This window comes from Macrosteles quadrilineatus, unplaced genomic scaffold, assembly GCF_028750875.1.
Source record: "Macrosteles quadrilineatus isolate MER2022 unplaced genomic scaffold, UCM_ALF_1.0 Scaffold_2__2_contigs__length_208266976, whole genome shotgun sequence".
Classification (NCBI taxonomy): Eukaryota; Metazoa; Arthropoda; class Insecta; order Hemiptera; family Cicadellidae; genus Macrosteles; species Macrosteles quadrilineatus.
Genome location: NW_026542595.1, coordinates 31,071,613 through 31,130,031, shown reverse-complemented (window position 1 = coordinate 31,130,031; position 58,419 = coordinate 31,071,613). Strand labels below are relative to the sequence as shown.

The following is a 58,419-nucleotide window of genomic DNA, read 5'->3' as shown; positions in this document are numbered from 1 at the left end:
TACCTTGAAAAACTAGCAGTTTTAGACCCACAATTTATGTGTAAGATCCGGGGTAGCCAAAGACTTGAATTATGGAAAAACGTGAATAAGTGTGAGGGAATGAATTGTTGACAAGGAGTAATTTAAGTAAATTTTAGAAGAGGGTTTAACACCCAGTGAAACTGTATATCCTTGCGTAACAGCTCATGAAACTCCAAAAATATTCCGCATTCACGGTGAAATCGTGAAAATCGTCTATCGTGAACATCTTCTGCTGTAACGGTAAAATAGAGAAAATTGTATGCAGTCACGATTAAACTGTGAAAATCATGGTAAAACCAAGAAAGGTTGAAATCGAAAACACCGGCGGTCGAACAGCACGATTGTGAAAACCCTCCATGGTTACTGTACGTCTTACCGCGAAATAGTGAACATGCTCCGTGATCTCGGATCTCAGTAAAATCAAAAACATTTTCCACAGTCATGGCGAAATCGAGAAAATCGTCTGAAATCCCAGTAAAACCAAGAAACTTCAAAATCGTGAACACTTCCTTGCGCCCAATGAAAAGTTGAGAATACTTTTCTGTGGTGATGGCGAAATGTTGAACCACAAGGTATAATCGAGGATATTTCCCACGATAACGGTGAGATCGAGAAATGAGAATATCTATGGTCACAGCAAAATCAAGAGAATTTTTCCTGGTCACGGCGAAATTAGGAACATATTTGCCTAGGCTCGAGTCAACCTTGGACCGATAATGATTTTCGGACCGAACCGATCCCTCGGACCAACTCTTAAGCCTGACGACCCGAAAATATATTTAATTGATTTTGTATCTATGAGCACGAAGGTGAGATTCTCTTCCCTGCATAACCCTTTTATAAATTTTATTCATCCACCTCTTGGGTCTGAACAAAAAATAAAATAAATTTAAATTTAAAACTTTCTTTGGTAATGTGCGTTTTTCTTTAAAAATCCTCGCCCAGTGGTTGGTTTAGAAGTCCTTTTAAACAAACTTCAAAAATATTTTACATTTGTCCCTGATGGCACATAATTTTTTTAAGGTATTACACTTAAATTTGGTCTTCTCGTCTTTTTTACCAAGGCAGCCGATACCACGCCTTTTTACTGGGTGCTACATCAGTGGACTCTTAATGGGCACCCGCAGGATTTGATACAGGGGGGGTGCAAATAGGTCTAACGAACATCTGGGGCGTCCGGGGAAAATTTCTGAAAATATAGTGTTTTAAAATGTTTTTTACGCTAATTGGTAACACGTAGAACCGACCAAAACAAAATAGTATATTGTGCATCAAGAAGGGTAAGTTTTCGGAGAAATAGAAGTACAATAGATTTAATCTTTGCGGTAAGACAGCTGATAGAGAAGCATTGGGAATTCGATCAGAAAATGTTGTATAGATATTGAAAAAGCATATAACTCATATAACTCAGTGAAGAGAAGTGCCATTTGGGATAGCAGACTAGCAGAGGTATTGGAATGGAAGAAAAGCAAGGCTACGCCTTGGACTTGGAAGAAAAGTACCGTACATTGAGTGGATCAAAGATTGTATAGGATTCACAAGTTCCATGTCAGGAAAGGGTATACCAGTTGGTTTGATATAAGGAAGGGACTGGAACAGGGAAGTATTTTGTCACCGATTTTGTTTAATGTGGTAATGGAAATAATGTGGAGAGAAGTCAGAAACAGAAACGTTAGGGGAAATGTGGGGACTAAGATGTTTGCAGACGACATAATGCTGTGGGGAAGACAATGCAGGAGAGTTACAAAGACAACTGAATACGGTTTCTGAGTCCATAAGGTTTTTTTTTTAGGGAGAGGAGGGAAAATGCTTTTACGCACACAGGTAGCCAGCCTGTAGTGTGAGACTCCTGAAAATTATCAGACTACTCACTAAAAAACCCCCTCTACTCTGTTGGGCATAGACCTGGAATTGTTTGTCACATTACTTCAAGTCAGGCCAACATGTGACCTAAGCCCTCAGGGCTCGCACCGTTTCTGGCATTTAGATTCTTAATGACCTACACCGCATCCCGGTCAAGGTCGATCTTCTTGGCGCGGAGAATACCCTGGATATAATGTGACACACAGGTCCAATTGTCCTCACCCTCCGTCATAATCGGTATATGACCGTGTCCACCGACAGCAGTCCTATCAATTGTTGAGCCTCCAGGCGGGGCCTTTCCCAGCGCTGGCAGTGGAAAAATGTATGTTCCACGTCATCGAGAATGCCTGGGCAGTATATGCAGTCGGGTGACACGGCTCTGCCCATCCTGAACAGGTACGACCGGAAAAAGCCGTGTCCCGTCAGAAATTGGGCGAGGTAGAAGTCCACCTCTCCGTACCGCCGATCAACCCAAGGTTGGACTTGCTGTATCAGTCGCCTGGTCCAGAGTCCCCGTGTCTCCTGTTCCCAACCCTCCTGCCACAGCTGGTAGGTGCGGGTGCGTTCCTCTGTTCGTGCCTCGTCCTCCCCACGGCGCCGGTAAATTGCCTTTCTCTCCGCCGCCAAAAGTTTGACGGGGATGACTCCAGCAATCACCAGGATGGCGGGCTCGGACACTGTTCGGTAGGCAGATGCTACCCTCAGTGCTGCCTGACGCTGCACTCGGGCGAGCCGCATCCTGTATGCCTCCTTATTTAGTGCGTCTGCCCACACCTCCGCACCGTACAAGAGTACGGACTGGACCGAAGACATTAACAGCCTTCTACGACTGGACCGAGGCCCTCCGACATTGGCCATCAACCGGCTAAGAGAAGAAACCACCCTAGCGGCCTTATCCGCTGTACGGAAGATCTGATCCCGCCAGCTAAGCTTGCTGTCTACTATGACCCCAAGATACTTGGCAGAACGAACAGTTTAAACCTCGACGGCTCCCACCCTCAACGGCACGATGGTGTAAATCCGTTTTTTTGTCAAAATCACGATCTCGGTTTTGCTGAGAGCAAGCGAGAGACCGTGGTCTGCCATCCATGCGTTTATGGTACGCATAACTCGGTTTAGCTTTAGCTGAGCCAGCTCAACGCTACGTGCAGCAATCAAAGCCGCAACGTCGTCTGCGTACCCAACCAAGACCGTTTCCTCAGGCATTTCAGACCTCAGAAGGCTGTCATAAGCGACGTTCCAGAGGTCTGGGCCGAGTATGGAACCTTGGGCAGCACCAGAAGTGACACTCATCGTCCGCGGGCCCTCCGCAGTGTCATATGTTAGGAGGCGAAACCGAAGATAATCCTCTATGATGCGCATGAGGTATGCCGGCACGTGGAAGGTGTTCTCCAGAGCATCCAGCATATCGCACCACCTCGCCGAATTAAATGCATTTCGCACATCGAGCGTTACGAGCAGCACAACCCTGCGAGAGTAGTGGGTAAAATCCTCAGCTCTCATCACGGCTTGCTTCACCTCCTCAATCGCATCAATCGTTGATCGCCCCATCCTGAATCCATACTGACGAGGGGAGAGGTCCCCCGCAGCGACAACGGCTGAATTTATCCGGGAACAGATCAATTTCTCGAGGACTTTGCCAGCCGTATCCAACATACACAGAGGTCTGTAAGAGGATGGCAGATCTGGGTCTCCCTTGCCCTTCCCAACAAGCACAAGCCTAGCTTGTCTTCCAGTGACCGTTATAGCACGATAACTCGAGCAAAAATAATCCGAATTGAAATTCGGTATTAACGTGTTTAAACATAAATTTATTTGAACGAGTTCGCGAATCAGCATGATCCGACCATGTGAACGGGGATTTATGGGGGTTTTATGGGGTAAAAATGAGATTTTGACCCTAAAAACAAACAATTTTGCAATTTATTTTTAAGCTATTTTGTGGAGCTTAAAAAAAATAATAATTTATTAGTATAATGAAGCGCTGTTGTATGCCTAACGGTTACGGAGAAAATAAAAAAGTGTTATTATTTAACATTCCCATTCTATTCTTATGAAGAAAATGAAAACTGTTGTAGTTTACTTGTTTATGGATATGTTGATAAAATGTGGCAAATTTAATTATTTCATCCTATACTATTGATACGTATGGTAAAAAACCACGTTTTACCTTCCCCGTAGCTGCAAACCTAAGCACTCGCTAAACCTAATGTTATTTAAATTGGGAATAAATATGTCTTATTTATGGAAATATTTGAGCAAAAAAGTAATCGGACAAGTTGAAATAGTCCGCAGTTTGCTGCAGCGGGGGTGTTTACATTTTAGCATTGACTATATTATACTAGCTGTACCCGCGGGTCCCGTTTAACTTTATAAGTGAGCTCGTTCGCTGCGCTCACTTGCCTTCAGGTTAGCTCGTTCGCTACGCTAACTCGCCTCCAGGTGAAGTTCGTTCGCTACGCTCACTCACCTTTTGGTTTCAAATTAGCTGTTGTCATAAATGTAAAAGAAATAATAGTGCTGTACCCTGTTGGTAATCCTTGTAACTTTAATGCTATTGAACATCATAGAACAGAACCAACTTGTTTAATTGAAACAGCTGTTAAGATTCATTAATTTCATTTAAATATGAGTACTCATAAGGATAACATGGGAAACTCCAGAGCCACTGGGGCGGAGCCCTAGAGTCCGATCAGAATAAAAACATAAACAGCTTAGTTTTCTTATTTAATGCCTAAAGAACGAGTGTACCAAATTTCAGCCTCCTAGGTAAATGGGAAGTAAGAGAATTAGTGATGAGTGAGTGAGTCAGTCAGTCAGTCAGTGAGGGCTTTGCCTTTAATATATATAGATACCTGGGGCCCATTTCATAATGAAGTACAAACTAATATTATTAGTAAATCAGCTGATCGCCCAATGCAAATCTAATGGAAAAAATGACAAGTTACAAGCTGTAACTTGTAATCTGTAGTTTATTATGAAATGGACCCTTGTAGGTATATATAGTCAATGATTTTAGGGTCTATATCAGTTTTATTAGACTGTACTGAGCATTGGAAGTGGTGTACGGAATTCTCCACCCGCCGATACCTGGCGAATGGCGATAGCTATCTTCCTTCACTTCACATCATGGTGGAAGGAAAAGAAAAAACACTTCACATAGTAAAAAAACAGTGGTATGATCGTAGTCTTTGATTTGAACGCAAAGTTTGCAACAAAACAATTCCTCATACACATAAAGAGAACAATTTAAACAAAAAACAAAACCAAACACCCACATAATTCATTCCAATCCTTGGGTTCTTCATCCATGGGCCTCCTTTAGGGATAGAAATGCTTGACAGCCCTCAAGCGAGAAGACTCCAACCCAACCCCTCTCCCAACTATCCCATCATGGCCTTAGAATCCTACTAAATCCCATCTATTATCTTGACACAACAAAAAAACAAAAACCAAAATGAAATTTGCTACCAAACTAAAACATTACCCTCAACAATTCCAAGTCAATACTAACAAAAACTCACCAAATTCTAATGAAAACCACAGAATCGTCAAATAAATTAGTGCACAACGAGGCTGCATATAAGCCTGCTGTCGAGCAAAAAAGATAAAAAAACAGTAACAACAACCAACTCTACGCTCAGTCGCTCGCTCAACTCAAATAAATTAGTGCACAACGAGGCTGCATATAATATAAGCCTGCTGTCGAGCAAAAAAGATAAAAAAAACAGCAACAACAACCAACGCTACGGTGATCAGTGTTGCCACTTTTAGGGTAATTAACCTTTTTTTAGGGTAATTTACTGGTCTTAGGGTAAAGTTCAGGGTAATGGTAGATTTAGGGTAATTTTAGGGTAAAACTAAAAGTTAGCATAACAATGGAAATGTTACTAAAAAAATGAAAAAAAAAACTTCAAAATTTGGCAAAAACGTTCATTACATACTATGGCCAAACCATAATATTAGATTCTTTAACCGGTTTAAATCGATTGCTATGATGAATTTTTCATAATAAGCTATCCTAATCGATCTTAGATCTTATTTTCAATAATTGGGAATCTGTTTTAGAATGTATTCGATTCTATAACACGTTATAGGCCTGACAAAATATGAAATATTATTCATTACTGGGTTTAATATTTAATTATGTGATTGAATTGAATTAAACTGGATTATTTTACAAATTGTGTCAAGAAATTACTACTATGTATAGATCAAAAAAGCTTTGGTGGTACCGTACTGTATTTTAAAGATATGATTGTCCAAAAATAGTAGTAATGGGTCGAAACAGTGAAACAGTAAAAAATACGATAGTTCTTGATTCGATATTTTTCGTTATCCGATAGTTGTTAAAGCTGATCAATATCAACATATTTTGTTCTTCTTTCGGGTGGTTTTTTAGAATCGAATATAATTTTACGTAAATTGATTGATATTGGAACTTAATTTAGTATAATTAACCACCTTATGTAAGATTTATATGATTGTAACAATGTTTTATAGCATTAAACGCAAATATTAACATTTAGGGTAATTTTTAGGGTAACTCAAAGTAGATTTAGGGTAATTTTAGCCCAACTTTAGGGTAAAATCGCAACAACGTGGTGGCAACACTGACGCTGACGCTCAGTCGCTCGCTCAAGCTCAACTCGAAATCAACCGCCTGCAAGCTGCAACGCTGCAACTCAACTGATAAGTTGATAAGTTACTAATAAGTGCTACAACCTGTGCAAGCAAACCGGAATTACTTGAATAAATTGAAATATTCGTCAGTGTGTGAAATTAGGGTTTGGTATGCGCTTTTGATTCATTGTTTCATACTTATCTCGTTCACGACACTTGTTTGATTTTGATCATGTTATTTTGTATTTGACATTCGCCCACCGCTGGCTGCACTCATTACAGTAACACAATGGTTGTGATAACATTTGCGAACTTCGTGCTTTGTGCAACGTTTGTGGTGATAGCAAGTTCACCGGGCGTTAGTGGTAAGTAGCCTAAGCCTATATTTGGCTTTGGTTGGTATCTTGATGAACGTTGTGTGTTAGCCTACCTGATATCTCTTACATTGGTGCATGTTAGTCAAGATTAAGGACTTTAGTTTTTCTGTTTTTTAAGAATGACAATGCCTATTTTATTTACTGTATAGCCTACCGTATGGCTAATAAAATAATTTATCATTCACGTGATTCAATCGCTCCATTCTAATGTTGTACCTGGAATCTATTCTTTTAGGTAACTCCCAGATCACTATAAAGCTTTACAATCCTAATAGCATTAAGTTAGGTTTCTTTAATCTTAGGTCATGGCTGAGGCGGTTGAAAGCCTTGTTAAGTAAATCGAGACAAACTTTCACAACAGTCTCACCATCTTCAAGTTTGTCTACAATGTATGGTAGGCCTACTCAATAAGACATAGCTTACAAGCACTGTGGATGTCTCTTTGGAGTGAAACCATGCAATTCCCTTAGGCCTACCGCACACGAGAGACTTTTTGTCCGCCGACTATTTTGTCATAGTCAGGAGTCAAAAGTCGGCCCCATAGTGGTAGGGTAAATCTGAACTCGTAACAGGTTGACTGCAGCCAGACAATCGGCAGACTGTCTGCAGACAGTAGGGGCATTTTGGGGCTTACCGACTTTCCCGCCGACTGCTCGCCGACTCAACTGTCGTGTCATATTGATAAAGGCATAGAGACAAGTTTAAATGCGCACACTGGCGTCTAAAAAGTCTGTCAGTGTGACAGACTTTTTAGTGTATGTATGCACTACGCAGACAGTCAAGTGTTTTGCGGGACAAAAAAATTGATAAAATTATACGAGGGTTGTTTTTTTTTCAACCTCCGATAGGCTATAAATAAAAGACAAGTCCATATAAAATAATACATTTATTACCAAAAGAAAGGTACACTTACGGCTACTTTTCGACATAATCGCCATGGAGATTCAGACATTTGTCGTATCTGTGGACAAGCTTTTGTATGCCCTCCTCATAGAAGGTTGCCACCACCCCATTTAGGTAGTCCTTGACGTTGGTTTGGAGCTCCGCATTGTTTTGAAAACGCTTCCCACCAAGCCACGTCTTAAAGAAAGGAAAAAGGTGAAAGTCGCTGGGTGCAAGGTCAGGACTGTATGGCGGATGATCGAAAATGTCCCATCCAAATTGGTCGAGAAGCTGTTGAGTTGCTCCAGCAGTGTGTGGACGGGCATTGTCATGGATCAAAACAACTCCAGAAGTCAGCATTCCTCTTCGTTTGTTCTGAATGGCTCTACTCAAACGTCGTAAAGTTTCACAATAAACAGCTGCAGTGATTGTGGTTCCAGGTTCCATGAATTCCACAAGCAACACACCTTTTTGGTCCCAAAACACAGTAGCCATGGCCTTTCTGTTGTTAAAGGTTTGTTTGAATTTCTTTGGTTTGTTTGGTGAATTTGAATGCATCCATTGTTGTGATTGTTGTTTTGTTTCCGGTGTGTCGTACTGGATCCAAGTTTCATCCCCAGTCGATTTCAAAAAGTCGTCTCCGTCATCATGGTAACGCTCAAGGAACTCCAAAGCTGACGCCATTCGTCGAGTTTTGTGGACATCCGTCAACATTTTTGGGACATAACGTGCACAAAGTTTTCTGTAGCCTAACTGTTTAGTAACAATAGAGTACAAAACAGACCTTGAAACATCGGGAAATTCCAAAGACAAAGCAGTAATGGCGAATCTGCGGTTTCCTTTTACCATTCTGTCAACACGTTGAACCAGGTCATCTGAGATGACAGATTTGCGTCCTTGTCCCCCTTCATCGTGCACATCATTACGGCCGTCTTTAAACTTTTGACACCATTCACGCACAACACCATCACTCATAAAGTTTTCCCCATACACACGACTCATTTTCCGATGGATTTCTGCAGCACTATGGCCTTCAGCCTGTAGAAAACGAATAACACTTCGCAATTCGCACTTGGCGGGAGCATCAATGGTGGCAGCCATGTTTATGTGGCTGTAGCACAATGCCAACTGACGCGCGAATGTCAACAATGGCGACAGGTGTAGTGGAAGAGTTGCGCAATCGCCTACGGCGCATGCCCGCCTTCTGCCTCCCGCGTAGCGTCTGCACGGAGTGATCGGAGGTTGAAAAAAAACAACCCTCGTAGATGAAGTGAAGGCACTACCTCTTAAAGTCTTTGTAGGAGTATTCAGACATAATATCAAATACCCTCACAGGAGCAAACCTGCAGACCAAACGAATTACATTTTGTCTAAATAGGCCTAAGTTACATATCACAAAAATATTTCCATAAGTTTTACCTAAATAAAACATAGGCCTAACTTATTTTATTCCCAATTTAAATAACATCATTAGTTAAGGAGGTCTTAGGTTTGCTGCTACAGGGAAGTTTAAAAGTGTTTTTTTTTTACCATATTCTTACTACTTCAATAGTAGGCTATAGGATGAAATAAATAAATTTGCCAGATGTTATCAACATATATCCATAAACAAGTAAGTAGGCCTAAACGACAACAGTTTTCATTTTCTCCATAAGAATAACATGGGGATTTTAAATTGCACTTTTTTTATTTTCTCCCTAACCGCTAAAAAGGCATACAACAGTGCTTCAATCTTAGTAGGCCTACTGAATTATTAGCCTAAATTTTTTTAAGCTCTACAAAATGGTTTAGAGAGAAGTTGCAAATTTCTCAAAAATTATAAAACCCATTTTCACCCCATAAACCCCCGTTCCCATGGTCCGATCATGGTGGTTCCTGAACTCGTTTGAATAAATGTAGGTTTACACGGTTTATAACGAATTTCATCAAAATTGGATCATTTTTTCTCGAGTTATCACGCTAACAGGCACACACAATAAGTACCTATAGCCTATGTAAATATGCAGACTGTCGCTAAAGTCACGGAGCGGTTTAATATTTTCTAAACGAGAACAGATAAATCAATAAGATTTTGTACATCAACACCACACCTAAAAATCTACTTTTTTTAAGGAAATATCAATTTTCTGTCACATCATGGGGACCACAAGGAGTCAGAAGGAAATCTTAAATAGAAGCATAGGTTGATATGTACATCAAATTATAGGTCTTTTCTAGCAGAATATAATGCCGCAAATTTGAACTCAAACGGACAACCGAGTCAAGAATGACAGTGGTTCAAAGATTCATTTAATTTGCATTGCTATTATACGCTAACTCCTCAAGGGGGCACAGCCCTAGGAATCGGAAGAAAATTGTTAACGTAAGCATAGGTCGATATGCACATCAAATTAAAGGTCTTCACTAGTAGATTACAATGCTGTAAATTCAAGCTCAAAAGAACGCCTGAGTAAAGAATGGCAGTCATTTAAAGATTCAAAATGACAGATTCAAGAAATCTTTGGAAGGCTGCCATTTTTTACTCAGTTATCCGTTTGAGTTCAAATTTACAGCATTATATTCTGCTAGTAGTTCCTTAAAAAAGTAGATTTTTAGGTGGGGTGTTGATGTGCAAAATCTTATTGATTTATCTGTTGTCGTTTAGAACATATTAAACCGGTCCAGGACTTTTGCGACAGTCTGTATATAGGCCATAGGCCTAAATATAAAAAAAAAATATATATATAGGTAGGCCTATATATATATTTGAACAGATGGTGTTTTCGGCCTCTAGGAACCTCAAAACAAAAAAGTAAATCGGTCCCGGGTCCAGGTCTTACCATGAGTACTAACGGTAATTAGCTTATTCCCTATATGGGAAATTCGCTAAAAGAGCAATGGTCCTAAGATAGACCCTTGTGGGACACCCATTTTAATGTTCTTCCAAGGAGACTTTGATACTAAATAATTTTAAAAATTACAGTTCTTTGGAACCGGGTTTGTCTTAGGACTTAATCTATGTACCTGATTGATTGCTTTGAAAATTTGTACACATCAAGCTTTTTTATAAAAAGTAATGCCTAGTTAAAAGTATGCCATGGTTAATCGTTCCCAGGTCTTTTACCTACTGTAATATTGTTCTCTGTAGGAAAATTCAAAATGTAGGAAAACACAAACAGCAATACTCTTCTGTGTCATGATCCCGTTGCTAACAACCGGTAAAGTAAGTAACTTAGTATACTATGCAATGTTGTAAAAAGGATTTTCAATCAACCAATTGTACAACATAGCTTTAAACACTGCTTCTGGTACAAATCTTGAATCAAAGTGCAACTTATTATGGGTTTTAATATAGGCCTACTCATTATGGAATGGTTCACAGAGCCTATGCCTATGTTGTAATAAGTGACTCATATGTTATTGGAATTTTATATCGCCTGCTTGTATGACACAGAGATAACAGTTATCAAATGACTATGATACCACCAGCTGTGCTTATGTATGTCGTAGTCATAACATACTGCCAGTTGGATCATTGTTTTACTCATTAGGCCTACTTGTTCTTTAACTATTAATTGATCTATTACCACCAAATGCCAAATGGCAGGGTAGATTCAAACCAGGCTCCAAAGTTGTCATTTTTAAGACCAAGTTTGTAATTAACTATTGACTATAGGCGAAACAAAAAGCTTGATGTTTTATCATATGAAACAGTCATTTACTGGAAAGTGGTCATTCACCCTAATCCAAAGCAAGTTCATTTTCCAGATTAGGAAGGATCAACCTGTCATGAAACTAACTATGTGAAGCAAAAAGCAATTAATTATCTCCATTGTTCAAAATGAATTATAAATGCTGTTCGGTTTTCTATAGGCTTAATCCTGTTATATTTTATGTTGATAGGTTTAGAAGTATGCTCACCAACAAGTATATTTGAAAGTGCAAACGTCTGTGGTGATAATAGCTATTGCTGTGGAGTCAGTAACAATGAATGCTGTACCCGTCTGATACCCTCTTGGCAGGATCCTCCCGACAGGTAAATAAAACCAACTGTTAAGATTTACTGTAGAGTTCAGTCCATGAATCTTATTTCCAATGATGAATATTTTTTTTTTGCTTTACCAAAGGGGTTGCCCAATTTATGCATAGTTTTCAAGTAAAGCTGAACTTCAATAGTTTTTACATTGGTCAGACCACTGGCCATCCGAGTGGCATGTGAATGACAACCGATTTGAAATTTATCTGAGCTGCCTTGCAAAAGACTGAGACCAGCACATCTAGCCACCTGTATTATCAAGACAACCCAAGTAGCCTATTTTTTTTGCAACCTAAAAGAGTAAATGTAAATTATGTTGACTTAAGTGAAAGTAAATTACTAACACCTAAGGTTTTACTGTTACAATAATTATCTTTTATTTTACTGAAGTACACACACACAACATTTTTACTCAAACATAACTTATTCAACAATTCTCTTTACAATAAAAAAATCCTAACTATTTACACATGGTCAGCTGTTACCAACATAAATTAAATTAAATACAGAACAAGTAACAGCAAACATATTATATAAAAATAAAATTACATTCAACACCTTCCCTTAATTTTAATTTTATGTAAGAAACAAAAAATAAATATCTCGATTATCGTCTTCTGTTCAAGATTTTGGATAGTTGATCAAAGCTTTGCTAAATTGATGAAACTTAACATTGTTCAAGGGTTTTGTAAACATATCCGCAACATTCTCAGATGTAGAAACAAAAGAAATGTTTATTTTACCTTGCCTTACATTTTCAGTCAAAAAATGGTAGCGAACATCAATGTGTTTGCTTCGCTTGTTAAAAATTCCATTTTTACAAAGCTTAATAGCACTTTGATTGTCCATGTTTAGGTTTGTTTCAACATTAGTTCCACTCAACTCTTGCAAGAAAGTTTTTAAATATAACACTTCTTTGACACATTCCGCCGCTGCAATGTATTCTGTTTCAGTGCTGGACAAAGCTACAATCGGTTGTCTTCTTGTACACCAGCTTATCGGGTCTTCTCCATACATTATGACAAATCCAGTAGTACCTCTTCTTGTATGCTTGCAATTTGCATAGTCTGCGCCACAATATACATTTAGGCAATTTTCTCCTGATGCTGAAAATAATATTCCTGCGTCTTGAGTACCTTTAATATATCTTAAGGTTCGTTTGACATTTACAACATCTTCATTGCTTGGATTCTCAACACATCTACTTTCTAATCCCACAGCAAGTGTAAGATCAGGTCTGGTTTTATTTGATAAGTACAGCAAACTTCCTACAACTTCTCTGTAAGGATAATCTTTTGTCAGGCAGCTTACTTCTTCATCAGGTTTGCTCGTTTTCACTGGACAAATGGGAGTGTCTACAGGTTTACAATCTATCATTCCATATTTTTCAAGAATACTGTTTGCATAGTTCTTTTGTGTTAACAATATCCCTTCCCTTGAATATAAAATTTCCATTCCAAGAAAGTTTGATGGGTTTTCGTCTGTTTTTATTTTAAAATCTCTAGACAGCTCGTTCAAAAGTTTCTTCATCTCTCTTTCATCTGAACCAGCAAGAATTCCATCATCAACAAATATAGCAAGATGAATACTGCCATTTGTAAAAACACAACGGTCAGACTGAGTTTGTTTTAAGCCATATTTTAGTAAGCAGTTTGTAAACAACTGGTTCCATTTAAATGGAGCTTGTTTAAGTCCATATAAAGTCTTTCTTAATTTCAAAACTTTATCTTTATGATCAAACCCTTCAGGTACACACATATAAATTTCTTCATCTAAATTTCCATATAGAAAAGCAGTTTTAACATCAAATTGCATTAGTTTGAGATTTTGTTTGGCAGCTAATGAAAATAACAAACGTAAAGTTGAATTACTTACAACTGGGCTGTAGGTTTCTTCATAGTCTATACCTTTTTCTTGGGCAAAACCTCTTACAACTAGTCTCGCTTTGTATTTTCCGTTATCCTTTCTTGTTAATACCCACTTGTTACTTAGGATCTTCTTGTTTAGTGCTTGCTTTTTGTCAACCACTTCCCACGTTTCATTCTCAATAAGGGAGTTTTTCTCATCCTCAATTGTTTGTAGCCAATTTTTTTTATCTTGTCCTTTGATTGCTTCTTCATATGTTAACATCACAAAATCTTTATATCTTTCAGGTAGTTTAGTGGTTCTTCTTAGTTTGATGCTTTGTGTAGTATCAGTATTACTTGAACTTGGCTGTTCTTCATTGATTTCATTTTTGTCTGAAGCCAACTCAAACTCTACTTCATTATTACTTATCACACTTAGATTATCTGCAATCTCAATATCTTCATTTTCAGTTTTGTCTTCTTTCTGGTCATTTTCAGTTTTGTCTTCCTTCTTGTCATTTTCATTTTTGTCTTTTTTCTGGTCATTCTCTGTTGTATTTTCAGAGAAAATAACCTCACCACCATTATTAGTTATTGCAGAAACAGACAACAAGTTTTTACTGAGTTCAGGAACATATAGCACATTATTCAGGATACATTCTTTGGATTTTACAGTTCCACTCGTCGAAGCTAAAATCGTTTGATTTTTCTTAGCAACATATATTTCAGAAGAAATATTTTGTTTATTAGGCCTACTAAACAAATCTTCACAATTTGTCATATGTGAAGATGTGCCTGAATCAACAACCCATTCAGATACAAAGTTTACAGTCCCACTATTACCCCGAACATTTTGTCCATCATCATACGACAAAAATGACACAGTTTTACTAGCGACATTTAGGTTCTGGCTTTTTCTAAAGTAACAATCTTTTTCATTATGATTTGACTTTTTACATATATTACAAAATAAATTTGGCTTTACATTTCTTTTTCAAACTTGTTAACATTTTTTACATTTCCACAGGTGTTTGCTAAATGACCAACAGCATTGCATTTAAAACATCGCCTTTCATTATCAGAGTTAGCCCTATTGTATGTAGGCTTCTTGCAGTACTTTGCTTTATGGCCTGGAATTTTACAGTTGTGACAAACAACTTGGAACGCAAGATTTTTCTCTAGGCTTACCTCCTTTAACTCACTTCTTGACTCTTCTGCTAACAGTCTCGCTGTTAGATTTGCCAATGTCTTTTCTTCATTGGGCATTGATTCCCAGGCAGTTACAAAATACTTAAATCTATCTGGCAGACTGACAAGAATTTTTGATATTATCATTTTGTCATCAATATCTTGTTTTAAAGTTTTTAGTCTGTGTGCTATGTTTTCAATTCTACTTATGTGAGAACTTATATCAGAATTAGGCTCATACCTGAGGTTAAAGAATTCTTGTAATAACGAGTACTTCTGCTGCTCTGAGTCTCTTTCATAAATATTACACAGTTTCAAAAACATTTCTCTTGAGTTTTCACAGTTAATGATATGTAACATCGGTCCCTTCTCAATAGAACTAACTATACACTTCTGAGCCTTGGCATCTCTTTTAATCCAATCAGCCTTCTTCTTTCCATCACCCATATCTTCAAGTTTCTCAGAACCATCAACAATACTCATCAAATCACTGGATTGAAATATTATTTTAATCTGAAATTTCCACAATGGAAAAGTTTCAACTCCTTTGAGTTTTTCTACGAAATCATCTTCTTTTACTGATGCCATTGTTAGTCTTACTTTTATTTCACTCACCTTCACTACACTTTAACTCTTGGGGTTTTACTAGAAGATTACTTCTTGTTTTTACAGTTATGGTTGAATTAATGAATTTTTCTGGGCCCATAACCTGTTGACTTAAGTGAAAGTAAATTACTAACACCTAAGGTTTTACTGTTACAATAATTATCTTTTATTTTACTGAAGTACACACACACAACATTTTTACTCAAACATAACTTATTCAACAATTCTCTTTACAATAAAAAAAATCCTAACTATTTACACATGGTCAGCTGTTACCAACATAAATTAAATTAAATACAGAACAAGTAACAGCAAACATATTATATAAAAATAAAATTACATTCAACAAATTAAAGGTTCCCCACACTCTTTTAGGCCCGTTTTTAGAGCTGTACTTCAACCTGAGCGCACAATACAGGTAGTATTATACATACATCGATGGTTGTGGCTTGCCCCTGGACTGGTAAGACAAATATGTAGTGGTTTATTTACCTTTAATTTCGTTCCAGTTCAAAAATAGTTGTGTATCTACAACCATGGTTTCGACGCCAGTTGCATCATGGTCACGTAGTTAGCTAGTCGAGAAATATATTGTCATAGTTGGTCGCTTGGATGTCATTATACTCACACACACACGAACATTGTTATGGAGTGATCTCCAGCCGGCTTCCCCGTTGGTGTAATTAAATAAGTACAGTTCGTCACAGGCCTGTGTTCCGTCCACGAGAACCATTATTTGTTCTAATTTTTTTGTGTTCCAGTGTGTTTTTGTTTTTGTTTGTGTAGGTATGACGACGTCCAAGCGACCGACTCTGAGAAGATATTTCTCGAGTTGCTAACCAGGCCTACGTGGTAACTAGTGTCGAAACCATGGTTGTAGATACAAATATTTTTGAACTGGGATGAAATTAAAGGAAAATAAACCACTATATATATTTTAATGTTTTTTTTTCAAGTAAATTTTGAAAATAAATTGAAATAGCCTATTTGTTCAACTATTTTATTATAATTGTTTATATAATAGGTCTCAAGCAAAAGCCATGGAAGCGGTGTCAGGGTTCATTGTAATGATGTCCATCGTGTGCTGCTGTGTCTGCTGTTACCGCTGTTGCTGTCGTCGCACAACTAGTAGAGGCTTTGTGTACTCCACTCCAGGTAAGTGACAAAACTATAGTAGACAGCCCAATTATCTCTAAGACAGTAAAACTGTGTAATAATTTCTTCAACTTATTCACATTTTACCTTACCTCCTTGGCCACTCAAATCTAAGAGGTTTTTTGGCCTTGCCAACAAGATGCCTCCACTGCTTACCTACAGTCTGAGGTCAAGAGATGCCTCCATTCTGTGTAGAGCCTTCTGGATTCTGTCTTTCCACCTGAGCTTCGGTCTTCCTTGCGGGCAAGTGCCTCTTGGTTGTCCATTGCTGATCTTCTTCAGGAGACTTCCTTCTTCCCTTTTTTTTCTACATGGCCTGCCCATATTATTCACATTTTATACTTCAAACATAAAAAAATAAAAAAAAAATACAAAACACGCTTTTCTTTTCTTAAAACAACAAATAGACCTCCACAATCATAAATTTAGTACCGTATGTAAACATAAACATCCAAAATGTAAACAAAAATCAAACTATAGTCAGTTAGTGATAATTCACAACTTCACTTCCCTGTGTCAACACAGCTGATAATTCACAACTAAATTATCCATAAGTGGATTAACCAGAATTGCCAAAAAATAAATACAAAAATATATTATGTAGTTAAATGTACGTTTTACAGCTATGTTATCAAGATGTTTTGCATGAGGAAGCCCATCATATTACGGTCATAATATAGAGTTACTGTTGTTAACTTTACTGACTACCTACAGTAGACCCCCTCTTAACCGATCTCGTATTAACCGATAATCGAATTATCCGCCTTCGATCGTAAAATAATACGGTTTGTTTTAACCGACCTTGCTCTGAGAGCAGCTCGGTTTAACCGCCGCTTTCTAGGAATCTCGGCATTTCCGCTCCCACGCTGGGCGATGAGAACTGAACCATACGCTTATCTCCACAGGATATGATTAAGAATAAGTTATTTTGTGTTGATCACAAAAAATATAGCATAGCCTATTGTCAGTTTGTCATCATTGTTTGTAGCTCGAGCTCATCTGATCTGTTTGTTATCTGTGCGGCGAATTTATAACATCATAAAGTGCGTTACGATTTTGAGAACTGATTATCTTATAGCTGGAGTAAACAAAAAACGCAACATGTAGGGAGGGCTGGGAAAGGGGGTTAACAACTCCAAGGTCAAGATAGTTTTTGTGCCTCGAGCCTCCAGTGAGAGGCTATAACAAACGTCATGTCTTGTAACAAAATTGTTGATTGTATCTTTAATGTCGACAAAAGTTTCTGTACTGTATTACGATGGATTTGGAAAGCATCAATCAATAAATTACAGTACTAAAGTTATTAAAATAGGAATTTTATTGAGTCTTGCCTAGTATTATAATATTTTCCACTGAAAGTAGGCCTATTTGACTTAACCGTGTTTTGTGTTTATTTGTGACTTTTCTATCAATACGAAAAAGGAGATAAGAGTAGTTTATTTTATAAATAATGCAAGTATGATTTCAAAATAATGATCATATAATTCCAAATGAATAGCACTTCATTATGTTATGATTTTAGGGATTGTCCGTTTCATCCGACCTTTTGAATTATCCGACCTAGGTCCGGTCCCATTAGGGTCGGCTAAGAGGGGGTCTACTGTATAAGTCATCGATTACAACCAATGAGTTAATTATATTTTGTAACAAAATACCACAAATTGCATATTTTATATTTTTTGAATCTTGAGAAATTAATAGCCTCAACTTTTACTGTAAGAACCAGACATGTCCCGTTACCTATATAGGAGTAAAAATTTATATTGAAATTTGCTCTAACTGCAGATAGTAGACATGTCCGGGACTTGTTTTTGTGTCTCCTGAAAAGTGAGGTTTTGGACATATGTCTGGTTTCTGCAGTAGGCCATTCGTATGTATAAGTCTTTTATTACTAGACCTACCGTGTACACAACACAGGCCCTCAAATATTATGTGTGTTAAACAAAGTTAAAAGGTTTCTTTAGGTACTGCATTTAAACCTGTATTAAAGTCAATGTTAGTTAGTTCCCAGGCATATTAGGCTAGTTTTGCGTAATCTAAATTTTGATTTTTCACATTCACTCAACCACTCATTATTGTGCAATTAAGAGTTAATTGAATGGTATTGGCAGTTTATGTGGTATAAAAGATGCTTTGACATACAAGTTGTCCTATCGGTTTGGCTTCCTAGTGAAAAGCGGTTGTTTAGTATTCAACATAATTTACTGGATTCAGGCCTACTTACTTTCCTTGAATTCTTACCAACTAAAACAAACAGCCAACATGGACAATGGTTGAAAAGTTGGTGTATTTGACAAAAATCAGTAACTGAAAGCAGCACACTTTTGTCTGTTGCTCAATTAAACTAAGCTAATTTGTCACTGACAGGTTACCAGATATACTATGCCACACTTTTTGCTTCTTTAATATGGGAATGACATTTCATTAGTCAAAGCTTGTACTTATTACATTTGAGTAGTGGATGGCACATTACATTTTGTGGTTGTTAAATCAAGAATGTAATGTTGAGGCTGCCATTATTCATCTATTCAATGACTGGCCTTTGCCCAGGTAGAAACACTTAAAGTTTTCAGTTCTTACATATATACTGACTTAAATGAAAATCCTGAACACTGGTACGGTATCATCTACAAGTTGGTGCATCTATACATTTTATACACACCAAGTATACACAGAATTTATGCAATTAGAACATCAGTTTAAAATCACTTTTAGAAACATGAAAGATCTAAAGGGAGGTTCACCAACAATAAATAAACTTAAAAATATTGATAACTTATATTGGATATATTGGCAATTAATAATGAAATGTAGCCTATTATTTACAAGTTCAACAAAGCCAATAAAATTATTATATATTGGCCTTGTTGAACTTGTAAATTTAATTATACATTTCATTAAAAACGAGGTGTTAGCCCGTCCTACGTACGGGAATTCAGAAGTCAGTTAAAACCGTGTACAATTCTGATAAGCTAGTTTACACATATAAAGACAAAGTTTCTTGCAGTTTTAATGTGAAAAATCATTTTGTAAACAAATTTTGTGTGACCAAATATGTTTTTATTCCATCATAGGCCTATACGATATGCATTTTAAATCCGATAATTTTAAACAGCAATTCTGCAATTTGTACGATGTGAAAAGCGTTGAAGTGAGATTTGCAGCCGATTCGCACAGACGCACACTGATTATAAGTAGCCTACAGTATAGAGAGAGTAATAGTCAATTGAGAAGTGTATAGACCTAGTCAACGATACCACCTTCCATAGCATACCTGCCTCTTCCATAATTATTATCACCACAATACAACAACTATACACAATTTCCAGTAGGTCTGAATAGAAACGACCTAAAATAAAACGATAATATCCAATAAAATTCACATTACACATAATTTAACTTTGGTGTCCTAACATCAAAACTAATCGTCACACCTATCTATTCTATATATAATTCAGTTTTAAAAATCTGTGTACAACTAAATCTAGAGTTCTACTGGACCGATTTTATTAATTAATGGGTCGTTGGAAAGCTTAGGTCGTGTAGATTTGCAAATAATTATGAAAGTTTGATTTTATTATGATTTAGGTATGGTGAAAAATTTCAAAAAAACATGTTTTCCATAAGAAATACATTGAAAACGGTGTTTTTCACACTTTTTATTTGGGTGCGACTTTTAGCTGCCTTTTTTTAGTGTTTCCAAGAAGTGTATGGTATCAATTTGTAGGAAATTTTATTCTCTTTCAGAATATCACCTTCCACTTTGGTCGATTTCCTCACCATTTAAAAGTTATTTGCAAAAAAGCTAAGCAACCTCCGAATTTATAATAATGAGAAAATATTGAGTTTGGGATATTTTTGTTAAACTTTGTACAACTAAATCTAGACTTCTACCGGACCGATTTTGTTAATTAATGAGTCATTGGAAAGCCTTACTCATGTAGATTTGCAAATAATTATGAAAGTTTGATTTTTTTAAATATTTGTGGTAGAAAAATAAAAATAACAAAAATACATTAAAAACTGTTTTTTTCAGGTTTTTATTTTCAAGTTTATATTTGTAGTCAGCTTTTGGCTGCCTTTATTAAATAATTTCAAGAAATACACAGAAGGTATTTGTAGGAAATTTTATCTTCTTTCAGAATATCACGTGCATTTTCTACGATTTACTCACCATTTAAAAGTTATTGTCAAATTAGATAAGTGACCTCCAAATTTTTAGTTGTTAAAAATACTGAATTAGGGATATTTTTGTTAAACTTTGTACAACTAAATCTAGACTTCTACTGGACCGATTTTGTTAACTAATGTATCGTTGGAAAGCCTAATTTGTGTAGATTTGCAAATAATTATGAAAGTTTGATTTTATTAAATATTTGTGGTCAATAAAGAATAAAAAGCAAAAATACATTAAAAACTGATTTTTTTTATAGTAAATATTTTAAAATTTCAATTTATAGTTAACTTTCGGTTGCCTTTTTCGAATATTTTCAAAAAACGCCTAAGAGTACTTTGTAGCAAATTTTATTCTCTTTCAGAATATCACCTTCCACTTTGGTCGATTTCCTCACCGTTTAAGAGTTATTTGCAAAAAAGCTAAGCAACCTCCGAATTTATAGTAATGAGAAAATACTGAGTTAGGGATATTTTTTTTAACTTTGTACAACTAAATCTACAGTTCTACTGGACCGATTTTATTAATTAATAGGTCAATAAAATCTGTGTATATTTCCAAGTAATTAGTAAAGTTTGAGTTTTATTTATTTATGGTAGTAATACGTTTGCCGGTATGAATAATCTAAAAATGTTATGGTAGTAATAATGGGTTAGCCAGTATGCATCATCTGATCATATGGAACACATGTATTAACCTATAGTTTAACAGCTGATTGTTTTATTGTTATTTCCTTGATTTTTCTTTGTTTACATTTAGTTGTTTACTATTTGAATTGGTGGTTGAGGTCCGTAAAGTGTGTTTCTAAAGTGATGTTTTTAATCTGTACCATTAATAAGTATTGGTAAGTTAAGTGATGTATGGATTTCATAACCAAAAATTATTATTTTATTATATTAAATTATTATATTATTATTTTAACTGTCAATTATAAATTATTCAAATTTAATTTATAATTCACAGTTTAAAATAGTATTTAATATTCGTTATTTTGAAATGTTAATTATAAACTCAATATTTTACATTAGTTTAAAAATGAATAACTTTACTCTTCACTACATGGTTGGTGGGTACACGATTAATTGTTAAAGAACTCAAGCCCAATTAAATAATTGCAGAGGTTTTAACTGGATCAGCAGCACGTGAAATTGTATTCATTCCAAGGATTGACTTAGCACAGACGGACACAGATTTACCATTTGTTTTAAAAAGACGGCAATTTCCTTTAAAATTAGCGTTTGCTATTGCAATAAACATAGCGCAAGGCCAGACATTGGATAAAGTTGGGATATACCTTCCAGCACCAGTATTCAGCCATGGACAATTAATTGTATGTTGCAATATCAAGGGTTAAAAGGTTTGAAGACATAAAAATTAAAATTATCCCTGGCAAAGAACAAGGAAGATTATTAAAACAATCAGATGAAGTCTTTACAAAGAATGTTGTTTACAAAGAAATACTGTAAATAAAATATTTTTGTAAAATTTTATTTGTTTTTCATTATTTTACTCTTTTAGAAAATCAGTTTATTTTCTAAACAATTTCATTCTTTAAAAAATGTTCAGGTACTTACAAGGGCATATATTATGTACTACTGTACTTTCTAGGGACCGTTGTATTTATTAACTACAACGGGCTCTGTTGCTAGTCCTTTATATAAATTTCACTGCATTAATTGCTAAATAAAAAAGTGTAAACAAAGAAAAGGTAAAACAATAACAGTTTTTTTTTTAAACAGCTGTTTGGTTCAAATAACATTCATTTGAAAAAAAGAAGTGGTCACATGTAGCAGGAATATAAAAAGTAAACACGCTAGTAAAGCTAATGACGTAATTGTCAATGTTTATTATCCATACCGTTATCAGTTCTATCCTTGATAATTACCCACCCTCATTGAATAATAAATGTACATCGTAATTTCCCATATTAGTTAATTTAAACTACAACATATTCATAGTTGAAATAAAAGTGATATTTTCACGTTTGGGGGCGCTGATATAGGCACTCCCAAACGTAACCACAACTGAACACGATTTCATAAAAGGATGGTTTGTCTCATTGTAGTATCCTAGGTCAATGTTGACGTTGTGTTCAATCTATGTCATCCATCTGTTTATCTTTGTATAAAACCCGGCTGAGGTTGTGGTGGTAATTAAAAATTGTGATTCCTGATTATTCTTGATCTTCTTTTTATGACATCAATATTCCCGGGCCTAATTCAAACAAAGTTAAAGAAGACAAACATTGATTGTAAACAAAAAGCTACCATGAAGAATTAAAACATGTAAACATTGTTCTTTTTCTATTCTTTTCTTGAAAAGTTGAGCAGTAAAATAATTTGCATTTATCCTTCTTTATTAAGACTCGTGTACAGAGCCTCGATTTGTACTGTGGTTTAATTAATTTTGGTCTAAACTATTTTAAACTGTGGTCTAATTATCTCTACTAATCTTACTTATTTCCTATAATCAATGACAAAATAAGAGTAAATAAAATAACCTCATAGTTCCATAGTTTATATTTAACCAGCTGTTAATTAAAACAAATTATATTGCTCTAAAATAAATCGAAGATTATAAAGATTGCTTTAAAAAATAATTTGAAGATCCTAGTATTTTACTATGTATAATTGAATTAATATGTCATCCTCTTACAGAAGAATTGAACGTATCAATGACTAGCATTACACATAGTATAAATAAGTCAACCCTAAGTATGTCTTTACCTTTTTATCCAAATGCTGAATTTGTGACACAAAAGCTGAATGTTTACAGCTGTTATGTTAAGCAAATTATTTTATGCCAAAAGCTAGTTTAGAATCTTAGCGTCAGCTGCTAGACTTTTTAAAAATTAAAACGTAATTTCTAAAAAACTGGGACCGTAAACTAAAATTATGGCTTCGACATTCCCTAGTTTTCAAAATTATCTTTCTTTCAACACAAAAATCATGAAAATCCGTCGAGTGGTTGATTCAGAATCGTGAAATAAAAAAACACTGTTTCGTTTTAATATTATAGATATTGCATAAACACAAACTCAAACTCTTCATTTGACATAAACAACATTACAAATATGAGCTTAGCTCATGTAACAAACGACATGTCAGTTATAACTAGAGTGTATTAATCATTGAAAAATCAAACATTAAGAGGAGGAAGCCAAAACCAGTTATTACTTATTGTTAATTGTTCCTTATCTCTTTTAGTGTAAATCTAAAGTACACCCACAAACAGAGAAATCAGAGATAACATTGTATTGATAACAGTCTAAGCTACAATGTGCTTCAGTCCTAATACACATTCAAGTAGATGTAGTTTTGCAATGACAAGTATGTCTTATACGGTATTCATAGTCCTTAAAAAGATTCATTAGAAATGTGGCAAACGCTAAATTTAGAGCTTCCTGTAAAAAACATTTAAAAAATCAGTCCATATTAACTTTCTCCATATTTAACTTTCCGTTTGTTTATGAAAGCCTTAATTATGTCCATGAAAATAAGAAATATTTTTAAAAGTTCTTAATAAAAAATAAATACAACACCAGAAACAAGAACCTTAACAGTTACCCAATCCATCGGACAACAAAATTTGAAAAATGTCCTTTTTATACAGGTCTAAAGCTGTACAACCATTTGCTGAATAAATATAACAATTGTCAGTAAATGTTTTTAAAGTTAAAATTAAAGAAATTCTACTGGATAAGGTTTATTATTTCATCCCAGACTTTTTAGCAGACACCTCCTTGGGTTAGTCATTGTACATTTTTTTTTTATTGTAGGGGAGAGTGTTGTACCTTTGGACAAATTTCACTTAAATATTTTTTATTTAGCCATGGTTCTAGATATTGAAATGCTGATTAAAGCAGGAGATTAAGCAACTATTCAGCTACAAAATACATATTTTAAACTTTTTAAAAGTTTTTAAAGTACTTTTTTATTTCACAAAAAAAAAAAGACAGAAGAATGTCTTAAGGTACAACACCTTCGTGTACCTTAAGACATAATGTTTGGGATTACAAAAATGAACTAATAAATTATTAAAAAGTATTTTATTGATACAAAATGAATGTAAGCTTAAATATAGTAGTTGTATACAACAAATTAGCCTATAGTTTTATTAATAAGGTTGAAATAACTTCTCATCTGGCAAATGATTCAAATGATTTATTTGGCCATTCAGTTCATACAAGACAATAGGCTACGTCAAACAATACAATAAATAATAAATAACATGCCAAGCTTCTTCTTGCACTCTTGACTAACAAAAATAAATTAAAAGCTGAAATAAACACATGCAGGATCTCAATCAATATAAAACATGCAAAGCAATGTATGCATACTAAAAATAAAAAAAAAATTAAAACTACATGCTGCAAGCCATGCAAGGCAGAGAAAAATAAATAATAAAAGTGATAGGCAATAATAACTTAATTTACAAGTTTTACTCCTTTCTAATTCAAGATTTTATTTAATAGGAAGTGACATAAAATCTATACTGAATGTCAGCTGGGAAACCTGCCTTTCTGAACTCCCAGTGGAAAGAGACTGTGGTAGTCACTCAATTTCACTTTCAAAAATGTTATAAATGTCCTCTTTATCCCTTAAGAATTTGTAAGTTTCACCCAATCTTTTTAAATACTTTACTTCAAACTCAGTCTTTGAAATAGTCTTTACAATTTCAGCAACGTAATACATGACAGTTTTCTTCCCCATCATTCTAACTAGAACAAAGTCCCCAACTTTAACCGCTTCATTTTCTAATAGTGACTTCTCTTCCGCTTCTTCCTTTTCATGCATTTCAATTGCTTCTTTCAGCTTAGAAATAGACTCATCTGATGAATAATCTTCAAGAACTGTGAAATCCTCATCTTCGGAGCTAGAGGAAATAATCACTTGACAAGTTTTTTTTTCTTTTGTTAAGTGCTGGTTTTTTGTGGATAAATTTGATTCATCAAATCTCTCAGTCAAAACGTTATCAGGATGTTCCGTGATTTTAAAATCCAACTTTTTATTTGCAGGTTTCTTTTCCTTTTTTTCCTTCTTTTCAGCCTTGAGTTTTTTCATGGCGCTTTGTGTTTCAATCAGCATTTTTTGAGGCGTATCAGTCATGACAGCGGACTTCCCTTTCTTTTTACCGGGTTTCTTCTTCCGAGGTAAGGCCTTGGGAAATGGTCTAATAAGATGTGGTGATATGGTAGAGGACAAGGAAGGAACTATCCTGAGCAGTGATGAAGAAATAATGAAAAGATGGAAGGAACATTTTGAAGATTTGTTGAATTGTGAACAGGAAGAGACAGAGGAGCCAGAGGGTATAGTTGTGGGTGACAGAGCCCAACTGGAAATCCCAGAATACATCACTGTCGTAGAACTACAAAACTCAATTAAGAAGCTAAGGAATGGTAAAGCAGCAGGACATGACTTGATATACCCAGAAATGCTCAAAAGCATGGGACCAATAACTTCAAATATCTTTTTGGATATATTGAATTGTGCGTGGACAACCAAATCAGTTCCTGAAGACTGGGAAATTGCTGTCATAATCCCAATTTTCAAGAAAGGGGATAACAGGGAGTGCAGTAATCACCGCGGTATATCACTCCTTTCAGTGGCAGGGAAAGTGTATTCCAGAATCCTAGAATCAAGACTTAGAGTGCAGGTGGAAGACAAAATGGAAGAGTTTCAAAGTGGGTTCAGACCCAACAGATGTACCCAGGATTTAATATTCACCATGCGCATCCTCAGTGAAAAGATGGTCGAGAAGGGAAAAGATTTCCATGCCGGTTTTATTGATTTAAGCCAGGCGTTTGATAGAGTGCCGAGGAAGGAAATTTGGAGAGTTTTGGCAAAGCTGCAGGTTAAAAATGAATTGATACAGGCGATCAAGAGCTTATATAGCAACTGCAAAAACTATGTTAGAACTTGCAATAAAAAGTCAACTGAATTTATCACAAAGCAAGGGGTTAGGCAAGGAGATAATTTGAGCCCTCTTCTTTTTATTCTACTGCTGGACGAAATAATGAAAAACGTGAAAGCTAAAACTAAAAGTCTTGTGGTGGGAAGCTATCAATTAAGGGCTGTTAAAATTTGCAGCCTAGCTTTTGCAGACGACATAGTGGTTTTGGGAAAAAACGAGGAAAGTTTGCAGCATAATATGAAAATATGGGCAGATGAGCTGTCAAAAAAAGGTATGAAAATAAATGCAAACAAAACCCAAACCATGGTCATCAGTGGGAAAAAGGCCAACCATCAAATCTCAGTAGGAAATAGCCCCTTGAAACAGGTTGAAACATTTAAATATTTAGGCTCAGTTATCGCAGAAAACGGAAAAATAGAAGAAGAAATAAACGGAAGGGTTGCAGCAGCAAGTCGCCTCTTTTGGTGCATAAGAAACCAATTTCTAGGCGAGAAAGAAATCTCAAAGAAAACCAAATTAGCAGTCTATAAATCTACCTTCGTGCCTACCTTGACCTACGGATGTGAATCCTGGACTTTGACCAAAAGACTCAAAAGCAAGCTCCAAGCAATGGAGATGAGGTATCTTAGGAAAGTAGAGAACAAAACTAGAAGGGATAGGATAAGGAATGTTGCAATAAGAAACACTTTAGATGTTAAGCCCTTAAGTACCACAATACAGGAACAGCAACTAAAGTGGTTTGGGCATGTTCATCGTATGCCCACAACTCGCCTTCCGAAGATGATGAAAGAGGTCAAAGTCGAGGGAAAGTGCAAAAGAGGTAGACCGAGAAGGAAATGGGAGGATGAGATAGAAGATGCTCTGCGTGAGAGGGGCAGCTCCATTCGTGAAGCTCTACCACTCACTGCAGATAGAAAGTCATGGAGGCGCCTTGTAACCTCGACACCAACCGGTAGAAGAGGACAGGATTAAGTAAGTAAGTAAGGAAGTGACATAAAATCTATACTGAATGTCAGCTGGGAAACCTGCCTTTCTGAACTCCCAGTGGAAAGAGACTGTGGTAGTCACTCAATTTCACTTTCAAAAATGTTATAAATGTCCTCTTTATCCCTTAAGAATTTGTAAGTTTCACCCAATCTTTTTAAATACTTTACTTCAAACTCAGTCTTTGAAATAGTCTTTACAATTTCAGCAACGTAATACATGACAGTTTTCTTCCCCATCATTCTAACTAGAACAAAGTCCCCAACTTTAACCGCTTCATTTTCTAATAGTGACTTCTCTTCCGCTTCTTCCTTTTCATGCATTTCAATTGCTTCTTTCAGCTTAGAAATAGACTCATCTGATGAATAATCTTCAAGAACTGTGAAATCCTCATCTTCGGAGCTAGAGGAAATAATCACTTGACAAGTTTTTTTTTCTTTTGTTAAGTGCTGGTTTTTTGTGGATAAATTTGATTCATCAAATCTCTCAGTCAAAACGTTATCAGGATGTTCCGTGATTTTAAAATCCAACTTTTTATTTGCAGGTTTCTTTTCCTTTTTTTCCTTCTTTTCAGCCTTGAGTTTTTTCATGGCGCTTTGTGTTTCAATCAGCATTTTTTGAGGCGTATCAGTCATGACAGCGGACTTCCCTTTCTTTTTACCGGGTTTCTTCTTCCGAGGTAAGGCCTTGGGAAATGGTCTAATAAGATGTGGTGATATGGTAGATGCTGTTGGCTCATGACAAACAAAAGCACTTGATGTTGTTGCCTCATTTCCTACATGGGAAGTTGATAGCATTGAGTCATGGTTGATTAATGGACTTGATGTAGTCAGCTCATAGCTTCCATTTGTATTCTTAGTGGTTTCAACTGGTCTGTCTATGACGTTGGAAGGCAAAAACTCTTCAGGTTTAAATATGTTCTCATTTAAGGGGTGAATTCCGGTAATGGAAAAGCCACGGATAATATTTCTTGCAGTAAATGCTTGTAGATAAGCAGCACCAGAGATTTTGGCTACTTCGTAAATTGTCATGGGTTTTCCAGGATTTTACAACATCCACTCAGAGGCAGCGACATTGTAGAACTTCCAGTTCCATTCTATACAAGTTCAATGATTTATTGAAATCCATATTCCACGTGTAAAATTATGCTTAAGCTGTTATTAAAGTCTACTACGATCGAGTTACGTAACACAAGGGGGGGGGGCGAGGGGAAGGGTTTGCCCAAGTGTTACAGTGCGTTACATGGTGATGGGGGGGATTTAGAATGTTGAAAAAGTGGGTTACGTAATATATGTATGGCTTCTCAAATGATATTTATTTCAGTAGATAGGAAAAAATGTAATTTTTAAATGATAACTACTATCATATTCTATAGTAATCAATAGTGATACTGATATTGTATTTCAATTATCTTCCAACAATTTCCACAATGGTTAAATTTATTCATAATGGGGTAGCGAATTTTCATCCCCCTGGAATTTTACCCCATGGGCAAACATGATGTCACAAACCAAATAAAATTCCGGCTGCGAACTTTTGAGTTTCACGACATCAGTTCGATGGATTAAACGCAGAATTAAACGTATATTTTCACGGTTGTGAATTAAATCAGAACACATCAAATTATAAAAACCTAGAGTGTATGGGCCGAAATTTTACCCCCTGGACTTTTACCCCCTTCATGAAGTCAGCTCAAAATGTACGGCCCAGATTCTTACCCCCGGAATTTTACCCCCTGGCCAGATATATAATTTAGTGAAAATTGTTAATTATCTTCGGTTTTAATTTAATAGTTACTATTTTATTATTAAGTAGCATAAGTAAAGATAGGCTACCTTATAATAAAATGTTTTGAATTAAATAAAATCAGAAAAAAGAAAATCAATCATTCATAATAATTTCTATATCTGGCCTTTTTTTGACTTAGGGGGTAAAATTCCGGGGGTAAAAATCCGGGGGTAAATATAAGGCCCGTACATCTTCAGTTGTTTAAACGCTAGTTATATGGACAGGGGGTAAAATTCCGGTTTTTATTGCTAATTTAATTAATCACGCTCTGTCTATTTTCATTAGACTCCCAAATGCGGAGGGGGGGGGAATTCTGCCCGCGAACAAACTTTTGAGCGCTTAGGTTACTAAGTCACAGTGACACCAGCTTTGCCCAGGGGGTAAAATTCCATGGGGATAAAATTCCGGCGACACTTCATAATATCATATTATGGTCAATTATCAATTAATTATATCAATTATTTAAGATGGGGACGCCACTATGTGCGTATTTTAACCCAAATATGAGTGGAGGATGAGTGTAGGATGGGTGGCGCGATCTTGTAGGCTTGTTAGTGACTAAGGCCGTCATGTTCCTTAGACACAGCTGTTAATTAATAGCCCATACAGCTAATGGCAACGAAGGAACCTACAGTTTAAGGTGGAATCCGAACCATATTTTTGCCTTGTAATCAACGAATTGGTCTAATCATAAGGATACTACTGTGGATAGTCATAATACTCACTAGTGCGGACGTTAATCCAGACCAGAGTGTATCACATCCACAGTTCATGCCTATAAATATCCACAATTTGTGACCTCCTAGTAGCTGGTATAATATTATAGTAAATATTACATATTTAAGTATACTAAATAATGGCAATATCTCTTGTTTGACATATTCGTCATGTCAAAGAACCTTTTTAAATAAACTAAATTAACTGACACATCATAAATTAAACAGAGTTTTCCTTGTTAATAAAATAAAATAATGATAGTGGGGGAGCGAGCTGGTCTAGTGGTTAGAGCGCGGGACTTCGGTTCCTGGGGTCCCGGGTTCAAATCCCGCCAAATCAAAAATGGATTTTATTTAAGTGATAATGCCGTAACCCCTAGGTCTAGCCTGAAATAATGTGAAAAACAGTTCCGGGCTCATGCCTAGCATCCTAGGGGAAAAAAGAAAAAAATATATGATAGTAAATAAACTAAGTTGATGTTAATAGCAAGAAACCATGATGAGTAGTAGAGGTAATAAACAAGATATGAGGATGTAATCACAATGATAGTCTATCTGATAATCTGTATGTTTGTGTTGACAGGTCCAACAACTGTGGCTGTGTCACTGCCTCCAAATCAGTCTCAACAAATGCCATATCCCACGGTGGTGCCATACCCTCAACAGACACCGTACCCACCTCAGTACAACCCTCCCCACAACCCGTACTACGGCATGCCTCCACCAGGTATCTAACACACTGGGGCCAAATGTCCAGGCATCTGGATTGATGAGAGAACTTGTAAAAGATATATTTCAATCAAATTTGGCAATTTTGTTTGATATATCTTTTGTTTGATAATTTTGATAGCTTAGTATGGAATTTCATACTAAGCTATCAAAATTTCAATTAAAAATAAACACATCTAATTACCTTCCCTGTAGCAGCAAGCGTAAATACTCATTAAAATTAATTTTATTTAGATAGGAAATAAATCTAATGATTTTAAGGGAATGTTTTGGTAAAAATCCAGCCAGGTAAAAATGGAAATTTACTTAGTCTGCTGGTTTGCTGCGGCGGGGCAGGGGTATTTTTAAATAGCAATAAAATGTGTTCACATTATTAAGAACTACCTAATTTCCTGCATAACCTTGAAATAAACCCTTAATATGGTTTGTATTCTAATCTTATCTTAGTTAAACAATAATAATTACAAGGACAGAGGTTTTAAAGTATAAGGTTTAATGGTACATAAGTAAATGGTTAAAATAGGGTTACAAAAATTGTTCAGGGGTGGGGATTCGTGCTGGCCGAATCAAAAGATTTCAAATTTAAATTTTCAATAAGTAAGTTATGGTAAGTTATGAATTAAATAATCTTTTAGAAACAATGAGTTAAATAGGAAGGATTTTGATTTTAATTAAGAGAGGTAAATTGGGTCCAAATGGATGCTTGAAGAGTCTAGTCTGAGTCAATAACTTAATAAAAATGGAATGTTCTCACCAATCTTCTGTAATAATAATTTTCTTCTTAGTTTAAAGGCTTAAATTCTTCTTTCTTCAGTAAAATTTGGAAATTTTGACACTACTTTCTTTTATAATATGACAATTATTTTCACAATTAAGAGTTTAAACTTTTATGTTCTTCTTGGATGCTTTTAAAACTGCACACTCCTTTTCATTGTTGTAAAAATATCAAGTTATGGGGTTCACATAAATAAAAACATGGTTGAATTTTATTAATAATCTTGAACCCAGATGGATGGTGTTCTGATTGGAGGATTTGTTTTTGAATAATAATTTTTGAATAAGCCAATGAATAAATTTTGATTTTAAATTATATATATGTTGAGACAAAATGGTTTTAATAATATTAACAATGGACATGGATAAATGTTGAAAATATAACAAGATTGAGTTTGAAATTAAAATAAGGACTATAATTATAAACATTGAATTTTGAGTCATTACAACCTGTCTGTCACAATTTTATTGGTGCTCCAGTGTTGGATGTTTAGGTGCATTGTCTATGATAAGTAAAACCTTTTTCTTTTTCCTATTTCCTTTTAAATTTTTTTTACTTGAGGAATGAAGGTTTTATCGTACCATTCCAAAAAAATAGTGCCCTCCATCCAAGCAGTCTTATGATTAGTGTAGGTCACTGGTAAGTTGGCTACATTCTTAAATGCTCTCGGCGTCTTTGCTTTGTCGATCAATAATAAAGGAAGGCGATGGGAACTAGTAGAGTTAGCACAGACCATTATGGTGACGCGATCTTTACTGACTTTGTGGCCGTTCTCTTTTAGATGCTAGGGTTTTTCTCGGCCAAGCTTTCCAATTCAAACCAGTCTTGTCAGCATTGTACACAAGATCAGGGTTGTACATTTGGGTTTCTTCTTGAAATGTCTCCACAAATTTATTGGGCAGCTTCACTATCAGCAGAAAGTTTTTCACCAGCAATATCCAATTCCCGAATTCTGTGCCTATTCTTTAAGCTGCATATCCATCCTGTGCTTGCGTTAAAACCAGCTACACCCATTTTTTCACTGAAGATTCGTGCCTTTTCACATAAAATCAGTCCTGAAATTGGTTGTCCATTAGATCGTTTTTGCAGAAACCAGGTAAAAACTGCATTCTCAAGCTGTTCATCTTTTGCCTTTTTCATTACTTTTTGCGACGAACATCCAACATAACTTTCCAACGTAGTCACTAAACTTACAACCTTTTCACTGTTATTTTTAATTTCAGTAATCGTAGCCGCCCCGACACTAAATCTCTCTGCCAATACCTTTCCCACCACTCTTTTTTTTTTACTGATTTATTATTTCCACTATGTCCTTTAGCGGTAGGACTATACTACACGTTTTTGTTTTGCACTAATTTTTCTTAGTTATTTAACAGCTGTAACTATTAAATTATGCAAATCACAAGTTTGACAAACTCACAACTCGATATAAAAAACAGCGATCCCCACAATAGGAGATGGAGGAGCTAACTGACCTATTTTCGATAGTTCACGTGTCATTGGGTAGGGGGAGTGGCTGCAGGTGGATGCGCAATACCGTACACTCTGTGCATCACTGTCATGTTGTCAATTTATTATAATTTATTATAATATTATAATTATTACAATTGCGTCGTCATTGTGTCTACGCGGCAGTCAGTTGAATTTTGGCACTTGGTTTTAAATTTTATTTTTATATTAAGCTTAGAACCGATTCAGATAATTGGCAATTTGGTTAATGGGTGTTCGGATTATCGGTTTTTTACTGTAGTTGTTTTAACATAAATCTTGAGTTGAAGTAAAAATTAATGTTTCACCTTAAAAATAATAATTTTTCAGTAAAATGGCTTTTTTGGTTTTGCACATATTGTTGAATTCTGAGATGAAATCCACCCTTGAAGTTTTTTAGGCTTTGCAAAACTTCTGCAATAGCTTTTTAGCGCTTTGTCGTGCTAGCAGTGGCTTCAAAGTTATTCATCCAAAGGAAAATAAATTTCCTTTATGGCTCCATAGCTACAGGAATTTCCAATTGTCTAGACGCCTAAGGTAATCTTCCCCGTACTCTTAATAGCCTCCTATTCCAATTATTGTTTATGATTAGAACGTTTTATTTGGTTATATGAGGTTTAAAATAGCTGAAATAACAAGAATTGTCTTAAAATGATCCATAAGAATGAAAAATCTAAATAGGGGGTGTGTTTAATCTAAGGTATATTGTAGAGACGTACTGTACGGAGTTCATATTTGTGGGCCTGGAATTTGAAGATGCTGCGACTGCAGCAATGGCTGTGCTTGGTTGCAGGAATGTTCCGCGGGTTAAATTATTCTGTTTCAGTCCCACAAACATAAACTTTCAACACAAACTATTTAACACATGACATTGCTTAAGTGTTTGAGACGGCATTTAATGCCAGAACCAAGTAAATTCCTTAAAAAACTTCCAGTGATAAAACTGTATTGTGCAGTGGTGTTCAAGCAATGAAAATACATGCCTGATATAGTTTTTTAATAAATGTTAATGTTTGTAGGAAAGTAAAGTAACTTTTACCAGACCAGAGAGGGAAAAGGTTTTTGGGCCTAGGTGCGCCTAAATGCAAAATCCGGCCCGGGTTGGTACAGTTTAAAAACGCTGTGAAGTTAACAAAAAATGTTCAAACTAGCAACAACGGTGAGTGTCTAGTACTGCAATCTGATTTTCTCCCTCTGATAACACCAGCGGCGACTCGTTAGACTACTGATTATGTCGGATTACAAAGTGTTGGTTTATTGAGGGACAACTCTGTACTGCTGCGACTTACGAAATCACATTTTTTTCTTCATTACTATGTATAGAGATTTACTGTAAAATGTTGGGGTTGTGTTTTGTGTTTGATAATGAGGTATCTCTAGCTTAATAATAAACATGTAAAGATTAAGTGAATTTAAAATAACCCCCCCACACTCAGCGAACCTGCAGACTAAGCGAATTTCCATTTTCTAGTTAGATTTTCACAAAAATATCCCCCTAAAATATTCAGGTTTATTTACTTTTAAAATAACATGAAATCTAATGAGTACTTAGGTTTGCTGCTACAGGGAAGGTAATAAGGTGTGTTTTTTAAAGAAATGCTGATAGCTTAGTCAGAAATAAATAAATTTGTCAAATTTAATCTAACTATTTCCATGAACAAGGAAACTACAACAATTTATTTACTTTCCAAAAGAATTAACTGGAGGATTTTACATTTTCAGTTTTTGGAATTTTCCCCGTAACCGTTAGACATACACCAACACTTCTTTTTTTTTAACAGCTCTACAAAATGGTTTAGAAAGAAATTGCAAAGTGTTATGTTTTTGTCAAAATGGGAAAACCCTTATTTTTACCGCTTAAAACCCGTCGTTGTCGTTCCTATAGTCTGATCATTCTGATTCGTTAACTCGTTTAAATAAACGCAGGTTTACATGATTGAATAAAATTTAATCTAAATTGGATAATTTTTGCTTAAGCTATTGTGCTAACGGACACACACACACACTTATTTATATATGGATATACTTAATATATATACTTAATATATATGTATACTTATATATGTATTAATTTGAATGAATGGGGTTTTTGGCCCCTGGGGACCTCAAGACAAAAAAGTAAATCGGTCCAGAGACCAGGTCTTACCGTAAGACCTACGTTAATAGCTTATTCCTTATATGGTAAATATTCTAAATCATGTATATACATAGGTATATTAATATGCTGTCTTAATACAATGACAAATGCCTGAGTTATAGCGATGGGAGCATAATTTATCTAATTTAAAAAATGAACTAGGATATATATATACAGCTTATCATTTGACTGAAAGAGTATTGTTTGACTTAGTTAATACAGAACTTGTTACTGTTCCAGCTTATGGAGTAGCTGTTCAATCAGGAAACCAGCAAGCTTCAGCTCCAAGCGCACCTTTTGTACAGAGTTAATTAGCTTTACTATCAAAGAATCGTTCTGTTAACCTTATATACAAATAGGTTCCATTCAGCATGAAAATCCTTATTTTATTATTACCATATATGTGTTACATCATGTACTTAGAAAAATTGTATAGTTTGTATTAGTTTATGATTAAGATATGAGACAATTTGAGTGTGCTCCATGACTTGTGCCTGTATTTTGTAAAGAAGTGCCTTTCAAATAAAACAAGTTCAATTATTTTAAACTTTAGCTTCTTCCAACTTCTTTTTGGTGATGATTTGCATTTTCTTACCACAATAGAGTACAGGGTAATACACAGGAGATGGACAATTACCACCTTTTAAGGTAGTTTTTTTTTGTTAGTCCGTTAATGAAAGAAAACCATAATTGAAATATATAATTGAAGTACCCTATGTGTGTGGTACTGCTTATTCATTTTGTAAGAAAAAAACTCAATTAACAATACAGTTCAGTTAAACACTTTTATGGTACCAATTTGTATATAATTCCATTTATGAGTGTTAACTGTATTTTAATCTAAAGCTGAAGAGTTTCTCCAGATAATCTTCAATCCTTTTGTTGTAGTAGTTTTATTGTAGAACAATTTTGACTCTTTTGTCTTAGTGTTCTATTTAGAAAAAAAGTGTTCAATAAATGCAAGTAAAATGACAGTTAGTCAAAGTTCAAAAATGTTTTAACAATCAAAAGACTTTGTATTAAATTTACAATATCATCATTTATCGAAATATAATATAGTTCAAACAATAAAAGTGACTGGGAAAGAAGTATTTGTTTATAAGGTTGTTCTTTATTTGTATCAAAAAATTTAATTTGATTTGATTTGATTATTACGTGCAGTGAAGTAAGCCTTAGTTAAACTATTTTTGTGTGGATTGCAGTAAGTATTTGTAGTAAGCAGAAATTCAAGTATAAATCAAACACACTCCTTCAGAAGTGATAAGAGTAATTCATTCAATTAGTGTGTTTCCCAGAAACCTAGAATATCTTATCTTATCCAAGTGTTAAACTATTACTGGTAGACAATAGACAAAATAGTGTTTGCAATGATGGAAAACACTGTAAAGGGGCCTCTAGTATGATTCAAGAGTACTATTCAAAGTCATTGAATTAATTTAAAATCATTACTTTTGGGCTGGCCCAGTACAGGAAAACACTAAACAGTAGATTTTTATCAGTAAAATCTTTAATTGTGAAACACCTCTTGAAAGTACGGTAGATGATGATTCGGCATATTAACAAGCGGGTGGTATGTGGGATTTAGGAAAAGTCCAGACCACCGAGAGACCATTTAATGAGTTAGAGTTACCATAAGTGAATTTGAGACTGCCAAAGTTCCTGCAAAAAGTGAACAGTGACGCTTTAATGTGCTGCTGATTTATCCAGACTGGGCTAATCTCCTTGGGATTATTTGTCATGCTACTTATAATCAGGTCCCCTACTCTGGTTTCCCTTCAAAACGAACAAATCAAATCTTTTACATGTTACTACTAAGTGCTAACCCACTGGTGTTCTAGTAACTCTTAAAATCTTACCAGTGAGCGCTAGCAGTGTCACACGTTTGTATAGTAGCACTCTTCCTGGCTGTCAGATGATGGCATGGTAGCTCAGCTAAGGTTTTGCACTTTAGGTGTAGCACTGAAGTCATGCTTGTAGGTTTGGAATTCTGCACGTGTGCAATTTATATTAAGCTTACTAACGTGCGGCTTAGCCAGTGGAATGGCCCACCTGGTGTCCAGCATTAGAATAGACCGCAGTATCCCCTGGTAAGAGGCAACTAAAAGGGAAGGGGGAGGAGCGCACCCATTCTTTCAGCGTCTCCTCTCCATACCAACATTTGCCATTTTAAAATCAAAAGAGCAGTTTTCTCCAAATTACTCTGGTCTATTCTCATGTATGGCTCTGTGTCCTTTGTCTCCACTGCGTAGGACGTTCGTTCAGGCAGAGGGTACAGCTTAATAAAAACAGGGTTTTCTTGCACATCCCAGGCTTATGAATAGTACATCAGGTCCTGGTCATCTTGGCCGCCAATGACTTGGCTGCCCTATCATCCCGCAGAAATCTCCTTGGCCGTAGTATTGCCAGATGGTGACCAGATAGGGTCCTGGCCACTGCTTGTTTTGGGTGCTCTTGGTTTTCGGGACTCACCATCAATTAAATAGGCTCAATGATGGCAGCATAGTGATGACCATCTCAAGGTATTCGTGTATACCAAGGCAAAAATGTGGTTCGGATTCCACTATAAACTGTAGGTCCCTTAGTTGCCATTAGCTGTATGGGCTATTAATTAACAGCTGTGTCTAAGGAATGTCGGCCTTAGTTGCTAACAAGACTACAAGATCGCACCACTCATCCTACACTCATCCCCATTCATACTTGGCTTTTATACCTACTTTGTATGGTCGCCATTTAATAAGAAAGTATTAAAGCACAACTGTTCCAAGGTACACAATACCTTCCCCTACGTATTCCTAATTTACTTCTATACATTCTGAGTGTTTAATAATAGAACCCTTCCTGTCTTAATGATGCTTGTAATGGTAGAAGTTCCCATGCTGAAGCTTGCAACTATAACATTTCTTAGAATTTATTGACAAATAGTGGTACAATTATGATAGAATGAAATTATTAAAGGTGAAATAAATAATGTAGTTAAATACCGACATGAAAAATGATTCGCTGTTTAAGATAACTTAGGGAAATGGTTAAATTTGATCATTGAAAGAGTAATAAGTGTTCCCACTGAGAACAAATAAAATATAATTATTAATTCATTTTGCATATTCGTTTGTTTGCACAATCAACAAAACACAAATGAAACCACTGAGTGTAAATAAGTCCTCTAATTGAAATCCCAGCAAGAAAAATACGTGCATTGTATTATTCATGTCAATACACATTCGTGTAATCAGTCTTTGGATGTAGATTTGTGATAAGTTTAATTAATTAATATTGAGTTACCTATTATATGAACAATGATGTATAAATTAATGATAATATCTGTCTATTTGTTATGAATATTTAAAGGGTGGTCCATCAATGTACGATTTTTTAAATGGGGTAGCGTTAGAAAACAACATTACTTTGTTTAATTCAGCTAAATCACATACAATTGTACGCCGATTTCATCCATAAAATTTATGTCTTCCAAATTGCCTCCACTGATGTACACTAGCATCCTATCTTAATCGAAAATTTGCGAACACAAGGATTTATTGACATTGGTATTGCAGAGATATCATCGATGATGCTGTTCTTTAGATCACGAATGGTTTGAGGTTTTCTGGGATAGACTTTGCTTTTTAGATACTGTAGCCCCACATTCAGAAGTCACACACAGATGTATCTGGTAAAAGCAACAGAATATTTTCATGCGGATCGTTTTGGACATTGGAGAAAAGATTCTCGTACTTTTGAGATGCACCCGTCTGTACATAAAGACTTTGACCTCTCAGGAGGTTTATTCTTGAGAAAGGATCCCTTACTTCTTGAATTAAACACCCACCTCAAGTTAGTATTCCTAGAGAGAACCGTATAATGGCGACGGACATTGAAATTATTTTGAAAAAACCGCTGGGTGACACGACACACTCACACTCTTTATTTTTGTAATAGGATTTTATGCTAAAGGCATCTAGTGTCCAACGATCCTATGATTGATAAAATGGCATCCTATGTGATGTTGTTTATCGCAAATGTCAACATTTTACACACTTATTATATATTTGCTTCTTGGCACGTCTGGCCGGATGGTGAGTAAGCCTATCTCTTTCTAATTAAAACCTAAGTTATATATTAATATACTCCTGCCGGAGCTAATATATAAATTTGACAAGGTTGATCAAAATATATCGATAAACAAGAAACTACAACAGTTTTCTTAATCTCCTTAAGAACATGGGAATTTTAAGTTAACAATTTTATGTATTTTCTCCATAACCATTGATCATACAAAAAGACTTCAATATATTGTGTACTAAATTATTAGTTTTTTTAAGCTCTTATCTTACCTCCGTGGCCACTGAAACCTTAAGAGGATTCTGGCCTAACATTCTCTTCTATCACTTGTTAGAAGAGGTTCTAATGTACATACAAGTCTGGAGATACCATTCATTACATGGTCTTTTCACTTCATTCTTGGTCTTCCAAGTGGTTGTCTACCTTGTGGTGCTTGTGTTGTACACCTTGGAATACACTTTTAAAATTTTATGTATCCTCTCCATCTCCACTACGCATAGCCTGCCTGCCCATCCGAGCCTTTCCGCACCCCTATTTGGCTTAAAACACCTACTTTGTATGGGCGCCATTTCAATGAAAAGTATAAAGTAAAGTATAAAAGTATAATAATCTGGGTGTTTAAATATATTTCTCTTAGCTCTCTGTTCTTTTGTATCTTACACCTTATCTTGCTCTCATTATTCTCAATTCGGGGGTTTCGGTTCCTTGGACAGTACTCAAGTTTCTGGAGCCATACAGTAATACTAGGAAAGATGTGGTAAGGTATGAATCGATTTTGGTTTCTACTGACACAATGCAGCTTATTGGATAGTTTCCTAGAGACCCGTTGACATTTTCATTGCTTACCAACATTTTGGTATGCCGAAATAAACACATTTGAACATAATCAATAACACGATAGCTTGCTGAAAAATAGAGTTCAATTTTCCACATCATAAACTTATATTTACACAGATTATATTTACATCAAAACTCGATTATACGTACAAGTTTAGGACTAGGTATAGTTCAAAATTAACATTTCCTGAAATTGCAAATCATTTACACGGTAACAAAAAACTACATTTTTAGTAACATTGTAAAAATATACAGAGTGTTAAAAAAGGTGGGACATAATTTACGTACTGATTCCTTGGGTCAAAATAAAGAGAATATCAAGAATAACATTTTTTCCATAATCGCTTCGTTAACCAGATATCCGCCATTTTGTATTTTTTACATAAACATTTTTATCTTTGAATTTTTCCAACCGATATTTATGAACCTTGGTATGTATGTTAATTGGAAGAGACCCATGTTAGAAAACAAATTCGTTTTGATTCAACTTAAAATTTCAAAATGGCGGCCATTTCAATATTTCAAACTTAAACTACTCGAAAATGGCTGATTTTATGAAAAAATCTCAAGAACACTTTTATTTATAATTTTTAATTCCCCATCAAAGAATACCAAGTTCAAAAAGATCGAATAAGAAATAGCTGAAATATTACGATTTTTAGTTATATATTGGGGTAGAATAAGGCAGAAGCTAGTCAGGTTTGCCCCAATTTACAATTATTTTTTTTATAAAATCAGTCATTTTTAAGTAGGTAATTTAAGTTTAAATAAATAAAAACAATAATTACCAAATAAATAACAACAATAACAATAAATAACATTGTTTAAAATATACAATATATATAGTGTTATAATATTGTTATAAATGTATAATATTATTAACATATAACATATATTATTAACATAACAAAAAAACATCTTTAACTAGGGTTGCTTTCAGAGAGGTGAAAGCCAGTTGAGCGGAACAAACGTGATTTGATATTTGTATAAGTAACTAAATGCAAAAAGGTCAATAGATTTATTTACTAATGCTGGTTTTAAAGATTAAAATTATAATAATTCAAATTTACCTCTTCGAGAAGTGTAAGGTAGTTTTGACCAGGAAAATATTACAGTAGTTGGAATCTGATATTAACATCCAAAAAGGGCATTAAAGTATAAAAAAGAGAAAGGAAATTTTATCAACATTTGAAATGACTGAATTGTTACCAAATAACTGTTTCACAAAATGCAGATTCCATTTTCAGCCGAGCCATTAAAATGAGGATTTGCCGAACAATTATTAATATTACAGAATAGTATATAATGATATACAACTTTTCACATTCCATAAATTATATGTTAGTTTTGCTATGGTCAAAGATACAAAACCAAATGTTCTCTTTTCTTTTGGTCAGTATGTAATAATTTGCTAGAATCATTGACTTTATATAAAGTCAAAGCTAGAATACTGTAGATGGTTTGTTAAGTTAAGACCATATGCAAGCATTTTTGAAATCGTTTCCCCGTTTAACCTTAACCAACTATTCCATTCCAAAAGATAAAAATTATATGGTGCAACACAAATAAACAACCCGATCACCTACCTATAACCTACACTTTACCTTCCTAATCTAACCTTACTTCAAAACACTTAATGTAGTCACGAATACTCATAAACCCCGACCTACCTCCCCACCTGCCTAAATTAGATCAGTGTTCAATCTGCGTTTTATCAATAAGTGTAATAACTTACTGTACCGTCGATGTAATTCAACTTAATATAACCTATGAGGTATTATCGGATTAAATACCGATTTCGATGCGGTTCGATATATCGCTTATTAAATCCTGATTTCTAACATTGGCTGTTTCTAATCAGCTGGCAACACAAATAGGTTCCCAAGAAAGTAGTCACCGGTCCGTATCCCTCCGCTCCTTGTTTATGCTCCGCGCATTGAGAAAGTAGTTCCGTATAATTTCTCGATTTTCAGTGAATTCCGCGCCTTAAAAAATGTTTTAACGGCATTTTCTTGTTTATTAAAATTATAGGAATGGTTTAAAAACGTTTAAAAGAAAAGTATAGAAAGTTCAGAAATACCTTATGATTCTCTTGTTTACATTTTTCTTGTAAACAAAAAAACTGTCATAACTACTTTAGTCCCATAAGCCTAATGTTAAAAATTTGAAATTTTAAGTTCGTTTTAAATTGCATTAGCATTATCTAATTGAAATTTGTTTGTTTACAAACCATCTCATTATTAGTCTAAGTAGTCTTGTTAAGTTTGGCTGAAATGTGTTCAGCCGTTATTGAGTGATGGTGTTATATTGTTTGCATTGAAGTTGATCCCAAAGAGCTTCGCTCGCTCCGCTCAAAAAAATCAGCGAGATAAGATGAGTGTGTTCACTTCCTTAAATGCCGCAATGCCCCGCGACTAGTTTTACGTGCAACGGCCGTGGAATGTTAGTTGATAATACACGTGCAAATCTGTTTGTCAGTCTCGCTGGTTACTGGTAAACGTGTTTACGTGGTTTACGGACGTTTTTACCTAGTGTGGCCTGCCCCATATACCAATGTATCGCTCAAACCCACGGGTACGTTTATGCACCTCGGCAGTAGTATTTTCATCCACGTGGTATATTCTCCACATATTTACGTTTCACATTTATTAATTTGTATTAATAATTAATATATAAATAAGTTAATTCATACCGGTATGTTTTTTTCGTAATGGAATTATCATTATTATTCTTGGTTTGTCGGTCACTCATCACTGAATTAAACACAATTACAAAAAAAATTATATTGCGATTTTCATCAAAACCAATCCTCAGCCTCTGATCTCAAACATATTAGGTAAATAAACTATGATTATTATTACTCGCCTACGACCGGTTATAGTAGTATGTTTTCTGTGCTACGGCTCGTGGGTAAGAATTTCTCGAGGCAATTGCACTTTGCACTCGAGTTGCACTTTATATTTTTCTTACAGTTACCATAAAACAAATAAATTGGTAAAGAAACGTGCCTTCACGTTGCAAATCTAGAGTTAGACAAAGTAATTAGAGTGAGACAATGTTAACATTGTCTCACTGATTAGCGAATTGGCCATTTTCGTGCCTTCACGTTACAAATCTGGAGTGAGACAAAGTAATTAGACTGAGACAATAAAATTCACAATTATTATTGTTTTTAGGCACCTTATTATTTTTTAATTAATCTTGAAATTGGTAGTTATTATTTTTTAATTCAAATAAACGCTTAAAAAATTCGGATTGCAAACTTTATGTCCTGTACATCATTATATTTTACAACTTATTAGTTGTACTTATTGTTAGTTAGTTATTACTATTAGTTAGTTAACATTGTCTCACTGATGAGCGAATTGGCCACTATGCTTTCTCAAATCAGTGAGAGAACATGTACATTGTTAGGTAACTGTAGGAAAACAAAATACAATTTTGATATGAAAGTTAAAAATAGAGCAAATAAAATTATTACTGCGCAGAACAAAGAGTAACATCTAAATCGAGGATATACTATGTCATTTGGATGAAAGATTTAAAACCAAAACTCATTGTTAAAACAATAACAAATAAACGAGTCGGTGTGTACGAATCTTCATAAATACTGGCAGTAAATCTACAATGACAGCACTCGCTGAATTTAACCGTCCTCGTCCGATCCAATGCACTACCATAGATTTATTGTTTCGAATATATTCAACAATCGCGCTTCAGCGGAAGTGAGATATGTTTATTAAACTAAAAAAGATTTTACTTTGTTGTATTTTTTTCGTAGTTCTTTGAAGTTTTACAGATTCGCATTTCAGAGCAAAACTACTGTAAACTGGACCATGCATGCGACTTTTCTTGACACTTCAATCAATTGTATCTACAGTTGTCAAATAATAACAAGCATCTCAGTGTTCCATGCGAAAGGTGGCGGATTCGATCCCCGGCATATCAACAAACATTTCCTGCAACCTGAGTTTGGACTAGCTCCCTTCCAAAGTATTATTATTTTTAAAATATAAAACACTACTGGCATACACACTAACATAAAGTAATTAAGGAAAAATAGATGAGGTATTTTATTGGATCAATCCTATTCAAAAATCAAAATAAACCTTTACAAAGGGCTGTTTTAAACCAGATAAAAGACAAACCAATGTTATAATATTGAAAGAAAAGCACTCTACAAACTTCTGTTAAACTTGTACGCGAGCCGCTCAAAGATTTATAACAGGTAATTTTGAGAAGTGCTGCACTATTTTATTAAACACCGCTTGGTCACCAAGTAGGCGTTAATCCTACTGTATCCAAAATCGAACGATCAGAGGGTCCTCTTAAAATTCAAAGATGTTATTTTTATCTGAGTTAATAATAATTGTGTTTTTGAATTTTTATACTATTAACTGTTTACGTACGTATTAATTGTTTTTGTTGTAGCCTACGTGTGGCTGGTTCAAACCCCAAACCACAGGGGTTTATTTAATAATACTTACAGGTCCTGTAATACAGGTAAAATGCCTGTATTGCAAGTAAAAGTTGCAAGTTTGTGTTTCATTGAGAGTTTTCCCAGGAAAATAGTTTACACGTGATTTTCCTGTATTACGCCGTATTTGAAAAGGTCCCTCTTTATAAGGGCTAACTGTACATATTTGAATACCGATGTATGTGAACCCAGGTATTAGTATCCAAACATTACCGTCCCGTGATTGAACGGAATCAACCTAATGTGAGGATGGAACCATAGCATCACAGAGTTAATACGGTAATTAATCGGACCGGTGGCAGAGTGCCAAACTACAGTGCTGACGTCAGCAACTCAGGTTTACTTTCTACTATAGAGGACAACAAGCACTAGTAAAAATAAACTTCATGCTTGCAGAACCAAATCTTGAAATTATGTAGGCCTGAGTGCTAGAGACCTTTTCTGTATCAATTAATCGTTCACATCCAGTAATATTGGAGAAAATAATTAATAGAGAACAACTGTAGCACTATTTATTGAGGGACTGTCCCCTTTGAGGTTTATTTATACTTGAGAACAGTCTGTGAATTCGAATACTATGCTGGTTTGGTTCAGGACCGACCTGAATTCTGTTTTTTTTTTACCATGGCAGGTTTCGTGCTTAAGTAAATGTTTTTTTTTTTAGGATGCAGTTTCGTTGTTTCATATTACATTATGTTTTAGCCTTGGCAATCGTAAAGAGGTCTCAGACCAACCAAGGAAAACTAAACACTCAAACAGCCTACTGGCATTGATCATCAACGTTCTAGGTCGTTCAAAAAATATCTGTTTATTATGTTTTTAACCATACGTGCCAGCAAAAAACAAAAATCTTTTGGGTTATCGAACTTGAATAACATTTAAAAATTTTAACCCAATATAGAGATTGGGATTTAGGAAGGTGTTTTAAAACTTAAGTATTTTTAAACGTTCCATACATGTTTATTTAGAAAAAAATCTGTATTAAAACCATGATTGTTAAACCTGTTTCTCCGTGAATCACGAACAAAGTTTGTTGTACAATTTAACCAAACGGAGTTTTGTAATAATCCTTAACTTAAATCCTAAGGAACAATGGCCACGTTTCAGAACCGGAAAACCCTTTGAAGCATATAGGGGACACAATTAACTGTCTGGATAGCCGAGTGGTTAAGAAGCTTGCCTTAACGCCAAATCTGAAAGTCGCTGGTTCGTTTCCAAGCAAGATCGTTAAAAAGGTTGAAGTTAGATAGTAAGAAAACCAAAGTTTGGACCATTCTTTGTAAAAACGTTAACAAATAAAAATGGTGTGGAGACACCACACGCTTTCACTAGAAATGCGAAAAATAAGGAGTGCTTACAAACATACTAACATACAAAAAGACGAACAGGTAGAAATGAAATAGTCTTATTTTGGTTCCCTGTGTAAAACAAAGTCTAGAGAAAACTACAATTTTAGTTGTAGATAATAATTTTTATGAAATCCTTGACTTTCTATTCAACTAATAAGTTGTAAAATATAATGATGTACAGGACATAAAGTTTGCAATCCGAATTTTTTAAGCGTTTATTTGAATTAAAAAATAATAACTACCAATTTCAAGATTAATAAAAAAATAATAAGGTGCCTAAAAACAATAATAATTGTGAATGTTATTTTATTTTGGAAGAAATGAATGTAATTTTATTTCAAAGGATTTAATTTAATTGTATAGTTTATAGTTTTTTTTATGAAAGAAGCCTAAAATATTTAGTAAATGTATTTTCGTAACAACATCTTTTGTAGACAGATGAGCTAGGAAAGGGTTTGTTTGTTAACAGGGCTCAAGTAAGTACCAGAATTGTATTACATCCCTAAAAGACTAGTGGAATGTTTTTAATATGTTACCTTTTTAATATTGCGATACGATAATGGAATTACACACGAATTAAAAACAAAATTTTGTTTAATTTTGAACTCTCCGAAATTGAGGAAATTTGTTTTAAAAGTTACTGTATTGATTTGATTTTAATAAACTGCACATTTTAGTACAATAATGGAATTTTATTTTGGACTAAACTTTTGGTCAATTCCTCAATATACATAAGATTTAATAATAATTTGCCTTGAATAATCTTTACACAACTAATCCACATAATGAATTTGGGATAAAATATAAAGAGGAAAGTAAATTACCATCCATACACTATCTCTCTATTAGATTGGTATAACGGATTCTACATTGGGTTCAAAACCAAACCTTGCACATATACATGTTACGTTTTTAGCGAATTTCCCATATAGGGAATATGCTATTACCGCAGTACTCATGGTAAGACATGGACCCTTCGTTTTGAGGTCCCTAGAAGCCAAAAACACTATCCGTTCAAATTCATATACTGTACAGGGTGAACAACCTAACTGTGCCACCATTGGTATCTCAGAAACTATAAGATTTAGAGGGAACATGAAATAGGGAACTTCAACTAGTTTTTAATGAAATTAAAAAGTATGAATTCAAATGTTTCAAAAATTGTCGCCAGTTTCCAATATGGTGGCTGACTGTATACTTTCTAATGGAACACCCTATTTTATTAGATTCTAGATGCAATTTTAAGACTTTTTTATTCTTGGCATTTTCTGTCTAAACCTACTCGTTTAGGAGCTACAGCGTGTTAAACTTTGAACTAATCTAATGACACAATGACTATAACCACACGGCAAGCTACCTAATTATTAAATTAGGTGGGGGTATTATTAAATTTAGTAGTTTACGAGTTGCAGTAAAATGTTAACATATCGCTATATCGGCTCCGTTTGGTAGTAATAACAATCAATCATTCAGTTAATTTTTTAGCATTTCATAATATAACTTTGAACTTTTTATCTGAAGAGCCAATGGTCCGGTAAACCTAAACATCAGACATAGACATGCAGTACAGAAGCTTCTGAACAAAGCAGACAATAAATCAATAAGTTTGTCTAGCCACTTAGTCTCACATAAGACCAGAGGCTTACCTTTAGGCTACATTGTAGTGACGTAGTACAGCAAGTTACCAGTGCTCCGCAGACTTTATACTGAATAACTATAACATTTAACTGTACATTCAGAAACCATATCACGGGTATCACGACTATAGGGGTATGAGCGATTTATTACGTCAATTTTCTTAGCATAAATATTCAAACGTATCAAATGCATCGTCAAATTAATCGTAAGCATCGTTTCATCGTATCGAGTTAAAAAAACCACACCGTACTACACTGTAATTTGAATCCCACTGTTCCGATACAATATTCACGTACTGCATAGATTGAGTTTCTTGTCTGTAACATGTTTTTAACTTACAGTATAAACACTCTTAAATATTTTTGTTTATTCAGCCTATATATAGGAGATTCCCCGTTGCTGTATCGAGTACGTCGTACCATTATCCCAGGTATGTGACGCTGTAATTTACACTGTTATTACTTTCCGATAGCTCCGACGCACCGCGGAATCCCAAGCATTTATCGCAAAACAATGGTTAAACTTAATCATGTGTTAGCCGATGGCAACCTGTGTATATCGTTGGCCGAAGATGAACTAGTTTCATTTTAGCTTTGCACAATACAATAATGTAATCCACATAATACGTTTAGTTGTATTAATAATGTCTTTGTTGTAATATTACATTTTCTCTTTATTTTAATCCCTTAATAGTTATCGGGAATCCCATTGATCCATTTTTGTATTCCACGATTATTTAAGTTTATTATAACGAGGCACCAACTTAGCGTTTAAAGTTCAAAATATTAACAGTGAAAAAAAAACTTTTTCCTACAGTCACCCGACAAAGTGGGCTCCCTTGTACAGATTATAGTACAGAAAGCCTTACTCAAGCGCAGTTTTTACTTTGGCACACACCAGTATTCCAACCAAACAACAAAACAACAGCGTGCTTTTGTTATGTACATAATCCGTGTACGCTTGAAAATAAGTTGGCAACACTTAAAGATATTACGACTACGATCAACTGGTGCAGTGTTTCCCATTTCGTTCAATTTTTGGATTTAACCTAGCCTAAAAATGTGTCTTACAGTGTTTAAAAGACTAAGTATTGATATGATTTATAGTAACTGTATGAAAAATATAATGTCTAGTGTAACACGAGTGCTAACTGCCACTTCGCCCACTAGTTACACAAATAACTATTCTGCAAAAGGTTTATTGAAATTAATTGTCGTCTGATGGAAATGAATACCCTCCTAAATCATCATCACATTCTAAGTAATTATTGATTATAAAATCATACAATTATTCGATTTTGTCAATGTAATAAGTAACCTAAGTAGTGACGAATAATTTGTGGCACATTAATTATTTACTTTTGAAATTTCCAAGGATTAACTTAACTAAATAACTTAGGGGAATGCTTTGGGTTTTACTTTCTTCCCCTAACCATAGTGTGAAGAAAGTGCCTGTTGTTTTCGTCAAACATTTTGAGTTTGAGTATTGGGTGGATATATCTGTTTTGGGCCCTCTGAACCCAAAAAAACTGGGTTTTGGAGTGATTTCGGCTTATGTTAAGATAGATATAGTATGTACAGAGCTACAGGCCACACCTGATGTCCGTTTTTGATGAAATTTGGTAGCTATGTGGGTATCTCGTTGTAGGTATTTACCTAAGGTTTTTTAATTTTTTAGTTTAAAAAAATCTAATTTGACATGATAATTACCCCATAAAAACTAATAAAATAACGAAAAAATTATAATTTGAGAATTTTTACAATTTCAAGTTGGAAAATTACTATCGGGCCCCGGAATGGAACTTTCGCGATAAGTAGTGAACGATACTTTTCATCACGATGCAAATAAACACACAAAGCTTCTTGGTGTTAAATGAATAGGCGTATAATGCAGTAGCCTGATAGCAAGCATAATTGCATTGAGTGGAGCAAGCATAATATAATACTTTTGAGGATTGTAACCACGAATTGATTGTTCTTAATGGTCTCGGGTTTACCTATATTTGTCTCCTGCCGTATTAAAAGGTCAATGGTACGTCTGGTTCATGTCAAAGGGATATCAACTTGCTGTATTCAAAGTAGATGGTAGGTCTGATTCTCGTACATGAGACTTCTACTTTTCAAAGTCAATCCTACATCTGGTTTACGTAAATGGGACGTCTACTTTCATTATCAATAGTCAATGTTACATCTGGTCTGCTTGCAGTATCCAAAGTCAAAGGTACATTAGTTTAACATATGGGATGTATACTTGAATCATCCAAATTCAATACTAAATCTGGTTCACGCAAAATGAGATATCATCTACATGCAATATCCAAAGTCAATGCTAAATCTGTGTCACGTACATGAGATGTCTACTTGCAGTATCCAATGTCAATGGTAAATCTGGTTAACATAATTAATTGGGATGTCTACTTTCAGTATCCAAATTCAATGCAAAATCTGATTCACGTAAATGAGATGTTTACTTGCAGTTTTTTAAGTCAATAACACATAAGGTTAAATTGGGATGTCTACTTGCAATCTCCAAAGTCAATGCTAAATCTGTGTCACGTACATGAGATGTCTTCTTGCAGTATCCAATGTCAATGGTAAATCTGGTTAACATAATTGGGATGTCTACTTTCAGCAGTATCCAAATTCAATGCAAAATCTGATTCACGTAAATGAGATGTTTACTTGCAGTTTCCTAAGTCAATGACACATAAGATTAAATTGGGATGTCTACTTGCAATCTCCATAGTCAATGCTAAATCTGTGTCACGTACATGAGATTTCTTCTTGCAGTATCCAATGTCAATGGTAAATCTGGTTAACATAATTGGGATGTCTACTTTCAGTATCCAAATTCAATGCAAAATCTGATTCACGTAAATGAGATGTTTACTTGCAGTTTCCTAAGTCAATAATACATCAGGTTAAATTGGGATGTCTACTTGCAATATCCAAAGTCAATGCTAAATCTGTGTAACGTAAATCGGATGTCTACATACAGTATCAAAATTAAGTAATACGTCTGGTTCACGTATATGGGATGTATACTTGCATTATCAAAACTTAATGGTACATCTGGTCCACACAAATGGGATGTACATTTGTAGTTTCTAAAGTTAATGGTTGTATAGGCTCTAATTGGTTGTCTATTTTGGGGCGTATTGTGCTAAACGATATTAATCTTATTTTCTTTTCTTGTTCTGTGTTATGACTCTTTTATACAGTATACCTTTTAATGGTTATCGTGCAAACCGTATTGACGATCAATCAACCCACAAGACCCATGATAAATTTATTAAAGTTTAAATTCATGTAAGGAACAAGACGTGTAGTCAAATTTTACCATTTCAGAACTATATCTTCCCGTACTTGGTTACTATGACGGGTCGCCGGAATTTTATCCCCCTGGAATTTTACCCCATGGGCAAAGCTGACGTCACTATGACGTAGTAACCTGAGTAAACAAAAGTTTGTTCGCGGCCGGAATTTTACCCCCGCGGATTTGGAAGTCTAATGAAAATAGTTAGAGCGTGATTAATTAGATTAGCGATAAAACCCGGAATTTTACCCCTGTCCATATAACTAGCGCTTAGACAACTGCAGATCTACGTGCCGGATTTTTACCCCCGGGATTTTACCCCCGGATTTTTATCCCCCGGAATTTTACCTCCTGGTCGATTTTAGAAATTGAATAATTGACTTTCTTATTTCTGTTTTTAATTAATTGTAAACATTTCATTATTTAGTAGCCTATCTTTATTAATTTATTTTGTAATCTCAACTAAGTAAACAGAATTTGCTGTTTTATTTTGATCATATTAACCAACAGTTGACTTCAAAGATCGAATCCTGATACTCGAATCTCAAAATTAAAATTAAAAACCTGTTCGATTAGTTAATGTTACAAATAAATTAAGATAGGCTACTTGATAATAAAATGTTTACTATTAAATTAAAACTGAATGAAGATAATTAATCATTCTCACTAATTTATATATCTGGGCAGGGGGTAAAATTCTGGAGGTAAAAATCCGGACCGTACATTCTAGGTTTTTATAATTTGATGTGTTCTGATTAAATTCACAACCGTGAAAATATATTTTTAATTCCGCGTTTAATCCATCGAGCTGATGTCGCGAAACTCAAAAGTTCGCGGCCGGAATTTCACCCCCTGGTTTGTGATGTCACGTTTACCCAGGGGGATAAAAATCCGCTACCCCACTATGACTAGACTAAATTTAATTTGGATCGCTTTAGTTGTTGAGGAGTGTATGTAAAACAAACGCAGGAGTGTAGCATAAGAGATTCGCTCGCTGCGTTCAATGATTCATGATGGCGATGGCTTAGTGAATTTTCCTTGTAAAGTTTAACTAGGAAAAGTCAATTTGTCATTTCACATGCAATTTTGATAACGTCTGTCATTTAGTGTACGCTATTATTAAATGTAAATTAAATGTTGTAAATATGACGTGAATATTTATTTTTGTGCACATTTATGAGCTCAGCTTTTTTACTATGGTGATATTCAGTTCATGATACTTAATAACCACTTGTTCAGTTTACAATATAATTTCCAAACACAATTTGCTTTTATGTTTATTGTTTGTGCACACTAGTTTGCATATGACAACTTTGTTTGTGCTTTTAATATTATTCATCTGATGACTACTAGGCCCTAGATGAGAAAGATTGTTTAAGATTTAAATCAAACAAATTATGTGTACATCTTAAAAAGTTTAAATGACTTTAATTTTTTTTAACTTTAAGCCTGGGCACCATGTACTATGACAAGATATATGATTATACACTATTGATAGTGATTGCTAGGAGATTATTAGTCATTGGTATAAATATAAATTAAATAATTAATCTTGAACCGTGGTACGTTATAGTGCTATCAAAACATTATCCATGCAATTATACAACTTGCTTGGATAGACAATGTTATTCAAGTTTATGCCTATAACATCCTGTTTTAAAGCTATAAATACAGCAATAACGCTTTTTTGACCATATTTTAATTTCTAAATTAGATACTTATTAAATTAGTTATTGGTTAAGGCATTGAATAGATGAACAGGGTGTCCCGGAACTCTCATTGACATATTTTTTTGTAGCTTTGCCTAGTTGTCATAATTGTTTGTGTAAAGTTTCAATTTCGTATCTTTAACCACTTTTGAGAAAAAGAATTAATAAGTGAAAAAACAAATTGGCGGCTAACAAATCAGTATCTAAGGACCTCCGGCCAATTTAAATATAATATTTAAATACGTTTCTTACTCAGGGACAATGTCCTAAAATATTTGGTAGAGTTCCGGGACTCCCTGTATAGCAAACAAGTACCACTGATATTGCTTAAACTAGCATAATGATAGTAGGTCATGCCATTTGAATTTTCCCGCAATCTTTATATTCTTAACATTACATGCTGTTATCCAAACATGTATTAATTTCTTATAGAATAACAAAGTTTGCCGTTGGAAGAAGGGAATTTATATTACTCGCACGGTGCTCTGTCAATTTGTTTTGACAAAGTAATTTTCTCCTTACAATTGCTTTTGCCTCTCGCTTCTTCTGTTACAGAGTCCAGACCTTGCTGAAGTGTTCATCAGTTGGCTCTGTTTTAATTTATGGTGTTTCATTGATGTACTAATCCTATTTTTGTTCTACGTACTCTGAATGAATTAAATAAATTTAAATTTGTTTGAATTTTGTTACTAGATCAAGAGATTGCTAATGCTGTTAAATCGTAATTTTATTTATCAACAGAATCTTTTCAATCGATGCACTGTCGTTCGGTAATACAGGAACAATTGATTAGCAGTTGCGAAATGTAGAAAACTATTGAGATTTAATTTACAAAAATATTACTTTTAGATCATACAAACATTGGGAAATAAAATTAACGTATTAAGTACAAATTACAATGAGAAAATAAGCGAAAAGAAAAGAAAAGATAAAACAAAAGATAGAACAAAAAGCAAGAAAAGATAGAACCGAGCTAAAAAGGCCGTATTGAAGTAACAGTTGTAACTTACTAATCCATCACGTCATCAATATTTTATCCTTACAGTCCAAAATATGTTATTTTCTTACTTTTAATTTATTTGTTTAATAATGGTGTGATGGGATAATCAATAAATCAATGAAGGTTGTAACGTTATTAAATAAAAATTAAAACTGTTCTTAAAATATTCTTTTTCATGTTTTTTTTTGCTCAATACTCTGTGGTTCAATTTCGAATTGATCAATTTTAAATTAATGTTCATTTACTAAAAACAAACAATCTCATTTATAAATTTATTGAAATTATTGTCATTAATTACATTTACATTAAAAAAAGGAAAATGTGCTTTCCAACTGATAGAGATAAAATATTAATATTAACCATTAACAACAAAAGTATGAACATTCAGCTGGAATAGATATTTGATATACACATCGATCTTGTAGTAATAGAGATCGATGGATATACGTCGTTGACAGCTCGTGATTAACTGTATAACTAGTGCGCAAAGTTGCTGTTACGAGCCAATACTATTGTATTTGAGTGCAAAACGTAAAAGAATGCTGGAAAGCAAAACAAGTGCGACAAAGGGAAATAATTAGTCCCTGACCTAAAGGGGATTGAGTACGTATGGAAAACCTGACGCAATTTTATTTCTCGTTGTTGTTATAGGCACTATAGTGATAATGAAAACGCATATTGTTGCCCCCCAGCGTGGTCGACATCCCTGGGGGGAGTGGGTGAGTATAGCGGGGGGCGCCGTTTACTAAAACGCTTATAACTCGAGAACCATTTTAGATAGACAACTTTTAAAACACACTGTTTATTGAATATATTAGCTTCAGTATAACACGGAGTATATATGCAACATTAAACATATTGGTATCACTATTTTCGTATCAGTATTTGCCTTTTAAATGTTTCACTTCTTTCGTGGAAAACCTGTAGAACAGTCTAATAGTATTTGGAGGTTTATTATGGAACAAAATTATTTTGCTTTTTATTGGCAACTATTCTCATTTCTGGAACAATGCGTAAGGCGCATATTTCGTCGTGAGCTCAGCCTACACTATTATTTTATAGATATAAAAGCTTCAGAGGGTCGGCGCTATTTGGACTTGTCAAAGAGTATCCAGGAGACAGATCCACAGAGGTAATTCTATGAACACTGAACAGTGAGGACAGCATCATCAAGAAACACAAAGCACGTATTTTATACTGTCTGTTTATTATATCAAATACTAAATAAATATGTTAACTCATTATGGTGAATTCATTGAATCATTGATCATCAATCATGAATCATTATGGCCACACAAGTTATCAATCTAAAACTCATAAAATATTAATTCATGTTGTAAGATTTGGAGTATCTCGATTTACACCGGCATCTTTACCGGTGTAACGAATTTTGGCTTATTATTGATTCATTTTTGTATAATTTTTTGTCTTTATTATTGATTTGGTTTGGAAAGTTATCATAACTGCCCTTAAAATCCTAATTACCACATATATTTATTAAACTTAAATACTTAAGGGTTTTGATGACGTCATAGCAATGTGATTACAAAGTGAAATATTTGTTACTAGTTCCTTGTTAATTTCTGATGAACTTTAGGTTAAGTTCTATTTCATGGTAAGGTAATTATTTTGAAGCGAGGCTAAAGGGGTGACTGTGACGAAGTTTAAGACAAATCATCCGTTGGTGTATTTAAAATTGTCATGTCCATCATTCGTTTTTTTTCTTCAGTTTGGATTACAAAGATTCGTGTTTTAACTTCCCCTAAAATATTGATCAGTTGTAAAAGTGTAAAAAAAACGAAAAAATAATATGATAATCATTGCAATGTCGCTCGAAACATTATTCAGGGCGAGTTGAAAGCTCTGAGATTACTTGTTTTTGTAGTAACTTCTGCCACATCTGTAGCTGTAGCTATTTACAAACATACTTTGCCAAACCCAACTAGTGTTCAGTTTTGATCTTCAGACAACAAAGACAATGGACAGCCTGACTGAACGTCGCTGAAGGCTAAGAGTATCTAACAGGTGCTTTGATCTGAAATACCAGCTTTTGTAACTGAGTGTACAAAGACAACATTACTCTCACTGGCATTAACTTCGTGTGAAGTAGGTAGTCTGACATATCAGTGCTGTTTGTGTGGACGCTACATTCATAGGAAGTTCTAAAAGCAAATGTATAGTAAGATGGTGATTACCAGATAACCTTTCAACTAGGCTCTTTCTATTTGCATCAGTTGCAATGATGGTATTTTTTAAAATATTTTCTACAACAGGTATGGCCTTTTCATTAAAATTATTTTATCATAAAAAATACATAACAGGTTTGGAAAAAACATAAAAAATGTTAACAATCTATATGAACATGAACCTCGTATACTAGGTAGTAGCTTTGACTATCAATACAATTTAGTTTTATCTAACCGCATTGATTTAACGTGTTGCCCCTTTTTATTTTTGTTTACATTTAATGTGATACATATTGTTAAATAATTTAATTGACATGTTTGTCGTGTTTTTAAATTGTAAAAGCGACATATTAATTCTGAGATTGAGTCATTGTATTACCATATCTTTGTTTAACATACAAAATATGGTAGTTTAATGGCCACTTGAAAAAGTACCATCTTTAAAAAAAACACGAGCTTAAGAAATGACACGAACATCTCACGCCTCAAGACGCATCACTTTAACATTCTGATAAGGCTTACGCTGATTCTTAACGCCGTTTGAACCTCAACAATGAAACAGGAATGGTAAATTACTTTTTCCTACAGTCACCCGACAAAGTTGGCTTCCTTGTACTGTTTATAGTACAGAAAGCTGCTAATTGCTGCATATTTATACTTTGCCGCACGGTTTATACTTTGCCGTACGGTTTATACTTTGCCGCACATCAGGATTCCAACGAAACGACACAAAACAGCGTGGTTCTATTATGCACGTAATCCGTGTACGCTTGGAAATAGGTTGGCAACACTTAACGATAAAAATTCTACGAGCAGCTGATTGACTATTATAACTACGATTTAATCTGTCATTTCGTGTTTATAGTTTCGGTATTTATGAACTTTCTGGACTTTTCTTTTAAACGTTTCTAAAACATTACTACGATCTTAATTAACAAGAAAATACCTTTAAAGCATTTTTTAGGCGCGGAAACCACTTCAAATTACGAAAACATATGGAACTATATTCTCAAAACGCGGAGCACATTTCTTGCCGAGGAAAAATAGCGGAGTGATACGGACCGTGGGTACTACTTTCTCTAGGGCACCATTTGTGTTGCCAGCTGAACCTAAAAACGTGTTGTATAGTGTTTGGAAGACTAATTATATATATGCTTTATAGTGACTGTAGGAAAAATATAATGTGTAACACGAGTGAAAAAGGCCTTTGCTGCACTCGAGATCATTCCGCACTCGCCTGCGGCTCGTGCGTAAACATTGCTCTCGTGTGCAGCAAAGTGCCACTTTCACCACTAGTTACACAAATAACTATTTCCTACAGTCACCCGACAAAGTTGGCTTCCTTGTACTGTTTATAGTACAGAAAGCTGCTAATTGCTGCATATTTATACTTTGCCGCACGGTTTATACTTTGCCGTACGGTTTATACTTTGCCGCACATCAGGATTCCAACGAAACGACACAAAACAGCGTGGTTCTATTATGCACGTAATCCGTGTACGCTTGGAAATAGGTTGGCAACACTTAACGATAAAAATTCTACGAGCAGCTGATTGACTATTATAACTACGATTTAATCTGTCATTTCATGTTTATAGTTTCGGTATTTATGAACTTTCTGGACTTTTCTTTTAAACGTTTCTAAAACATTCCTACGATCTTAATTAACAAGAAAATACCTTTAAAGCATTTTTTTTAGGCGCGAAAATCACTTCAAATTACGAAAACATATGGAACTATATTCTCAAAACGCGGAGCACATTTCTTGCCGAGGAAAAATAGCGGAGTGATACGGACCGTGGGTACTACTTTCTCTAGGGTACCATTTGTGTTGCCAGCTGAACCTAAAAACGTGTTGTATAGTGTTTGGAAGACTAATTATTTATATGCTTTATAGTGACTGTAGGAAAAATATAATGTGTAACACGAGTGAAAAAGGCCTTTGCTGCACTCGAGATCATTCCGCACTCGCCTGCGGCTCGTGCGTAAACATTGCTCTCGTGTGCAGCAAAGTGCCACTTTCACCACTAGTTACACAAATAACTATTACTCATTTTATTCTTGTCTTTTTCCCGTCATACTTATGCATACAATAGTATGTTTACCATATAAGAGGTTTACTTTATTATTTAACATATGTGGAATTAGGTAGGCTACTGCAGTTGGTACCACTTCCGAGAAAACCTTCATCTAACGTGAACGCAAATAACACATGTTGGAGAGTAACATGTAAAAAAAATATGTTGCTGCCATCTATACTATTATAAAATACCCCCGCCGCAGCAAACCTGCCGTCTAAGCGAATTTCCATTTGGCTGAATTGATTTTCAATTGATTTATTTAAATAACATTAGGTTTAACGAGTACCTAGGTTTGCTGCTACAAGGAAACTAATAAAGTGTGTTTTTAGTAAAATATTGATAGCTTACTATAAAATAAAAAAATTTGCCAAGTTTGATCAAAATATATCCATAAACAAGCAAACTACAACATTTTACAATATTCTCCATAAGAATAACATGGGACTTTTAAATTTACCATTTTTTTAGTTTTCTCCGTAACCAATAA

The 58,419-nt window shown here is 34.8% G+C and overlaps 1 protein-coding gene across 2 annotated transcripts; it reads left to right on the top strand.

Annotated features, from left to right (window-relative positions):
- The first annotated feature begins 6,530 nt into the window (after positions 1 to 6,530).
- LOC128987766 (protein shisa-5-like) lies at positions 6,531 to 35,828 on the top strand. 2 transcript variants are annotated; one of them, XM_054408785.1, is made up of 5 exons: positions 6,531 to 6,872; positions 11,649 to 11,781; positions 16,447 to 16,577; positions 30,736 to 30,879; positions 35,522 to 35,828. In XM_054408785.1, the coding sequence occupies exons 1-5, from the start codon at positions 6,797 to 6,799 to the stop codon at positions 35,590 to 35,592; spliced, it is 555 nt and encodes a 184-aa protein (XP_054264760.1). In that variant the 5' UTR covers positions 6,531 to 6,796; the 3' UTR covers positions 35,593 to 35,828. The 2 variants fall into 2 exon arrangements, with proteins under 2 accessions (XP_054264760.1, XP_054264761.1); XM_054408786.1 differs by lacking the exon at positions 6,531 to 6,872 and adding an exon at positions 11,294 to 11,396.
- Positions 35,829 to 58,419: the final 22,591 nt, after the last annotated feature.

Excerpts from the sequence above, each read along its gene's own strand:
- LOC128987766 (XM_054408785.1), top strand. The coding sequence starts at position 6,797 with ATGGTTGTGATAACATTTGCGAACTTCGTGCTTTGTGCAACGTTTGTG. Across the intron at positions 16,578-30,735 it reads CTTTGTGTACTCCACTCCAG|GTCCAACAACTGTGGCTGTG; the intron begins GTAAGTGACAAA and ends TTGTGTTGACAG. Across the intron at positions 30,880-35,521 it reads CTACGGCATGCCTCCACCAG|CTTATGGAGTAGCTGTTCAA; the intron begins GTATCTAACACA and ends TTACTGTTCCAG.